At 39.6% G+C, this 72,089-nt stretch overlaps 1 protein-coding gene across 1 annotated transcript; it reads left to right on the top strand.

Annotated features, from left to right (window-relative positions):
- Nucleotides 1–25,365: 25,365 nt before the first annotated feature.
- mccc1 (methylcrotonyl-CoA carboxylase subunit) lies at nucleotides 25,366–65,779 on the top strand. The gene is made up of 19 exons (XM_066708769.1): nucleotides 25,366–25,554; nucleotides 26,023–26,066; nucleotides 26,533–26,672; nucleotides 27,167–27,262; nucleotides 28,511–28,632; nucleotides 28,748–28,895; nucleotides 29,154–29,275; nucleotides 31,930–32,041; nucleotides 32,936–33,017; nucleotides 33,311–33,438; nucleotides 44,328–44,511; nucleotides 44,670–44,779; nucleotides 44,876–45,092; nucleotides 45,347–45,433; nucleotides 52,291–52,340; nucleotides 52,550–52,693; nucleotides 52,812–52,919; nucleotides 64,432–64,503; nucleotides 65,452–65,779. The coding sequence occupies exons 1-19, from the start codon at nucleotides 25,496–25,498 to the stop codon at nucleotides 65,569–65,571; spliced, it is 2,145 nt and encodes a 714-aa protein (XP_066564866.1). The 5' UTR covers nucleotides 25,366–25,495; the 3' UTR covers nucleotides 65,572–65,779.
- Nucleotides 65,780–72,089: the final 6,310 nt, after the last annotated feature.

The raw sequence follows: 72,089 nt of genomic DNA, 5'->3' as shown, positions 1-72,089 counted from the left end.
TCACCTCACCTCACCTCTTCTCATTGGACGATCCCCTCCTGAGCAATCAGCCGAACATTCTCCAACCAATCATCTCCCTGCTCCAGACTGTGAACTTGGCTTAAAGGTAGCCATTCTGCAATGTGAAAGAGAGACCTGAAACAGAACAAGCAGGAAGATAGGATCAGAGAGACTGATGTGGAAGGGAGTATATAAGTTGAGTATTTCTGATTTCTAAGTTATTTGGAACACACCGATTGGTTTCTGTTGGGTCAGAGTCTTGTCCTGTTCACCTGCTAAAGGAAGCACTTAACCACAGGAGAATTATTGTGGAGACTGCTGCTGTCTGTCCTATCTTGCAGGGTCAGTGGAGAAGGTGTGTGTGTGTGTGTGTTTGTGTGTGTTAAAATTAACTGAAAACATGTAACAGATTTAATTCAAGGCACTATTCTCAAATATCTTAAAAGGGGCATTCTGTTACAGGAGAAAAGGAGACTGTCAGCCCATTCCTTACCTCACTCTGGCCCATTATGAGCTCCAGACTAAATCATTTTGAATACTAAAGTTACTGGAGAAACTTTGTCTGCATGTGAAAGTGTTTGAGTATAGTAAGCAGTATGTTTCACTGTACATGTAGTAAGTACAAGATACTACAGTATACTATAGTGTAATATGGTATAAAACAGTGTTATAGTATATTGTACTGAAGTAATATTGATGCATCACAAAGTCAGTATACAACACTGCACCATAGAATGTGTTGTAGAACTGTAGTATATTACAAGGTACTACAGTATTCAAGTGTACTATAGTACATCACAAGCTACTACAGTATAATGTATTATGGTATAATACAGTATGCTGTAGTAATTTAGTATAATACATCACAAGGTAATACAGTATGCTATAGTATCAGACACTACCATAGTATTTGTTGTAGAACTGTAGTACTTGTTATACTATGGTACATGATAAGCTGCTACAGTATATGATAAGTTGTATGTTTAGTTTGCATTTATTATTATTGACAATGAAAAAAGTTGTTATGGGGTGTTATATGAAGTTGTATGATTTATTAAGTTGGCCTTTGTAAGTATGACAAACGTATATAAAACTGTATTATAATGCAGGTTATTATGATTGTAACCACACAGCAGAAGTATCCTAATTTGGAATAGGAGCATCATTAATAGTATGTAAAAGTATGCAGCTGAGTAAATGTATATGGCAGGTATGATCATATTTTTAGTCCTAGTACGTAAGTTAGTAAGTTAAATGTCAGTTGTTGTTATTAGTATTAATAGTATTAGTAGTAATAGAAGTATTCGCAGTAACTGTAAATAATATTAATCACAAAGTAAGTTAAAGAGCTTGAATTAGATGCCAGTTTAAATGTATTAATGTGTAGTGTCAGTACATATAGAGTGGAAATTGTCAGAGGGGACATGCTTTGTGTAGAACACGTTTAATGTGCTTTATAATACCATTACTATTACTGTCACTTTAAGGCAGTGCAGACTGTGAAGGGGGTGTGGTTTAATTAGGAAGTGAGGAGTGGTTTGATCAGGGGTTTTCAAACTGGTCCTGGAGTACCCCATGCCCTGCTGGTTTTTGTTCCAACCTAGGTCTTAATTACTTAATTGAATGGTATATTGCTTTGTTAGGTCAATTAAGGATTCAATTAAGCAATTAAGACTTCAGTTAGAAAGCGATTTGGGACACAGCCCAAGTGGCTAGTCGGGTAGGGGTTTTTTCATTCACGTGTGTGTGTGTGTGTATGCATGTATGCATGTATGTCTGTATGTATGTATGTATGTATGTATGTATGTATGTGTTCGTTTGTTGTATTGGGTGCAAAAAGTGGAGCTTGTCATCTACCATGGCATGGCCAAACTTTGTAGGAACTGCGGAGCCCCGGGTCATTTTAATTCTGCTGGCTCCCCTTCCCTGCCAGCACTTCCTCCGCAGCAGAGACCTGTTCTACACGCCCCTCTCCGAATCCGGAGCGGAGAGTTGTGGGCCTTCTCCACTTCCCCCAGTGGGCAGCCTGGTGGAGGTCTGGCCCCTGTAGCATTAAGTGTGGGGGTGTATTTTGATAAGAGCATTCATAGCTCTGAGCTGAAGCACTGATCTAAAGAAGACCTCTCCCCACAAAGTTATCAGATTTCCTTGGCAGGCGTATAAACCAGTGGAAAATTTCTTTGGAAAAGACTCTGGTTCGCAAAACCCCAACTTCAAGGTGCATCGACTGAGTGGAAGTTCTTGGACAAAGCCGAACCGGACTGCCTTTGTTCCAAAACACATGGACCTCGTGCCGTGTGCTGTTATCTGAGCCCGAAGACAGAGATTAGCATTCATGACATTTGAGAAATCAATTAGAAATGTTAATCTGTGATTCATAACTCTAGAATGTGTAATATCATTTAGTTTTGCTTAAATATAAATGTGTATTGCATTAAACTTTTGTTGACAATTTTAGAAATAAAACCTGTCAACGCTGAGACATATCTTCTCATTCCTGTTTAACTGTTTAGTCTGAAATTGACACACGTTAATAGACATTAGATTATTGGTGGCCCTGTCTATCCTTAATCATTGAATAATAATCGGTTAAAGGAAATTGTGGTAACAAGTAATGATCTTTCTCGGCACCTAAACGTAAATGAGACATTGAGATATATATATATATATATATATATATATATATATATATATATATAAAATCAAACGAGAAGTTACCTGACATAAATACTAACCTGCGTAGTTATTTAATGTCCAACTAACAATACTAATGAGAGACTCACCTTCGTCTTACTAAGCGGTATTGTAGTCAATGTGTTTATAACCTTTTTTGTTTAACGATTTGTGTTATCATATGCGATCCCATGGTCTTTGATTTGGTCACGGAAGTGATTTGTCTTTGATTTGTTAATCTAGAGTTGAATTTTAATTAGCTTTTCCCTTTTGTATAATTAGTGTAGTGCTACATTTAGTCTTTGTTTTTAATAAATTTGACAATTTATATCTTTGGAATTGGTGTCTGCATCCAATTATTACGGAAATTGAGTTCTACAAGATTCCAGGATTCGTGATAAGATGATACTATAAATTCACTTATTTAATTGAAATGTATAAGTGTACCTTACGCTACACCCCCTAACAGTAACATCCCTCCTGCCCCATGCCCTTCTCTTGCTCAGAGGCTTCAACCTGGCTGAGGAGCTGGGTCAAACTGAGTCTCTCTGCCCTCTATCGGGAGGAGCAAGAGAAGATCAAGGTCCTTTCCAGGGTCCGCATCATGGAGGATGATGAGAAGTGCAGCCGCTTCTTCTTCAAGAAAACGAAGGAGAGGTGGCCTGCAATGTCCTCCATGAAAGACTCCTCGAGGCAGGAGGTGGAGAGTAGAGAGGCTGTTGAGACAGTGGTGCGGGACTTCTACAGGGAGTTGTACGATCAGAAGGTGGTGGATCAAAATCTGATCCATCACTTTCTGTCCCTATTGGAGTCCCGCAACGAGGGGGATGAGGAGGCGGAGGATCCAGAGATCACCATCACTGAACTCTCCCAGATGATAAAGAGTCTTAACTCTGGAAGGACACCGGGTCCCAATGGGATCCCTGCTGAATTCTACAAGATCTTTTGTGATGTGCTTAAGGAAGATCTGGCACAGGTCTTCGGGTCGGTGTACAGAGAGGGTAGACTGGCCCCTTCTATGAGGAAGAGTATTCTCTTCATAAGAAGGGAGATCTGAGAGATCTGAAGAACTGGCGGCCGGTCAGCCTCCTGTGCACTGACTACAAGATACTGGCCAAAGCACTTATGCTCCGGCTTCAGCGGCCACATTCCTTCAAGTCGTGGGTCCCAAGCAGGTCTGTGGTGCCCGGGGGAGATCGGCGGCCGACAATGTCATGCTGCTAAGGGATGTCGTATCCTACTCGAATGAGAGAAGGCTTCCCCTGGTCCTCATCAGTCTGGACCAGGAAAAAGCCTTTGATAGAGTGGGCCACGAATACCTGCAGCTTGTTATGGAGAGGATGGGTCTCGCTCTTGGCCTGAGGAAGTGGGTAAAGATAATTTACAGCGGCCTAAGCAGCAGGGTCCTCGTGAACCGCCACCTGACCGAACCATTTCCAGTCAGGTCGGGGGTTCGACAGGGTTGTCCCCTGCCGGCCCTGCTGTACGTCCTCTGGAGCCGTTCATGCAGGCGATCCGCCGGGACGTCCAGGTGACTGGTTTCCATCTCTCAGATTCCTGCGGCCTATATGGCCTGGCCTGGCCTATATGGACGACGTGGCTGTGGTCTGCACAGACGTGCCGTCCGTGGCCAGGGTTGAGGAACTGCTGGACGGCTTCTGCAGGGCAATGGGGGCCGCTGTCAATAAGGCCAAGAGCAAGGTCTACCTCTCCAAGGCATGGCCTGTCAGCTGGGGCCCGCCGACCGTGTTCCCTGTGAAGCCGTCCATCAAGGTTCTGAGGATCACGATCGACGGGACCAACACATGCACCCGGAGCTGGGAGGAAGCCTTATCCAAGGTTCAAAGGAAGATCCACGGCTGGAGCACAAGGACCTTGACGATGGCTGGTAAGGTGCTGGTCGTAAAGGCCCGATACTTCTCTACGTTGGTATGATCTTCCCCCCCGACAAGGTCGTCTCAAAACTAGTGACCAGAATTCTATTTTGGTTTGTCTGGGGGAGGAAAATGGAGAGGCTGAAAAGATTGCAGATGGTGAAGGGTACCCTGGATGGAGGCAGGGGGGTCCCGGTAGTTGTGCGGCTTATAAAGGCGCAGGGGCTGGCATATGTGGTCAGGAACATCCAGACTGCATCCATGGATAACACCAGGCCACACTCGTGGGATCCCCCGCCGTTCTACAGGGTGCTCCGAGCCTTTGCGCTCGAAGTAGGCCTCCATAAAGTCGTGCCGCCTGCCGGCTTATCTGGGCTAACGCTAGGCACGTTTGCCTCACAAACACGCAAAAAGATGTCTCCTAGATGGCTGTGAGTTGGTGTCTCACCACCCGAGTGTTCATGCACAGAAGGGGCCTGGCCCTTTTTGACACCTGCCCCTACATGGGCTGCCTGGGAAGGGAGACAGAGGCTCGTATCTTTAGAGATTGCCCCTCCGCTCGCAGGGTCTGGCTCCTGTTTTTCCCGTTCCTCCGCAGGTTTCCCGTTCCTGTGCGTTCGACCGCCCAGCAGATCCTTTATGGACCAGCCAGGGGAATTACATCTCCAACCCTGAGGTGCTGGTTGCGTGTCGTCTGCGCAGTGAAAAGGGCCTTGTGGGAGGGATAGAACATCTGTCTGTTCAATAAGCAGGAGCTGGACCCAGTTGTCATCACAAGGAGGGGCATAGTCCTAGTCAGGGACTGTCAATCTGGAGGTCCATCAGAGGGGCAAGGAGGAAGCTTTCAAGAACTGGCACCTTCAAGATCTGGGGGAGCTCAGGATCCCATGATGGGACCCACCTCCGGGGACGGCCATCTCCCCCTGCTGGAGCCCGAGTCCGAGATCTTTTAACTTTTATTGATTAATAACTGCTTTTATTGAAAATTATTGTTTAAAAAAAAAAAGACTTTTAATTGGTTTTAATGAATTCTGGATTTTAAAATGCACTTGTTTTTTTTTTCTTTTGTTAAATGTGTTAACTGTTATGTTTATTATTTAAATACATCAGATTGTTTTGTTTTTGTTATTTTTTATGTTTAATTAATTTTAATATTTTTTAATCTGATGCATTTTCCATTTAATTTAATGCATTTGACTGTTTTGTTGGTTTGGCAGTTTGCCCTTAAAGCACCGTTTGATTTGAATAATTTGTTGCACATGTAATTTGAGTTCATGTATTTTGGTTCATTTTTATCACGTTAAGATTTTAATTTTTTTTAGTGGTTTTAGAATTGTCCTTTTAAAAAATTTAATCAAGAGAATTTAAATTTTGTAAGTTTTTATTTTGTAATGTAAAATACTTTCCATTAAAAACAGTATATAGTTTGTTCGACTATCCTCTGCTGGATTGTGAAGGAAGGGCTCTCTAATGTTATATTTGGCACTATTTTGTGGGAAATTTATTTTAAACTATTATTGAAATAACGATATAACCTTTATCTCATAACGTGCTTTAAACACAACATTACTATGCGTACATTCACAGTTATAGGCACTTTCTAATACTATAAATAAAGTATGGATATGCTCTGACAAACTGTATGATTACGATCTGCTTATATTAACTTATTATGAATTTAAAAGACGGGTATCTACCAGTATACATTCAAAAGACCAAGCATTTAAAGTTACATTAAACGCATACATGCAATGTTAAGCTCTATTAACACAAAGCGTAATGGGATAAAGGGGATTAATAGTGTAACGGTTTCGTTACCTTAGTAGGTTCACAAAGGCATGTAGACTTGGGCTGTACTTTTAAACCGCACTGTGCTCACATGTGCACTAATAATCGGTTAGTTCCCTAAGTGTAATACGTATTAGTATATAAAGCAGTATTAAATGAATGTAATGTAGTATATAATTAGTAGCAGTGGAATACATATTTGTATATAAAACAGTATTAAACTGATATAATGTATGAAGACTCTGTATAGGATGTTGAAGAAAGTGTTTTGTGATAATTATATAATGTTTTATATTAATACTAGCATTAGAAGTAGTTTGTATACAGACTGAGCAGATTAGATTTAGCAGGACAAGTAAAGGGTCAACAAGGTTGGTTTGTTAGAATCTCCTGTCAGTAATGAAAGATTACACAGTGCTGAAATAGCCTACAGATGTCTGCTGTGAATTTGTTTATGACTTAATCGTTTCTCAAGATAGGCAGGAATGTTTCTGTTACTGAGCGATTGACACTAGGTAAATAACCACCGTGGGATCGCATCTTCCTAGTGCACATCAAAGACGGACATCGTTTTTGGATCCATCACCTCTTCACGGGAGGACAGATTGTAAACGGACCCGGACCTGTATCTTCTGATTGGATGAACGGCCATAAGATGTTACGTCATTTTTCCTATAAAGTTGTACTCATGTTTGTAAACATTAAGTCTCACTGAAGGAATTATTTCTGACAGTGGAGCTTTCGAGCCGGCCCGATTAAAGTTCTATTTGCTTTGTCTCCGCGACTTCTCCACTTATTTCTGAGACGGTTCTACAATGTAGTATATATTATATGATACAGTATTGTATGGGGATATCGTATGGTAAAAACGTCTTTAAAGCAAGGTAAAATCATAGAGAACATGCTATATTATACGGAATAAACTGAGATCCTTAGGCTTTTTCTAACCAAGTCTCGTAGCGCAGTTTTTACCAGACTGAATAATATGGAATAATAACATTACAAATAGTTCGTATTAAAGCCCTGTATACACATATTGAATGTAGTATAATTATTATTAGTAGTAGCACTGGTAAGTATTATAATTATACAGTATTTAATACAGAAATCAAATAATACACGCTGTGAGGACCGCAGTGGGAAATCACAATGTAATGTGCAAGCCGCAGAGTATAGCAGAGACAGGGAGGAGGAATCGAACGATGGGAATCATGACGACTGATTGGCTACTGACTAGGCCTAGATTTGCAAAAACAATGCTGATTGGCTGCCAGCCATTCAGTTGGCCTGTCTGTGCGCAAGAATCCGTTCCACCATTCAAGTCAATGGGAAATTTTGGGTATTTATTCGATCATAACTCAATAAATATCCTAGCCGTAATAAACGCACAAGCACCACAAATGGTATCATAATGAACCACTGTGTGAAGTCTGGTGTATGTACGTTAAGAATAATAATAAGAGCTAGATTTAGAAGTTTCTGGAAACTTCATCTGTGTTGAAAAACTGCTGTTTTAAGACCATTTAGAGGAGTATCTGATGAATATAAGCAGTTCAGCATGTTAAATATGTTTGATAGAATTGTAGCTTGAAACCAGCTTCATTGCTCTTCTGTGGAAGGATTTATAATAGGGCATGAAGAACCCAGTCATTATGTATAATGATAAAATGTATTTATTTAACATGCCAGGCCTGGAAGTGCCCCAACATGGAAGCACTCTACCTCAGCAGAGACTTATTCAACAGCAGAAGTGGACAGCCTTTTATACATTGCAGGGCATGTGGTTCTGTGGCCAGGGTCTATCACTGGGGGTTTGCCAGAGTATTATCTTGAGGTCAGATTTCTGACCCTTCTAATGTTCATGGTATTCTTCCTTGGAAGAGGTGTGGGATCCAAAGAACAGATGTCTTCCTTTGATATACTAGGAAAGGTCCGATCCCACAGTCGTCATTTAACAACTGTCCATCGCTCATTAACAAAAACAGTTCCTGCCTATCTGGAGAAAAGATTAAGTCCACAAACATACTTTTAACAAACAGCTGTGGGCCCTCTCTCTCTCTGCAGTTTGATCCTTTCTATTATTGACAGGAATGTCTTGAGGGTATGCCCTGAACAACGTGCACATTTACTTTGCTTGGTCTGCATATTATTAATAATATAAAACATAATACAGTTTATATAAAACATTAATAACAGCTCTACATGGCATTTCATTATACCTAACAATAAGGTCAAAAGGTCATCATATAGGACATTTTCAGAAAGATCATACATGGTTTCCTAAAATTGTTCCATAATATGTATGAGCATAACAGCAATCTGTAAGCAGTTATGAGCCCGTTCTCAGTTTGACCTTAGGACAGGTCAAAGATCACAATGGAGGACATTTTCAAGTAGACCACATATGAGTTCCTATCTAAGTTCTATAGCAATCATTAACCTATCTACAGTCTATAGGGCAATATAAGCATTTTAAAGGTCAAAGGTCAAAATGAAGGTGCTTGGACTATTTTAGAAGTAAACATATGATGTTCACTAAAATTTGAAGTCAGAAATCAGTTTTCAGCCTTGCGTCTAGGAGAAAATGAGATTTTATTTAATCCTCATAGTGAATTTGACCTTGACGGACAGGTCAAATGTCAAACTCAGGGTCATATTTTGAAAGCCCATCTATGATTTCCTATATGTGTTCAATATATACCATAGGCCTATTTCCTCTCTGTGAGGAGTTATAGAGCAAAAATATAAAAAATATAGCATTTGAACTGAAATGAGAGGTCAAAGGTCAAATTACATGCCCAATACTAAATGTGACTCTATCTTCAATCAGAAAGTAGTTATTAGACAAAATAACTTTTAATTCACCTTTGACTCTTGACGGACAGGTCAAAGGTCAAACTCAGGGGCATATTTTGAAAGCCCATCTATGGTTTCCTATATGTGTTCAATATATACCAAAGGCCTAGTTTCTCTCTGTGAGGAGTTATAGAGCAAAAAGTACAAAAATATTGCATTTTACCTGAAACGAGAGGTCAAAGGTCAAATCTTTTGACATTTTCAGATAGAAAACTCATGGTTTCCTATATGTGTCCAATAGTAAATCTGACTCTATCTTCAATCTGAAAGCAGTTATTAGACAAAATAACATTTAATTGACCTTTGACCCCTGAAGGAAAGGTAAAAGTTCAAACTTTATGTTTTCAAAAGACCACATTTACTCCCCTATAACATGATTCATGGTGACTTTGGTGGATTTTGCATGCTGTATTGAAATGCAAGAAAATGTGATTTGACCTTGAAGGAGAGGTCAGAGGTCAAGTTCAAGGTCATGACTGGATACAGCCCATACGGTTTCCTATACATATTCTATAGTGACCATCATCATATATGCCACCTGTAAGGAGTTATAAGCCTTCAAAAATCAAGATTTTTTTCGTCGATATTCCATGATCCATAGCTCCGATCGGAAAACTGTTAGCAGTTTTGGAAACCTCATGTACACTTTCCTATCTATGCTCCATAGTAACATTTCTCAGAACAGCTTCCTTCCAGGAGTAATGAGATGTTCACTATCTGAGAGCACCACAGATCAGATTAATTGATCAGTATCTGGCTCCAGAAAGGTCAAAGGTCAATAAAAAGTGCATGGTCAGATAAAGCTCCATAGGTTTCCTATACATGTTCAATACGAGAATAATAATAATAATAATAATAATAATAATAATAATAATAATAATCAGAAAAATAATAAAGAAACCGAGTAATAACAAGATCTGCGTTTTACAACGCAGACAATAATAATAATAATAATAATAATAATAATAATAATAATAATAATAATAATAATAATAATAATAATAATGAAACCGAGAGATAACAATGTCTGCGTTTTATAACACAGATAATAACTAGAATGGAAGTTCCTGATTAAACTTCCTCTGCGTTTTGTAAGCATAGTATTTCCACTGTGTTAAGCAATAGCTGTTGAATGCAAACAGTATAATCAAATATAATGCCAATACAGTTGAAAAGCTTAAATATCTTCAGAAAATCACTGAGTGCTGCAATCAGTTGTTAAGTGTATTTGCATTATAGTAGCACTAGTTTTCAGACTAATTCTATCATATATGTGTAGCTTTACTGCCTGTGTTATTCAAGATTCTGAATGCACTTTCAAATTTTGTCCACATGATGGCGTCAGTGGTCTACATAAGGAATGTCACTTAATGACTCTAATGAAAAGCTGTCATTGTGATTGGTGAAGAGCAATCTCAATTGCAGTGTGTCGCAGCACATACAATGTTTTTAATTGGGTCATCACAACCATGTTCTTATGTGTAGCAACTTGGATTGATTCACATTGGTTGTACATGACTAGTGTAATGTTTGCCAATTTGTGGGTCTTTTGATATGTGGGACTTATGCAGAGCACAAAGGTGATAGTCAATGTCTTATCTAAACCAAAGATGTTCTTTTGGAATCTGCAGTCAGATTGGAGCTGTGAACATTCCTTCTTGGTGAAATCATATTCAGATTCAGTGAAGTAGTGAGTTTGACTTTGAAAGGCCACAACGAAGGACATTTTTTTTAGATGGTACATATATGACTTCCTATACATGTTCCATATTTACCAAAGGCCTATCTCCTCTTTGTAAGTTGTTATGAAGCTAAAATCACTCAAGATGAGCATTTGACCTCAAATGAAAGGTCAAAACTTTTTACACTTCCCATTTATGGTGACTTTTATGTGTTTAGTGACTTTATCTCCATTCTTTAAGCAGTTAAGATGCACCAAAACATATTTTAGAGCTGTACGCCCTTAACCACTTCAACTCCATGAAGTACGTATGTATGTCAAATGAAAACCCTCACACAGAACCGTGCAATAATGTTTCTTATTCTATTCTGCTCAGTCCAGTGTTTCATGTATCATTCCTAAAGGCTGTGCTGCTACGGTACCATGTGTACTGAAAGCTGGGGAGGGTGATCATGCAACGTTTTTATACAATCACATGTCAATTAGAGCTTCTACTGTAGCTGTGCACATCTAGATGTCCCATGTATCTTGCGATAATCCAATAAAGCTAATGTTTCCAGTTTTTACAACATTTAAATTCTAGCTGATAAACAATATGCATTTGGTTATGAACCACAATGTGTGTTATATCTATTGTTTTGGAACAACCTCTGGTAAATTATTTTTTCATGTGTAATGTGCTTATAACACAGTATTTGAGTGGACAATGTGCATGTAAAAGCCAGACACAATAAGCAGAGAGAGAGTCTTGGGTGTCCAGGCTTTATTGAGATTAGCAATAGTTCAACAAGAAAAAAGAAAAACCAAAAGGGAAACCAATGCAAACGACTACATGCAAAAACCAAACAAACAGGGTGCTCTGGGCCGTCCAAAGGTATGATCTCCAGTTTCCTTCACAACGGTTTTGCTGCTTCACTCGGGGAAGGAGAGAGATGAAATAGATGAAGCACAGCTGCCGCTGATGTCACAGTCGCCTCGGTGCTCATTGCCTGCAGCCGTGAGCTCGCATGCTGTCTGCGGACAACACGCTGCAGCACAGGAGCACCTAATTAGCATGCGTGAGCAGCAGCTGTGCATTGACAGACATCGTCCTGTCACAGTGCAATAAAGTAAAACATAAAGAAACAGAATTTATATTTTTATTATTATTGATTTCAGTTTTGACACTATTGAATATTGAAATATGCATTGTTTTTCAATAAACTATATACATAACACTGAAATAATGCACCTTTTCTGCAAAGGGAATATTGTTATTCAATATTCAGGTCCCTCAGACATGCCACTGAGCAATGCTGGGCCTCTCCAGGAAGTTGTAGAGGGGCTCCTGGCATGCCTGGGGCACATGTTATATATTCTGCTGATCTTACAGTTGCTCACAGTTCCTGCTCAAAGAAGCAGGGCTATATTGAGGGTGTGGTGTGTCCAGAGGGGCAACTGGCAAGGGTGTGTGATTATTCTGCATGTGATCCATTGGAATGTGAGTATTTGTTTTGTCCAGTTGCACCCCAGTGGGGCTGACAGGGGTAAATCTGGGCATAGCGGGTGCCCAATCTGAATCTTCCAGACCCATGTGCTGCATTGCTCATTGAATTTCTAAAACCAGGAAGTACGAGATGTAAACAAACCACACATGGTTCTTTTCAGCAGAATCTCAGCTACACAGCTAAAAAAAAAAAACACGTCTTTATCTCTAATCGTTTCTCCGATAATTAATAATTTGTCATTTATGCCCCCATCTTGGGCGGATTCGCCTAATTCGTCCTCAGAGTTAAACATATATAGAGTTTTATATTATTGCTAGTTTTACTGTTAGTTGTATTTATTTATTTGTAGATTGTGTATTTTCTAGTAAGAGTTATACAGTGCTGTGATTAGTTTAGGTGTTTATACAGAGATGTTTATAAAACCGTGCTGAATAGAAGGCTATGAAGCAGGCATTTGCAGTAACGATATCCACCACAATGCTGCGCAAAGCTCTGTAGCGCGTTTGTAGCTCAGTCATCCAAGAGTGTATTGAACATTTCAATAAATGTCACAGAGCAAGTCAGTGATGACACAGGTATTGAAAGTGACTGAGATTTAGTTGATAATTACTGTTCATTGTTTATTATTTTAGCGTATCAGTGTATTATTTTAATGTGCAATTCAGTCTATTGTTTATTTTTTCATGAGTTCCAGTGTATTGCGTATTACTATTTGTATGTGTTTCAGCGTTTTGTTTATGTTTATTTGCATTTTAGTGTATTTTTTTATATTACAAGAGTTATTTATTTATTATAAAATAAAATATTGTAAACTAAAAAGCTATTTATATTGCATTTGCATTGTTCTCTTTGTTCAAACAAAAAATACACTTGTTTTAATCTGCTTACTGAACATATTTTTTTCATCTGGATTTGAGGAGATTTTAGATAAACAGATAAACAAAAAATAACTAAACTTTCAATAAGCCGTATTAATTCTTATAACTAATTTTAATTGTCAGAATTGACAACTTTTAAAATAGTTGTGTGAATGTTCCCTTCGGTCCTGTAGCCATTAAGTTACATTTGTGTCTAATTCAGTGGCCTCTTACAAATATCAACAAACAACTCGTTTCTGTGGCATCTTCGCACACAAAACCTGTACTTAAGAATGAAACCGGCTCACTGAAGAAAAATAAAATGCGAAGACAATGTGAACACTTCGGTTTTTCACTTCTGATAAATTAGTTACAAATTCAAATACATTCGCTGCATAATTAATTACCCAGCTGGCTATATATTGTAATTTATACTTTCAGTTATTGTCACGGGCGGGGCGTGACAGCAGTACATCACTTGATTGATGAATTATTATATTATTATATCACTTAACAATTCTAACGTGTGCACTTTATTTTTCACGATTTTGGTTGTTTTCATTGATGAAGTGTGTTATTTTTTCTTCTTCCTTATATTGTTTGAAGCACTTTTCTTGTGTTATTGGTTTATTGGGTTTTATTGATTGTTTAGTTTTGCCGAGCGCACGCCACCAGCCGCTGTCTCACCTGGACTTACCTGCACATTCTCTCTTAATCACCATCACCTGCATCCCTGGTTATTTAAGCCGAGAGACTGAGTCATTCGTGAGAGACAGGAGCTGAACGCCCGTGTTTGAGGGAAGGGGTACGAACCAGTGCTGAAGAGGTGGAAGAAGGAGATATTGGGAGCTACATTGTTCATTCTCTTCTAGCGGATTACAAATAATAACGCGGAGCCTGCAACCCGGGGGCGGCGACTTGGCAGCTAAGTCTATGGGTTTGGTGCCTGTTTGAGTAGGGAGTGTACAATAGCGGCTATACATTAAAAAGAACTTGAAGAGACTTTAAACCGGCACCTAAGAGATCTAGACCGTCGTATTTTTGAGAACGGCTTTTATTGAATTTGGCACCTCGATCTCCTGGTCCCTACCTTCTCTTTTGGGGATTGTCCGTTGCGGAACTGTCTGTGGAGAAAGAAAGCACTACATTTTAGTAGTATGAGAGGATATTGACATTGAGTTACTTTCATCTTCATGACTGCCGCTGTGGCAGGTTGATTCGGGAGTCTAACCATTTGCTCACCTTAACTTTCCTTTGCTTCGTGTCGGTGCCTGTTTGGCCAACGAAGCGCCGGCTGGGTTCCTGGGGGGGTGGGAGAGAAAGACGGATGGAAAGAATTGTGTACTTACCTGGGAGGTTTGAGTGATGCCTGTATCTATAGGGGTAAAGAGAGAAATGATTAGTATTTTTAGTATATTGTAATGGTTTTATAGAAATCGTATTTTATTCTGTTGTAGAGTTTTGTTTTTGGTGGGAGGTTTTCTGTTTTAGCGCCGGGATTAAAGGCTGTTTTAGTTTGGGTTGGGTTTAGTTGTAATTTTAAATTGTATTCTTTTGTAAATCTCCAGAACAGTCTTCGTGCCCCGACTGGACTTGTATTTATAAAATGTTATGGTTACCGGTTTGTGTGGAATTTGTTTTAGGGTCCTCCTGCCGAGCCTGCTCGGCGTGGGTAACACGAGCTCCTCCCTCCTTAATCAAAGGAGGTGGCGTGGTCTTGCGTAGTCGCCCCTAATTACCCACTAGGCGGTGACATTTATCGCCATGCCGCGATACAGAAAAGTAGAAGACTATCATTGATATTTTAAAAATGTTATTTTGAAAACAACGACAGTTAATGTGTCATGCATACAACCTGGTACTTCAGACAATTACAGATTCTACTTTTCAGTACACTCTTGGAACAAATGTGTTTTTAACACATTTTAATTATTTACCCTAAATATGCTTTTCTGAAAATTGTTGGATCATGTCAAATAATGCATAATACAATATTTTTTATATACTCGAACCTGCACCGCTGAGGACTGGCTACACAATTGCTACAATACTACATTACCGGCATATTGTACTTTAATTCTCGTTTTTAATAGTGGGTATATGTCTATTACTATACTACTATAAGCCGTCCTTCTAAAAAAAATGTCGAATCGCCCACGTAACACTAGAACCCTTCAAAACAATCTCGTCTATACGTAATATCTATACAGAAGAGCCCAGGGCCATGACAAGAAAACGCAACAATAAAGTCTCCTATTAAACCTGAACTTACAAGTTTAAATCTTCGAAATTCGGAGTGTTTTTGATTCACATGGTCCCAGGGCTCTTCCGCGATATTAATTAAGGACATAAGAAAGTGTAGACGATAGGAGGCCATTCAACCCATCCTGCTTGTTTGGTGTCCATTAATACTAAGTCAAAACATAATTTTACAATTGTAACAAAATTAACTCAAACTGAGGATTAAAATAAATTAATGTTACTCACCTCATTGCGTATTTCGTGGCCACAGAACAAGTTTTCGTAGTTCAAACATTCAGCGCTGTCCTCCAGTGAAGGGCATGTGCAAGGCTGTGAATACTTATGTACATGTGCTTTTTTTTTGTAATTTTATTTTTAATAAATTTGCAAAGATTTCAAACAAACTTCTTTCTCGTTGTCATTATGGGGTATTGTTTGTAGAATTGAGGAAAATAATGAATTCAATCAATTTTGGAATAAGGCTGTAACATAACAATGTGGAAAAAGTGAAGCACTGTGAATACTTTCTGGATGCACTGTATATTCTGTTAAGTATGGTTTGGTTTAGTTTACTTACTGTCAGGGTAAAAATGATTAAAATTGTGTTTTTCATTCTTTTTCTGTAAGAATGTTATTTGTACTGAAGGCTGTTCAAACTTTTCACTGTCAATACAACCAAGATCATTACGACTACACCCCCAAGCTATACACACATACAGTGATGGGGGGGGAAAAAAGTATTTGATCCCCTACTGATTTTGTACGTTTGCCCACTGACAAAGAAATGATCAGTCTATAATTTTAATGGTAGGTGTATTTTAACAGTGAGAGACAGAATAACAACAAAAAAATCCAGAAAAACGCATTTCAAAAAAGTTATAAATTGATTTGCATGTTAATGAGGGAAATAAGTATTTGATCCCCTATCAATCAGCAAGATTTCTGGCTCCCAGGTGTCTTTTATACAGGTAACAAACTGAGATTAGGGGCACTCTCTTAAAGGGAGAGCTCCTAATCTCGGCTCGTTACCTGATAAAAGACACCTGTCCACAGAAGCAATCGATCAATCCGATTCCAAACTCTTCACCATGGCCAAGACCAAAGAGCTGTCCAAGGATGTCAGGGACAAGATTGTAGACCTACATAAGGTTGGAATGGGCTACAAGACCATCGCCAAGCAGCTTGGTGAGAAGGTGACAACAGTTGGTGTAATTATTCGCAAATGGAAGAAACACAAATTAACTGTCAGTCTCCCTCGGTCTGGGGGTCCATGCAAGATCTCACCTCGTGGAGTTACAATGATCATGAGAACGGTGAGGAATCAGCCCAGAACTACACAGGAGGATCTTGTTAATGATCTCAAGGCAGCTGGGACCATAATCAACCAGGAGTGGGACAAAATCCCTCCTGAGATGTGTGCAAACCTGGTGGCCAACTACAAGAAACGTCTGACCTCTGTGATTGCCAACAAGGGTTTTGCCACCAAGTACTAAGTCGAAGGGGTCAAATACTTATTTCCCTCATTAACATACAAATCAATTTATAACTTTTTTGAAATGTGTTTTTCTGGATTTTTTTGTTGTTATTCTGTCTCTCACTGTTAAAATACACCTACCATTAAAATTATAGACTGATCATTTCTTTGTCAGTGGGCAAACGTACAAAATCAGCAGGGGATCAAATACTTTTTTCCCCCACTGTAGGTTAGTGCTTAAATCGTATTGAGTGTTAATAATCGTATTAATCTTATTGCATGAATGGATTATATTAGATATTTATTTAAAATTATTTGGTTTTGTTACTAATATTACAAATGTTGCTTTTATTTAGTTTTATTGAAATTTCCCAGTTTCTACATGTAGAGTCTATGGTTCTTATATAACGTATATATTCTATAATTCTTATATATTTAAGGATTTCTTAAGTTAACTTGGTAACATTTACATTGCACAGTGATGGTGTTACTTGCGTATGTTCTGGCCGCTGGCGGGGTACTCTGTGTTCTGTTGTCCTCCTATCCCTAGTGTACGCAGGTGTCCCGCTGTGATTGGTTCTTATCCCCGTCACTCAACTCCGCTGTTCCTGTCCAATCAGATGTCTCCAACTATTGCTTAAATACCTCGTAATTCCTCCATTTCTGGAGACTACCGATTACAACGCCATGTCATGTTGTAACTTGTCTGTGTGTGTAAAATACCTTTGTGATTGTTTTTCCTTGTGTAAATACCCACTGTTTCTTCTCTGTTTTGTTTCCGTTTACATTGTATCTGTTCATTGTTTTCTGTTCAGGGGAGAACGGTTAGATAGGTGAGGTACCCATGGGTTTACACGGTTACACGTAGGGATATATGTTGTCTAGCACATGAGGTATTTAGGTAGGGGCGGTGATCACCCCTCTGTACTAGTTGTTAGGTTTAGACAATTTAGTTAGTGTAGCTAGTTAGGGTCGTCCTACAAATCCAAGTCAGGTAGTGGTTTACTCTTTTAGGTTTTGTTTTGTTTCAGTGTTAGCCGACACCGCCCAGGGTGTTTTCCTCTGTGTATTTGTTCAGCATTTGTATTGTCATCACGTTTTTTTGTATACTGTAACTACTTGTATATACCCCCCTCCCCATTGTAAATGAACCCTTCTTTATATAATATAATATATATAATTAATATTGTGTTGGTTTTTGCACTCCCTTCACTCTCCCACTACTGCATTTGTGTGGTTTGTTACGTTCCCCTTATCCCCTTACATCAGCCACTTGGGGTCGTAACAGGTGTGAATACACACACACACATTTAAAACTTAATAATTGTATTTATTCAATCTTTACATTTGTTTTCTTTAAATAATATGTTTGATATATTCTGCAATGCAGGAAAATATTTGTCTTGGGTAGGAGTAGTATTTACTGATATTATGTTGATTACTGAAAGTTTCAATTTACATTTTCTGTATTACATTTCTTTAAATTTTGCACGTATTCAGGGTTTTCTAAAGTTAAGAACATTTAGACTGAATTTTCACTCTTTATGTTTGTAAGTAGAAGTCGCTAACTATTAAAAAGTGCGCAAAGTGGAGGAAGGGCAGTGATCTCCACCCTGCATGCCGTAAAACCTCCCTACCCGTGAACACCGGCAGTCATGTAGATGTCATGTAGATGTAGATGTAGTCATGTAGCAAATCGAACAGACTCGCACTCTCTCTCACAGACACCAAGACACACACACACACACACACACACACACACACACACACACATATATACATATACTTGATCATTATATTTAATCAAGCTTTACATTAACATTCTTTAAATAAGAAGTTTTGATGTACTCTTAGAAAAGGGGGTTCTTAAACGATTCTTTGCAACATTCAATGGTTTCACATAGAACCGTTTTCATTGTCAAGTGCAGAAAGGGTTCTTTATACAACAAACGGTTCTTTATGGAACCCTTTCCGTAAACTCCCCTGGAGATGCCCCAGCAACCTACGGTACCACCTCAACCAATCAGCTGCCAGGGCTCCCTGAACGGCTGAGACAGGTGCTTCACCTTATTGAGACAGAAGAGCTTCATCACAACGAGAAGAGTCCTAACTGAGGTAGGTCCACATTATTACTGCATAACTTTTTAAAATAGATTGGTCATATATTAATAATCTTCAGAATCTGTTCTATTTCAGTTTATTTTAAAAGTGTTAATTAAGAAAATGTTTGTCTTACCAGATACCTCTACAAGAATCTATACAATATTCACAAGTAAAATAGTTACCATGATCAAAACAAAATAAAAGGGAGTAATGCCGGTAAAAAAGTGTCGTTATATTATCATTATAGTTATATGGTTATTAAGTTCATTGTCAGTTGGTGAAATGGCTTCAGATGTCAAGCTTTTAAGTAATTAAAGTGTATTATTTATGTAGTAGGCTATTATTGGCTATTATGTTAGAATATTGTTTGTGCTTTTGTTAAAATTGTACTGTATGACACACACTCATATAGTTTTAAAATGTCCCTTTTTATTCAAGAAACTATATATATATATATACATATATATATATATATATATATATATATATATATATACATATATATATATATATATATACATATATATATACATATATATATACACACACACACATTGTAGTTTTGGATTCCTAATCCATATTGATGTCGAAAAAAAAGACTCTCGGTTGACTCTTTTACCACCAGTCGTTTGTTTGTGACTGGGCGGGTTTATGCAAATGTTTGCATGGTGCAGTGGATTGTGGGCAGTGTTATAGTTGGCTTTAAGCAGGCACTCAAAAGTAGAGTTTTTCTAAGTTCACTGATACAATTATATAAAATACAGGCTCTTAGGAGGGTAAAATGCTGTGCAAACTCACAATTAGAAGTTTTCTCAGCATTGTTTTCTTTTAAATGTTTACAGATGTCTAGAAAATGTGTTCTTTTAAAAAAAGATATCCTGTGCTTTGTAGTGATTTATAATGAACCCTTCGATCTGAGCTACCTTGTCAGGTAGTCCGAGACTAGCTGAAAAAGCCCCTCGGACTGGCTGACCTGTCAACCACCTAGTCCAGCTGGGCCAGCAGAGATAAGGCTGGTTTTGCGTGCACCGTCAGCAGCGCCCCACCGCTCTCACCGGAGAACCCCGTCAGCCGCTCCTGGGCAATGTTTCGTAGCCCCACTAAAACTCATAATCTAGCGGCGTCCCTGGGACTAGCTTAAAGTACTGCGGACTAGCTGAAAAAAAAAAGATAAATCCCTGCTTTGGGGTTAATGCAATCAAGAAAAGTACGGCATGACTCGTATTTAAATAATACAGGTATTATTATATTGCTGTTGTTGTTAAAGGAAATGCGTATTTATTTATTACTTAGTTTATTTATATTACATATTATGACCTCTTTCACACACTGGACACCAGATGAAGTTTGCCAGTGGCTTGAAGATAAGTGACTTGGAGATTTCAGGGATACATTACTTGGTTAGGCACTATGAATTGCATCACATTTTTTTCATTTTTTTGCTCACCCTTTTCTGCGGTTAAGACTTACTCAAACCTAACAGTTCTCTACACTTTCCTACTCTAATTATTATTTTTATTTTTATTTGGCAGACGCCCTTATCCAGGGCGACTTACAACATAAGGGCTCAACCCTCCTAGGTTTTGGCGTGCACACCATCTCTCTCATGGGCTGATTGACCAATTCTTCCATATCTCTAATACAGTGCTGATCAGCAGTGCGAACTGCTAAAGAGAAAGGTCACCTTCCTGGGGCATGTTGTGGGACCAGAGGGGCCGAGGAGAATCAATCAATCCATGTTTATTTGTATAGCGCTCTTCTCAGGGTAGCCACAGAGCGCTTTACAGACTGGAAAACATACAACAAAGTACAGCAAAATAAAATACATAAATACAAAAAGTAAAATAAATAAATATAGAACTGTAAACAGTTTACATGATCTAAAATAAAGTAAGTGAACATTTAAATAAATAAACTATTTAGGAGGAGAGAAAAACAAAAAACTCCTATGGATGGCATATAGGAGAAAAATTAATCTCTGGGGGTGCACGGTTTAGGGCCTAAGCCTAATGGTTGCCTCCCCTCCAGGCAGCATAGTTGTTACAGCAGCAAGGAGATCTGAAAGTTCTTAATCGGTGCTGCTGGCTGTAGTTTTCCCTCTAGAGGAGGCCTCTTACCAGCCATCGGGGGTTGGGGGGTTGGACCATCAACAGCCTTTGGGTGGCGATGGCTCATCAGACCTTGGGTGTGGATGTCCCACTGGCCCTCCATGATGGGGTGCCTCAGAGGAGGGTTGTGCCTCATCAGACTTCCATCGTGGGGGACGAGGTGCCTCGTCGGCCCCTCAGAGTGGGGTGTTGCTGGAAGACAAGAAGACAGTTGTGCTCAGATACCAATCATGCAATACAGGACATTTCCAAAGACAGTTGTCCAATTGCATGTCCATGGCACACCGGCGGCACTATGGGCTAGAAAAAGAGACTAAACAGATGAGTCTTCAGCTGTAATGTAAAGGCTAAGATGGAGGGGGCATCTCTTACGTTGGCTGAAAGATTCGTTCCACAGTTTCGGGGCTCTATAACTAAATGCTCGACCACCTGCGGTTTTCTTGTGTATTTTAGGGACCACTAAGTAACCGGCTTCCTGGGATCTCAATGGCCGACCTGGAGTGTATTCGATAAGGAGATCTTTTAAGTAGGAAGGTGCCAGTCCCGTGCTTTAAATGCTAGTAAGAGAACTTTAAAGTCTATCCTGTAGTGCACGGGGAGCCAGTGAAGAGAAACCAGTACTGGAGTGATGTGTTCATGTTTTTTTGTTTTTGTAAGAATTCTTGCAGCAGCATTTTTGATTAAGTTAAGTGCAGAAATAGCTCTATTTGTGCTGCCTGACAGAATGGCATTACAGTAATCTAATCTAGATGTAACAAATGTGTGTATCAATTTCTCAGTGTCCTGTAACGAGAGGAATTGTCTCAGTCTAGCATGTTTCTAAGTTGGAGGAATGAAGATCTCGACACATTCTGGATATGTGGTTCAAAGGATAGATTTAGATCACAGATGACACCCAGACAAATTAAAGTTATCAGTACTTAGATTTGTCAGTGCATGATGAACAGTTAGATTTTTGTCCCCTAAAATTAGGACTTCTGTTTTGTCAGAATTAAGCATGTCATCCATGTTTTAATCTCGGACAGACAGCAGATTAGTTTTTCTAGGTCTATGGTATTGTTAGGATGTACTGACAGATATAATTGTGTGTTGTCTGCGTAACTGTGAAAGTTAATATTATGTTGTCGAATTATATCACCTCAAGGGAGCATGTACAATGAAAAAAGTATAGGTCCGAGGACTGAACCTTGTGGCACTCCGTACTTAACCTCAGTTACGTTTGAGTGGTTCTCATTAATCTGTACATATTGGAGTCAGATATGATTTAAACCATGACAGCACATTGTGAAACAGGCCAACAAGGTTTTCTAAGCAGTGTAACAAGATTTTGTGGTCGATTGTGTCAAAAGCCGCACTTAAGTCTAATAAAATAATAACAGTGGTGTGCCCTAAGTCGGTGGACTGAAACACATAATTTAATACTTTTAACAGGGCTGTTTCTGTACTATGGCTGGATTAAATTTTTCATAAAGATGATTATCAGTTAAAAAAGCTTGCAATTGGTTTGCAACTACTTTCTCTAGAACCTTAGAAAGGGAAGGTTTGAGATAGGTCGATAGTGTTTTAGTAGGTTAGGGTCGGCACAGGATTTCTTAAGAAGTGGTTTAATTACAGCTATTTTAAACGATTCGGGAACAGATCCTGAGGATAAAGAGGCATTGATAATATTGTGTATTAGGTGAATAATTAATTTCAGAGATTGTTTTAGCAGTTTAGTGGGTATAGGGTCTAGTGCGCAGGTTGTAGGTTTCATTTTAGTAATTAAGGAGACAAATTCACTGCGATTTACTGCATTAAACAAGTCCAAGGTAGGCTGGGGCTGAGAAGGACTGGAGGCATCAGCTATAGTATTTGTGTATGTTTCCAGTTCTATCTGTTTTCTAATGCCGTTAACTTTGCTATTGAAATGGTCCATGAAGTCATTGCAGTCATTGTGGTGATATTATTAGGTTGTGAATCTGTACCCCACGGGTAATAACTAGATCTAGTATGTGATTGTGATGATGTGTAGGTCCTGACACATGCTGAGTGAAGCCTACAGACTCCAGTAGGGACAAGAAACTAACAGTGAGGGGGTCATCTTTAATGTCAATATGTATGTTAAAGTCCCCCAAAATAATGAGTTTATCATAGTGTATGGCTAAGTTAGATAAGAGATTGCTAAATTTGGTCATAAAAATGGAATAGGGGCCTGGTGGCCTTTAAACAGCTATAAACTGAAGAGGTGGATTAAGCCTAAATTCTACCTGTTGAATTTCAAAAGATGTGAAGCTGTCAAATGGCTTAATAGATAGGCGGAGGTCTGTGCAGTAGATGGTGGCTAGGCCCCCTCCACGGCCTGTTGTACGGGCCTTCTGGCAGTAAGTCAACAGGGGAGGCTTCTACTAATGGAATAGTGTCGTCTGGTCTTAACCAGGTCTCAGTCAAGGTGAGCACATCTATGTGTGTGTCAATTATGGTGTCATTTATTAAGGCTGCTTTGCTAGGTAGTGAGCGGATGTTTAAGACTGCAAGCTTATACATGGGAGAAGTAATGTGAGCAGGGAATTTCTGTTGTGCAGTTTTAACTTTTATTAGATTTGTAGAAGCGGGGGCCCCGAGAGGAAGGAATACATCCAGGCCTAGGAAAAAAACTACTATTTTAATAGGATAACTGTTAATTTTGTTTGTATAAGATTAATTTCAGGACTATGTACTTTATTGGATGCCCCCAGGCAGGGATCTAGGATCGAGGTCAGGCTATGGTGGGAGTTACAGGCAGACTGCAGTGTAGGACTGCGAGCCTGCAGCCTGACCGGTGCTCTGAAGAGTCAGGTCATGAGTCTTCATAATTTACAATGTAATCAGAAAAGGGTTAATTTAATCAGTTCATATTAGATTAAGTAGCTTCATGACCTTTTAATAATCTTTCATTAGTAAAATTCTTTTTTCCCGCCCATTGTTGGGACACGGGTTAAATACTCACATACTGATCACATTAATTACAACTTTTGTGTGTGTGTGTGTGTGTACAATATATTTACAAAGTTTCCAATCTACATTAAATGTGTGCTTTGAAATAAATACACGTCAAACATTATGAATGTATTAGGCGTATTATGTATTGCTTTGACGCGTGTGCAACTTACAAATGCACATGCATAATGTACACCACTAAAACATTTATATTAAACTTAAAAATTCCATACGTCTGTTGTACTTTGTCAATTCATAAGATCATGCATGACATGACTCGAAGGCGATTCACACCCCCTGACCAAGAAGCGGTAACACTTGGAATGAGGTCTGCCTCTGTGGCCGCGTTCACGACACGCATACTTTGCCGAGTCTGCGCATACTTTTCGCAGACTCTGCGACGAGACTGTCCAAGTTACCCTTCTGCATGAACTCAGCCGGAAAACACGTCACAATGCGACGCATCCACAGGCTGCAAAGTCTGCACAGCCGCGCAGCTGCTCAAAAGGTACTGCGCTGTAGCAGCCGCGGCTTCAAAACAACTAAGGAGCGCCGTGTGATAAAGACGTGTGTGTCAGCCAGAGACAGACCTCACTCCATGTGCCAGCGCCACCTAGTCAGGGGGTGTGAATCACCCTGAGTCATGTCATGAAGGATCTTATTAATTTCATGCTAGATATGGCTAAGTACAACAGAAATAATATATTTTAAAGATTGACAGTTCAACAATAAAATAATATGCATGTGTAGTGGTGTACGTATACATTATAACCTAATTTCCACGTATTATGTGAATTTGTAAGTTGCGCATCTGGCAAGGAAATCCAAAATAATACATACAAAATATTGTACATGTGTATTTCTCTGAAGGCACAGGTTTAATGTAGATTCAAAACCAGTGTATATATAATATTGTACACACACAAACAAAATCTGTTGTAGTTAATTTGATCAGTATGTGAGTATTTAACCCTTAAGTGTCCCAACAATGATTTGGAATAAAGATTTCTACTAATTAAAGATTATTAACGGATCGTAAAGCTACTTAATCTGATATGAATTGATTAAATGGCCCATTTTCTGATTACACTGTAAAGTATTAAGCTGGTGGAGCACGAAGGGAACATTGATTGCATTAACTTCTGTGAATAGGACTGATTTCTCTCAACACCGACACCATGTTTGTTCTGCTGGAGTCTGCAGCTCCAGGGCCAGAACTGTCCACACTCCGTCTGCGCAGACCGTGACGTCAAACGCAGACTCCCGTCTGCAATCTAGCAGGCAGAAAAGTGTCGTGAACGCGGCCGAAAAGAAAACCGTGAACGTCCAGCCCTCCGAATTTGTCTTATTCGTTCTATCGCTTTTGTGTGGACGCCTGACAGTAGTGACAGCGTAAATATGGCTGCTGTGCTATTGAAATTGCAGACCTACCTGGCTGTCAGGGCAGTATCCCAGCAGTAAGTGTGGACCGATTAATTAAGTGATTGTATGGACATGCATACATTGTTTTGGTGTTGTTTTTACACAGTGCGTTGCGTTCACTTCGTAGACTTGTGCACAGATCCGATTCAAACCACTGGTTTCTCTCACAAGCTCTATCTTCTGCAGTTTGTATTTATATAAATTAGATGCAATTTACAGACTATTTAATAATTGCCATGTTAACTACACCCGACGTTTGGAATTAATTGATGTTTTCAAATTACGTAACAACGAGCGTTATAGTGTTATTTATGTTGATGGTAGAGAGCAAAGTTACTTTGTCCTTGAAAAAATGTTGACAAAGCAGCATAGATTCACTCAATTATCCGGTTGTTTTAGGTCTGTACAAGAATGATTCTATGAAAAAGTACGTTGTTAGTATTTATTAACCAGTTCTGTAAGACAGGTTTTACCCTTTCTCTAACCCCCTTGCTCTGCTTCAGGAAATGGAAATGGACCAAAGTGCCTGTAAGATGTTCGTCAATTGGTAAGGCGTGTATTTATTATAAGTAATGATTGAGGTCTGTCACCAGTTGCATCAATCCACTTAAAGAGCATTTCCTTCGCATTTATCTTAAGTGTTGACTGAGTTGATTGTAGGCAGTGGAGTAGTGGTTAGGGCTCTGGACTTATAACTGGTTGTGGGTTCAAATCCCGGGTGGGGCAGTGCTGAAGTCAAATTGCTAGCTGGAGGACATGCTGCTGTATTTAATGAAGTATATATAAGAAGAAAAAAACAGTTACACTTCAGATTTTTCATAATGTCTTATATAATGTACAACCTGGTTAAATGTAGTATTGTTACATTTTAATTGTTGAAATTATGACTTCTCAATAGCGAGTGAATGTCAGGTTTAGACTGTATGACAGGGTCTGTACTGTGTGTGTCAGAGTGCGGGTGTAGTGGTGTGCTTGCAGTGCTGTGTTGACAATCTCCATGTCCCCTGGCTCAGGGCGAGGTCGCATCGAGAAGGTCTTGATCGCTAACCGTGGGGAGATTGCGTGTCGTGTGATGCGGACAGCGCGCAGGATGGGTGTGCGCTCGGTGGCAGTGTACAGTGAGGCTGACCGGCACGCAATGCATGTGGCCCTGGTGAGAGAGGGGGAGTGGGGGCGAGAGAAGAATGGAGATGGGGAGAGAGACATGCATACCATTTTCCCCATCTCTCTTTTACTCGCCTGCTCTCTATCATTTTATGTGTGGGACCTCAGTCAATATAGTTTGATATAGCTCCTTTTGCTAAATAATTGCCTCCTTGTGATGGTTTTGTATAACACAATCATTGACAGACCTACAATGAAATGGCCTCTTTGCCAAGTTGTTATTGTAAATGAGACTTGGTTCTCAATTTACTTAACTGGTTAAATACAGGTGAAATTAAATGAAATCAGACTGCTGCGCCTTTTGCAAAATAACTGCCTCCTGTACCTTGTGATGAAATTAATGAAAAACTGCAGTGGAAGTCAGTGCAGATCTTGTCTGTTGTTTTATTTGTTGTGTGCAAATGAGGCGATCAGTTGTTAAAGGTATGCTTATGCAATGCCCAAGTGAGACTAGTCCACTGATAGGTGCTCTGTACTTTCCAGGCAGATGAGGCATATTACATTGGTCCTGCCGCTTCCCAGCAAAGCTACTTGTCCATGGAGAAAGTCCTGAAGATTGCCAGACGCTCCGGAGCACAGGTACAGCCTCACCTGCTCATCATTTACACTTAATAGCAGACTGTACTGAGGTTCTGCTGTAGATACTGGAGAGAGACAAACATTCAATAGCTAGGGCCAAAAAGGTCTGCAGTCTCATGACCACACTAATAGGGCATACTATTGATTCCAAATGTGGACAAGTAAGGCACAAGAATAAAACAAACATGACTGATGTTGATCACATTTTAAATCACTTTCTTAGGTGAAGACTCCACTTCATAACATGTCTTCCTATAGAGAAATCGGTTTAGTTTTACATGGTTTCTGCTATGCTTTTTTCAGGAATGCATCTACTGTGTTAAGTGTGGCCTCCATGTATATAATAACTGTGTGAATTAATAAATAATAATGCAGGATAACTGAGTCTGGTTTTTATTTCGGCTCCACTTAAAAATAAAATTAGAGATGCAAAGAAAATTATGGTTATTATTTTACTTATTTAGTATTAACTTGTAGATTTGGTCTTGGGTTCTATTTTAATTAATCAAATAAGGGGAAAGCCAAATATTTCAGGTGAACTTATGTTTTATGTTTATAACCGTGTGTGACAGGAACAGGGGCGTGCTTGCTAATGTGGTACGCATTCTGTGCTGAAAGCATTGTATAGTAGCAAGGGAAGGAGAGAAGCACCATCAGAATAGCTTAGAGTGAGCTTAGTGTTTATTTATTTAATTGTGTTTTCATATTGCTTATTTTTTCCCATTTATATGCCTATGAAATAATTTGGCATCAAGGCCGGGGACGGGGTTTGTGAATCTTATACTCTAAAAACCCACGCCTGGAATTTTGTACTTGGTTTAATTTTTTTTTTGAGAAACACATTCCCTCCCTCCTACACACGGACTTCTCTCAGTCTCACATTCATTTGATCACTCACCTCAAGCGGGTCAGTGCGCTCACTCACTGCTCCAGCCAATGGTGTGCTTTTAAAATGACAAATCTAACCACCTCATGCAGAATGTGGGAACAAGTGTCTATCAGACTACTATCATACACATCATCATTAGAAACTGCGGTTATTATTATTATTTTTTGTCATGCATATTTTCACATTTTTGTTTAGGTGAAGGTCAAAAGAGTTAGAGTGGCAGGGAAAACCCTGCCTAAAGTAAGAGCTGTTCACTCTTATATTAGGAGGCCAGCTGCTTGCTTCTCTGCTCTTCACTGTGAGAAAGAACTCCTGGATAGGAATGTCTCTGCCTCACTCTGTCCACTGTGTGTCTGCAGGCCATCCACCCTGGGTATGGCTTCCTGTCGGAGAATGTGGAGTTTGCCGAGCTGTGTAAACGGGAAGGCATCATCTTTATTGGCCCACCCTCCTCTGCCATTCGAGACATGGGCATCAAGAGGTACTGTACTATCACTGTACAGCCATTGTCACAATACTACAATGTACTGGGCTGTGCATTACTATAATTAAGAATGTATTTTCCAGCCCTGCAGCCCAGTTGCTTTGTGTTGCAGCACATCAAAACACATCATGTCAGTGGCAGGTGTGCCCATTATTGAAGGTTACCATGGTGAAGACCAATCAGACGAGAAGCTGCAGGCTGAAGCAGCCAGGATTGGCTACCCAGTGATGATCAAGGCAGTGAGGGGAGGGGGTGGGAAGGCAAGTACAGTGGCAGCATGGACAGAGGATGCAAAACCTCAATTAATGCAATTAATCCAAGAGGAGGAGGAGGAGGAGGAGGAGGAGTCTGTTTGTTGCTTGGCAGTTGTGCTTTTGCAATGCGCTTTTCCAGTTTGCTTATCAGATCAAATCAAAGTCATTTGTGTGATTGTGTGTGTGTGATTGCATGTGTGAGCGTGAGTGAGTGTCTATCTCTCTGTGTGTCCTGGCTGATGAGAATGTCTATGCTATGTTTAGGGGATGCGAATTGCTCGCTCTGCAGCAGAATTCCTGGACCAGTTGGAGTCGGCACGGAGGGAGGCCCAGAAGTCCTTCAATGATGATGTTATCTTGGTGGAGAAGTTTGTGGAAAACCCAAGGTGAGAGTCCTGTGAGGACCGCCTCTGCTGTTAACTAGTCAGTGTATAAGTGAGCCAGTCAGTGTATATATCAGTTAGTAATTTTCCTTCCTTCTCCTGATTTTCATAAATACCTTTCTATTTGAACAAGGTTCGTACACACCTTGAAAAATAATTTTAAAATCCAAGGATATTCATGTCCTTGAATATTCTTGAAGTTTGACACAAAAAATTACTATGGCCATGAGTATACTTGAATTTAGTGAACATGGGTAGGTGCAGAATGTGTTTTATGCGTTTGTAATATAGCTGCAGGAAACCCTGAAACATTAAGGTATGAGCAGATGGACCTAATTTTCCAAAACCAAAGTTCACCAAGAAATGCAGATTAAAAACTAGGTCTGTACCCACAGTCTGAACAAAATGAACAGAAAAATAATCGAACAAAGCAAAAAGTCTGGAAAGAAGAGGGACAGACAGTCTGATTGTGCACCACTGTGCTCCTCATGTTCATTACCACCAGTTGCCGAGAAGTAGCCATGCAAAGCAGCACTGTTCATAGTCTGGATATCTAAAAAAAAAAAGTTTGTATTTCAGCCTAATTATTAATTAATTTTGCTTCACTCAATTTAAATTATGAATTAATTCTGTTTGTCACCTTGGATACATTTTAGTAGTAGTAATAATTAGGGCTGTCAGTCAATTAAAATATTTGATCGGGCATTAGTTTAATTAAGCACCTATTAAAATAAGTGTAACAAAATTTAAGTGGTTGTGCCACACAGTAATACTTGAATACATTTTATTGCAATTATATTATAGTATAACAATGCTGAATGAAATGTATATAAAAACAAATTAAAGCATTATTGCTACAGCAAACGGATGTTTTGTTCACAAATTATACTCACATTGCCCATGTAAGAAAAGCATTACTTGCAAATGAAATGGAAAACATTTGCTCTATCTTCAATGTTTCCTTAAGAATCCAGTTGAAGTTAGACTGTAGTTTTTAGCGGCTTGTAACCCTGCAGTTTGTGCGCGGTTACTGTACTGTAACTGTACTGTACTGTAGCTCTCGTGATGTGATTGGTCTGTTTTATTTCACACTACAAATGCTGAGTTGGTCAGTTTGACCGATTTTAATTTGTATTACTCTGTGTACCTGAATACACTGATTTGCAGAAAATAGCACGAGACTCAGTGTGTGGTAGAAGGTTGATTCTTTATTCTGGCAGCTGCAGGGGAGCCTGACAGGAGAAATTTCCTCAGACAGTCTCAACAATTCTAAGTTACATTTGGTATTTTATGGGTTTTGTACAAGACAGAGAAGACAGTTATTTCCTTCTTGATTGGTGTAACTAATTAACAAGAGACATTTAAATTACTTACTACATAGACTTTATGAATGAATAACCTCTTGGTCAAGGATGCTAACACAGCAAGTTTTGTTAAACAACAAGATGCAGAGCAACAACAGAATGCAGAGCCTTAGCGATTAGATAGATATTTGAAATTATTAAAATAATAATAATAATAATCTATACTGTTGAGAGAGGCTGTGTCAGCCCTTGCCAGGTCCAAAGAGTAACAGAGAAACAGAGTCAGCTTTAAAACTCTAGGAATGTGAAATGTATCTAGAAATATTACATTTAGTTCTTCAATGTGTATTAAATATGCCTACTGCGTTTTAGCTGCATAAACGCAAATGAAGTTCAGGTCACAGTCTCTAACTCGCCACAGTCTTTCATGTGCTTGAAAAACACACACATTGTATAGCATTAAGTGTCGTTTTATAACTGTATTCAGATTAAGTGGACACTGAGAGTGATTACACCACAAATAAACACTTGTTTAATTTATTCGTTTTTACTTTGCATGTGCGTTTAGAAAAATAAAAAACACTTTGATATTTATATCAATCATTTTAATGTCTAATGTTCATATTTCCATTTAAATACCCTACTCCATTTGTGCTAATTTTATTTGATTGTTTGCCTTTCATATACCACAGCGTTTAAAGAGCCATCGGTTAAAATAAGCGGTTTTTGCTTTTGTAGGTAGTTCGAAATTTATAATTGCTAGTCATTAAATAAAATCATTGATCAAGTCATTAGTTGATTAACAGACCCGATTAATCTAGGCAGCACTAATAGTAATAATAATAACTAGGAGTGGCATGCAACTTTTAAGGCTTACAAGTGTATCAATGTGCATGGAAGACATTGATGGTCTCAGATCAGCAGTTAACAATTTAACTGCTGAAGCTGAAAAGCAGGGACAATTTACATTTGTTATGTTAATCAAATACTTTGAGGAGAAAAGCAGAAGAAAAACAAGAAAGAAGAAGCAGAAAAGCAGAAGAGCTTAAGTCTTCTAAGATGTTCATTTGCCACCCCTCTTTTTATGCTCTCTGAATTGTCCTTGATTATTATTTTTTCACATAGAACAATATCTTCAATAGGAATTCAGGTTTGTGTGTTGAGTGCTGTAGGTTTAATAAGAAGGGCTCAACTCTTCAACCCATATTCTTACTTAGGGGTAGACAGCTCCAGTTCTGGAGTGGCATATTTGTTTGTTTTATATTCTCCTTCCTGTCTTTACCCTCTGAGCTCATGACCCCCACTGGACTAGAGTCTGTCTTTCCATCTATCCGTCCATCCATCTGTCCATAGACACGTGGAGGTGCAGATATTTGCAGACCAGCATGGCAATGTGGTGTACCTCTACGAGAGGGACTGCAGTGTGCAGAGAAGGCATCAGAAGATAATTGAAGAAGCTCCAGGGGTAAAAGCACTGCCGACAACTGTGAAACACTCGCTAGACCAGGAACTTTAGTTAGTGTATTTGTATTTAATGTGTTTGTTACATCTTTACATACATGAACACAGTGGGTGTTGTTTATTTTTTCTCCAGTCATTTTCTTGCTCCCTTGAAGGCCCTGGGTTGGTGTATTGATGATTTTTAGCTTATTTTAGAAAATGGTCAAGAGACAGTTGACAGGCAGCATTTTTTCTCTCCATATAGAGTTTTGTAACAAGACAAAGAGCTCTGAATTTCTCTAGCAACTTTAGCGCTTCTCTCGTGTCAATGAGCTTTAAAAAAATACTTTTGACATTTAAGACATGTAGCCTACTTATTCAGTACACTACAATAATACATTGTGCAAATTAAAGAAGATAAAATACCATTTGTGATGCTTCTGTCTCTACAGCTGCAGAAAAGAGTTAGGTCACGTTCGTGTAGTGCAGATTTCCGTGCAGCTTCACCAATGGGATCAGTGAGATTCTGCAGATCTGCACAGAACTGAGGAAATCTGCAATACAAGATCGTGACCTAGCTTCCTGCTGCCTAATCGATGATGCGCTTGCACTGTGATTACGCAATGAGCCAAACACAACCACAGTCGATCACGTTATACACGTATAAATGAACCTGTTAACTGTATTGACTTAAAATATGACGTTTTTATGAAATCGCATTATAGCGAAAACGTGTAAAGTGAGACCGCGCATAACAAGGGGCACCTGTAATTATTTTTAACTCTTCCTGCATGTTCCTCATTGTTTTCCCTGGGGTCCTGCCCTGAGGGTCTCCACACCTTGTTGATGTCATGCACAAGAGAGCACAACCAGGTTGTACCCCTCTGACTCTGTGCCTTGCTGTTCTATGTCCCTGCAGCCAGGTATCAGCCCTGCGGTGAGGAGAAGTCTGGGGGAGGCTGCCGTGCGTGCAGCCAAGGCAGTCAGTTATGTGGGTGCAGGTGAGAGAGAGTGAGAGTGAAACTGAGAAATACTGATCACAGCATGTTCATCCTTTAACTCTGCTGCAGAGCATTGTCTGATACATTGCATCTTGTAGGACACACATTATGGAATTTTAAAATAATAGGGAAGCATTTGCTGTTCTGCTTGCACAAGAGCCTATAGCCTGAAATGGATCAATTCTGCCAAGAGAAGGAAGTCTTCTTCCCCATTCCATCTTGTGTGTATCCCTCTGCAGTTCTCTAGTGAAGTGCAGTACACACTGACAGCTTGTCTCTAACCCCCCCTGCAGGCACTGTGGAGTTCATCATGGATTCACAGCACAATTTCTATTTCATGGAGATGAACACGCGGCTGCAGGTGGAGCACCCTGTGTCTGAGATGATCACCGGCACCGACCTGGTGGAGTGGCAGCTCAGGGTGAGAGAAAAGGAGACGGAGGGAGTGGGAGGGGGCAGTGGTGAGAGATGGATTGGCAGAGGAGAGATTAAAGACACTATGGAGCATGGATGACAGTCAGATCTGGGTTGGGATTGCAAGTGGCAAGTGCAGCTTTTCAAAACTAAAGCTGGTTAAGAACTCTCTTCACTCAATGATGACTGAGCAATGACTGAATGGACTGGTGACAATAATATCTATTGAGCATGAACTGGCTTAGCAACTAGATTTAATAGAGACTGTATGGGCTAGTTATTCGTAGGGTTTGCACGGTGCAAAAATGTGCATTATTTGCCATATTCAAAACCCCTTTTTGCGCCGTTCACCCTTTAATTGTATGCAAGGTGCAAAACGGAGGGAGTGACTGAAATTATGTGTGAAATTATAGACCCTTCCCTTTAAGGGGACAAGTGGACCCAATCCATGACAGGAAAATGCCCCCCACAGCATAACAGCCTCTGGACCTCCTCACTGTAGGGGTCAAGCAGTCAGGCCTGTACCGTTCTCTTGGTGTATGCAACACATGCACTCGCCCACTTGTCGAGAATATGGTGAAGGATGACTTGTCTGACCATATCAATTTTTTCTACATCTACTTCTACATCTCTGCAGTGGTTTTTGCACCACTGAACTTTCAAATGTGCATTTGTCTTTGTAATGAGGGGTTTATGCACTGCAACCTGTGTAGTTCTCGACGGACTGTTCTTGCTGACAGTCTGATCACATCCTGCATTGACATTCTCTGTCACCTGGGAAAGAGTTGCTCTTCTGTTTTACCTTACATATCACAGTAATGCACGAGCATCATGGTCATCAAATATGCACTTTCAACCACAATTTCCAACCCTATTTACTGATGTCTTTCCACTAGATCTAAATGCAGATGTAACTTTAGTCACTGTTCCTATTGAAACACTAGCTAGTTGAGCAGTCTTTGCGACTGAAGCTCCTGCCATTCGTGCCCCAATAATGACTCCTCTTTCAAAGTCATTTTGATCGTTTCCTCTTGCCATCTTGATCCAAAGTTTAGGTCAGCTGGGCCTGCTCAGCATTTTTATACATGCTACAGAGCATGAAGATGAGGATGTTAATTGCTTAATTGTGTCATGCAGTACACCTGTTTGGAGGCATCTGCATTTATTCAGGTTTTTCCTTTTAATTTTTCACCCGTCTGTATATACACACACACACACACACATTTGTTCTCACTTCTTATTTCCTTATTAATAATTGTATTTGTGACTCATTCCAATAACTGAGTGATATACAACTAATTGGGACAGTTGGTTGAGGCGACTATAGGCTACTTATAACACAGGTTTCATCCTTAACTTCCAATCTCCATTGGCACAGTGGTTAAGGAACAGCGCTGTAAGAAATCAATAACAATAAATTAATAATGTAGTGTGTCCTGTAGTTTTTAATATGTAGGTTTTAACGTTAAGTGTATAAAAAAACAAGTCTGAAGTTCACACCTGTGAAAAGTCTAGCTCACTCGACGCTGCACCAAATTTATGAATAAATGATAGACGAGCTGAGCAGATTAAATCTTGACAGCACAGGTTATCCAAAGGGACTTTGATAATATTCAGTTGTGGGTTGACACCTGGCAGATGAAATTCAGTGTGGAAAAGTGCAAGGTATTACTTGCAGGTAACAAAAATGTCCACTATAATTACACTGGGAGGAATAGAACTAGATCAGGGGTTCCCAAAGTGCGGCCCTTGAGGATGTTTGGTGCAGCCCGCCAAAGCCACCCCTTTTCTGAATTTTTTCTTTATTTTTACACTTTATGACAATTTTCTGTTACAAATTGCATGTGTAATTTGGGGGAAAATAATAAAACAATTAAAGTTGATAAATGTTCCCTAACAGAAATGTATAGGAAATAAAATCTGTGGTTCATTTTCTACTGCGGCCCCCCATCCCATGCAACCTCAGGAAACTGGCCCTCCATCACTAGACATTGGGAACCCCTGAACTAGATGAAGTAATACATGAGAAAGACCTAGGAGTCTATGTGGACTCCTCACTTTATCCATCCAAACAATGTGGGGAAGCAATAAAAAGGCAAACAGAATGTTAGGGTATATTGTCAAAAGTGTAGAATTTAGAACAAGGGAAGTAATGTTAAAACTGTACAATGCACTAGTTAGACCTCATCTGGAATACTGTGTACAGTTCTGGGTAGGGCTGTGCGATTTGGGGAAAACATCTAATTGCAGTTTTTCTGACAGATATTGCGATTTGCGATTTTAATTTTGTAAAGTCAAGCTTCAGCTCAATATTCTCAATAGTGTGCAGCACACACTCTAAATTAGAGTACAACATGCCTTTAACTGTAGACCCTTCCACTACCTTGTAGTCTAGCAGATGCAGTGTGCCTTTCTATCCAATAGATGGTTAGCTTCTTGATGCTAAAATGCAGTCAGTGATGCCTACAGAATGCATTCTAATTCAAGAAAAAGAACTGAAAAGATATTAAAGGATTCCAACATTTATTATACTTTTTTAAAATATCCAGTAATTAAACAGACTCACAAATAAAATGACCTTACCTTTCTGTAAACAAGCTCTCTGACTTTGAAATAAGGTCTAGCTTATATTGACAAAACACTAAATAATGATCACAAATGCTACACAAAATATTCACAATCAACTAAAACTGTCAGGACTGATAACTAGCATTGAAAATATTGCACAGCACACATTAAAGTACAAATAATTTGAACTTGAACATTTTCTTCACACAGTAAAGGCTGCCAGTAATAAAGTGCAGAACAAATTTTGACTCCAACCGAAGTCTTACAATCACTTGCTGAAACCCCCCAAACCTTCTACAATCTACAGGGAAATATGCCGTTTGGAGACAGCGAGTCTTCAGCTCAAAGTCATCATCGATAAAGTGCACTGTGAGACTAATGCTGGGGTCACACGACACAATTTCTACAATCCAACCTGATTTTGTGAACAGTGGGCAGCTCGCACTTAATGACTATTTTGCACCGGATTTATGTTTTTTGCATCGTGAAGGAGCGCACACTACCCGATCGCTTAAGTACAGGGGAACACACACTACACGACTGATCTGACATCCTTGTCGTGGCGATCTGCATCACAGCCTCCAACCTCCCCACATCTCGCAGAAACACGCGTGATCCATCCAGAGAATAGGTCAACAAACACGGATTTGGACATTTACAGGTCACGTTTGTGAAGTGCAGATCTGCGCTGCTCCACCAATGGGATCAGTGGATTTCTGCAGATCTGTGCAAAACTGCGGAAATCTGCGCAACAAGAACATGACCACAAACTGCTGTTGCTGTCCATGTTCGTGTGTCAGACAAACACACAAAGCGCAGAGAAAAGAGGATGAGTGTGAAGACCTGGCCGTGAGAGCTTTACTGTGAGAGCTGCAGCTGAGCAACAGTCACAGGCTCTATCCATTACACTATGAGCATCGCATTGTAGGGGTCGATATTTAGCTCAGACCTGGGTCAATAACAGATACTAATTGGTATTTGAAAATATTATTTTCCCTGTATTAGTGTATTTTTAAATAACTTAAGCCGAAACAACCATTGGTATTTGAAGTATTTTAATAAATACGTATGAAAATGTTATTCTCCTGTCATGTTTATTCTTCCTGTTTCTTTTCTCTTCTTCAATCAGCTCAGCTCTCATTGGCTGCTGATCATATCACTCTACACGATCGGTGCCGATCGAGTCATAAATATTAAACATTTAATAAGATCATAGCGGCTCCGACAAGCTTACAATCGGATCGGAGAGCCAGCGATGCATCAGCCTGTCTCGCACTACACGACCATTGGCAGCGGAACACGCCCCGACCAGGCTGCTTTAAATCAGTGCTGATTTGTCGTGAGGGCGTTAGTTATCTCGTGGTGCCTTCGTGAGGTCTTTTCATATGGTGTAACAGCCGCAAACAACTCTGAAATTGTATTTTGCTGTTGCTTGCTACTAGACTGAGTGTCACTGGCAGTACTTTTAGTCGACTTTTAAGCAACGCACTCCTCAAATAGCCGCCTGTGGTGCTTTTTCAAGTGCTGGTGGACGTTTTCACCCTGGAGGAGACTCCGTGGGGACTTCAAAATCATGAAAGGCATCAACCACATCAAACCAGAGGAGCTTTTCCAGATCAGCAGGGACACACAGACCTGGGGACACAAATGGAGATTGAACTTCAAGGCATTCAAGATGGAAACAGGAGACACTTCTTCACAAAGAGAGTTGTCACAATCTGAAACAAACTCCCCAGCGATGTGGTTGAAGCTGAACATTTGGAAACATTTAAAATCAGACTGGATAGGATCCTTGGATCACTTAATGGACACCAAATGATCGGATGGCCTCCTCTCGTTTGTAAAGTTTCTTAAATATGACATACATTGCCATTAAACTAACTGAGAAGCACTTTCAATATGAAAGTACCTTAATTTCATGAGTTTTGCAATATCTACAGTGCATCCGGAAAGTATTCACAGCGCTTCACTTTTTCCACATTTTGTTATGTTTACAGCCTTATTCCAAAATGGATTAAATTCATTATTTTCCTCAACATTCTACAAACAATATCCCATAATGACAATGTGAAAGAAGTTTGTTTGAAATCTTTGCAAATTTATTAAAAATAAAAAACAAAAAAAAGCACATGTACATAAGTATTCACAGCCTTTGCCTCTAAGCCCTCACGACAGAACAAATCAATTTATAACTTTTTTGAAATGTGTTTTTCTGGATTTTGTTGTTGTTATTCTGTCTCTCACTGTTAAAATACACCTACCATTCAAATTATAGACTGATCATTTCTTTGTCAGTGGGAAAACGTAAAAAATCAGCAGGGGATCAAATACTTTTTTCCCTCACTGTATGTGAGGGCAGAGGTGTTCATGGGAATGTGTCCTGTGGAAAGGTGGCTGCTTAAAAACAAGTGGACTACAGAAAACAAAATGGAAACCCATAGAAAAACTACGTCCCAGAACCCTCAGCCAGCCATTTCCCCCCTTAATGAGTCCACCTGGTGATAATCTACCACCAGGTATAAAAAGGGAAGAATCTGGGGGAAGGGGGCAGAGTTGAAAAAGCCAGCAGAGAGTAAATAGGTTAGTGGAGCTGTAGAGTTATTGCCATGAGGTTTATTTAAGTTTGGGAGTTTTGTGGTTTGTTTTGGCCCTTGAACCGTGTTTCTTTGTTTGTATAGTTATTAGAAGTATTTTGTTTGAAGACTGGTCTCCTACACAGTCTTAAAGAACTGCTTTGTCACAATATATATATTATATATGTGTGTGTGTGTGTTGTAGCGTTAAGGGGGGGGTGTATTGTGATAAGAGCATTCTAGCCCTGAGCTGGAGCTCTGATCTAAAGAAGACTTCTCCCCCAAAGTTACCAGAATTCCTGAGCTCATCGGCTCATGACCTGTTCTACGTCAAAGTGACAGTTTTGGGAGTCGGCTCACCTAGAATGGGCCAAATGGCTTGGAATTCCTGCTGTGAAAATATCTGGGCAATATGGCGTGGAGGTAATAAAACCCTTTGAAGCGGGCGAGAGCCGAAATCACGAAACAGAGCTATGAACCCAGGCAAACTGGCATTTCCAAAAGATGGCATGGATTGGCATCAGGTATGAATCGAGCCTCCTCCAATAGGAGACTGGGGGCTGGCACCAAAATCCAATCTCGCAAACTCAAGAACCAATCGCCTATGATCTATCAGTCATAAAAAGGTAACGCACAGCACTTTCTCTCTCTCACCTGAACCGGTAACTTGCTGGCACAACTCAACTTGTAGCTCTGTTGCCAAGACCGGAATTGGAAACTAACTAAGTCTTTGCCGGCAACAGAAGAGTTAATGGGGAGAAGGAGATTGAGCCGTACAAATAATTATTTGAAGAACTTTATTAAGTAAAGAACTTTAGAAACTGTGCCTGCCCACCTGTGCCCACCTGATCAGTGGAGTTCATACAGCTGGACAATTGACTAAGTCGACTGTAATACAGAAGTGTTCAGTCATTTAAATAGCTATTGAGTCTTAAGAAACTTGACCCTCGGAAAGTAACAGGGCCCTGCTTACCCTACTTTGTCTTCAACTAACTACTGTGGAAAACCCTGCTTGCAAAGAGGACATCCTGTGCACAACCTTGGAACCTTCAAACCAGTGTAAAATATGTTTGGAAAAACTACTTTCGCGAAACCCCAACTTCCAGGTGCATCGACTTAGGAAGTTATTGGACAAAGCCGAACCGGACTGCCTTTGTTCCAAACCACATGGACCTCGCTCCACCCCATGGAACCTCATGCCGTGTGCTGTTATCTGATCCCGAAGGCAGAGAGGCCTCTCTGCGACAAAGTTCAGATAAGTTTAACAGTTTGGAGTTTATTATTCATGACATATGAGAAATCAATTAGAAATGTTATTCTGTGAGTCATAAACTTTAGAATGTGTAATATAATGTATTAATAATAAAAATAATAATAATAATATTATTATTATTATTATTATTATTTCTTGGCAGACGCCCTTATCCAGGGCGACTTACAACATTAGTGCAAACAAAGTGCAAAAATACAGAGAAGTACAAGGCATCAATCATTACAAATTCAATTTGGCTAAAACAGCAATTCAAAATACATTTTACAAATTCCAATTTACAATTTACACAATTACAGTAAGTGACTTCCTAATTCCTGGACGGTGAAAGCTAAGTGCTGTCAAGATGTAGGGTCACAGACAAGGGCTACGGGAAAGGTAGCAAGGAGGAAAACAATCAAGAACGCGAGAAGCATAATAAAAACTGTGAAGTGCTATCTAGCAGGGATAGAGGACTAATATTACAAGTACTGTTGGAAAAGATGCGTCTTGAGTAAGTGCCGGAATGAGGTCAAGGACTCTGCTGTTTTGACTTCGGTGGGCAGGTCGTTCCACCATTTAGGGGCCAGGGATGAGAAGGAGTGGGCTCTGGAGGAAGGAGAGTGGAGAGGAGGCAGAGTTAGTCTTCTGGCACTGGAGGAACGCAGTGGTCTGGAGGGGATGTATGGAGAGACGAGTGACTGAAGGTAGCTTGATGCAGTGTGGTCAAGATAGCGGTAGGTGAGGGTCAAAGTCTTGAACTGAATGCGTGCCGCTATTGGGAGCCAGTGGAGGGAGCGGAGCAGTGGAGTAACGTGTGCGAATCGTGGCAGAGAGAATACCAGACAAGCCGCAGAGTTCTGGATGAGCTGGAGTGGGCGGGTAGTAGATGCAGGCAGGCAGGCCAGGAGGGAGTTGCAGTAGTCCAGGCGGGAGAGGACCAGTGACTGGACGAGTAGTCGGTGAGGAAGGGACGAATCCGGCGTATGTTGCTCTGGAAGAATCTGCAGGTGCGTGTCAGCGTGGTGATGTGCTGGGTGTAGGAGAGCGCAGGATCGAGGGTGATCCTAGATTTGTAGCGGAAGAAGAAGGAGAGTGTGGTGGATTCCAAGGGGATCGAGATGGGGAGGTGGGGGGTGGATGAGGAGCCTCGCCATGTCACTTGGTAGGACTGGTCACTGAGGTAGGAGGAGAACCAGTTGAGAGCAGTCCCAGAGATCCCAAGGTCAGCGAGGCAGGAGAGGAGGATGGAGTGATCAACGGTGTCAAATGCTGCGGAGAGGTCAAGGAGGATGAGGACTGAGGAGAGGAAGGCCGCCCGAGCACGGCTGAGGGAGTCAGGAGAGGAGAGCCGTCTCAGTGGAATGAGCTGTGCGGAAGCCGGATTGCAGAGGATCAAGGAGTGAGTGTTGGGACAGAAAGTCCGAGAGCTGATGGTGGACCGCCCGCTCGAGAGTCTTGGAGAGGAAGGGAAGTAGGGAGACAGGGTGGTAGTTCTGAGGAGAGGTGGCATCAAGGGTTGGGTTCTTGAGCAGTGGGATGACAGCAGCTTGTTTAAATGCAGAGGGGAAACGGCCAGAGAGGAGTGAGGAGATGAAGGGGAGAAGATCAGGAGCAGTTGCTTGGAAGAGACGAGAAGAGAGAGGGTCCAGGTCACACGTTGTGGGTTTGTGACATAGGAGGAGAGCAGAAACTTCAGCATCATTTAGTATTTTCTTATATATAAATGAGTGCTGCATTAAACTGTTTTGTTTGACAATTTTAGAAATAAACCTGTCAACGCCGAGAAATATCTTCTCATTCCTGTTGAACTGTTTAGTCTGAAATTGACACACGTTAATAGACACTAGATTATAGATGGCCCTGCCTATCCTTAATCATTGAACAGTAATCAATTAGGGAGAATTGTGGTAACAAGAAATGATAGAATCATTCTCAGCACCCAAACGTAAATGAGACATATATATACACTCACCTAAAGGATTATTAGGAACACCATACTAATACTGTGTTTGACCCCCTTTCGCCTTCAGAACTGCCTTAATTCTACGTGGCATTGATTCAACAAGGTGCTGAAAGCATTCTTTAGAAATGTTGGCCCATATTGATAGGATAGCATCTTGCAGTTGATGGAGATTTGTGGGATGCACATCCAGGGCACGAAGCTCCCGTTCCACCACATCCCAAAGATGCTCTATTGGGTTGAGATCTGGTGACTGTGGGGGCCAGTTTAGTACAATGAACTCATTGTCATGTTCAAGAAACCAATTTGAAATGATTCGACCTTTGTGACATGGTGCATTATCCTGCTGGAAGTAGCCATCAGAGGATGGGTACATGGTGGTCATAAAGGGATGGACATGGTCAGAAACAATGCTCAGGTAGGCCGTGGCATTTAAACGATGCCCAATTGGCACTAAGGGGCCTAAAGTGTGCCAAGAAAACATCCCCCACACCATTACACCACCACCACCAGCCTGCACAGTGGTAACAAGGCATGATGGATCCATGTTCTCATTCTGTTTACGCCAAATTCTGACTCTACCATCTGAATGTCTCAACAGAAATCGAGACTCATCAGACCAGGCAACATTTTTCCAGTCTTCAACTGTCCAATTTTGGTGAGCTTGTGCAAATTGTAGCGTCTTTTTCCTATTTGTAGTGGAGATGAGTGGTACCCGGTGGGGTCTTCTGCTGTTGTAGCCCATCCGCCTCAAGGTTGTACGTGTTGTGGCTTCACAAATGCTTTGCTGCATACCTCGGTTGTAACGAGTGGTTATTTTTCAGTCAAAGTTGCTCTTTTATCAGCTTGAATCAGTCGGCCCATTCTCCTCTGACCTCTAGCATCAACAAGGCATTTTCGCCCACAGGACTGCCGCATACTGGATGTTTTTCCCTTTTCACACCATTCTTTGTAAACCCTAGAAATGGTTGTGCGTGAAAATCCCAGTAACTGAGCAGATTGTGAAATACTCAGACCGGCCCGTCTGGCACCAACAACCATGCCATGCTCAAAATTGCTTAAATCACCTTTCTTTCCCATTCAGACATTCAGTTTGGAGTTCAGGAGATTGTCTTGACCAGGACCACACCCCTAAATGCATTGAAGCAACTGCCATGTGATTGGTTGGTTAGATAATTGCATTAATGAGAAATTGAACAGGTGTTCCTAATAATCCTTTAGGTGAGTGTGTGTATATGTATATATATATAACGAGAAGTTAGTTGACATAAATACTAACCTAAATAGTTATTTTGATGTCCGACTAACAATACTAATGAGAGACTCGCCTTTTCCCTTTTTTTATAACTAGTATAGTGCTGCATTTTATCTTTGTTTTTAATACATTTGAGAATGTATATCTTAGGAATTGGTGTCTGCGTCCAATTATTGCAGAAATAGATTTCTATAAGATTCTAGGATTCTTGATTAGGTGATGCTTTAATTCCCTTCTTTAACTGAAATGTATAAGTGTACCTTACGCTACAGTGTGATGGGAAGCGCACATGTAATTGCTAAAGCTGTTCTCTCGTATATAGGCTATATATATATATATATGAATGTACAAATAATAGAATGTTTAAAATGTCACAAACGAGTGCAGAAACATGGCACCCGCCTCTGTCCAGCCTTCATTCATCCACCTGCATCCTGTTCCTTTAATGCTGCAATTAGCATATGGTAATGACTCTCAAATTGGAAACATGAGATGCAAATATATTTTGAATTGCGTGAAAGCCCTAATTAGACTGAATATACCAATATGTGCACCTTATTTGCGGTGCAAAGCTGGATTAACAGCGCACTGTGTAGTGGCACAGGCAGGCTTGCGAGGAACAAGCAGATTTGCATGACACTGGGGAAAAAAATGCCATATTCCAATGTCACGCAAAGATTTGTGCCATGTTTGAATATCTATTTTTTTTGTCCAAGTCACATTTTTCTTGCACGGCACACATTTTGTGTAAAAATTTTGCACAGTTTGAATATTAAGCCCTCTGTACCTTTGCCGGGAGAAAAGCCAGGCGGGTCAAATTTTGTTAGTGGTAAGAATATACTTTTGCTTTCTTGCTGTCTGGTGAATGTTTTTAGAATGATGTTGTCTATGTTTTGTCTATGCAGATATAGATAGATAGATATAGATTTTTGGAATGGTGTATCACGGTTTTTAAGGAAATGACGGGGAGGTGGGGGTCGGGGAATTCTGCTGTCGTACAGGGCGGAAAAATGGCAAGGGCCTGGACTGCTTCTCTGTACCCCTCAAGTGCCCCCTCGGTCCACAGACCCCTCCCCCACCCCACAAGTGCCATTGTTCCAATTGTGCACAGCTCCCCAACCCCCCTGCTCAACAAACCCCTTTTTTAGCCACTGACTCCTGCAGTGTCGCTGCATGTCCCTGGTGCTGAGTATCCATTTACTGCACAAATGCTGATGCACCTTTCACATTTCCCCCCCAATAATCTACTCTCTCCACTCTTTCCCCACTCCTTCTCTCTCCCCTCCAGGTTGCTGGTGGAGAGAAGCTGCCGTTGCGCCAGGAACAGGTGGAGTTGCAGGGTCACTCATTTGAGGCTCGGATTTACGCTGAGGATCCCACCAATGATTTCCTGCCTGGGGCGGGGCCACTGCTGCACCTGTCCACCCCACCATCCGATAAGTTCACACGCATCGAGACTGGGGTTCAACAAGGTGGGGGTCAAGGACTGAATGCCCTGAATGAGCAGTTTTATTTTGTTTTTGCTATTGTTTCTTTTTAATTTGTTTCAATGTAAAACTATTTAGAGCTGAGATGAGAGTAGATGTCCTGTCGGTACTTGCCTGCATATGTTCTCTGGTTCTACCTGCAGGTGATGAGGTGTCAGTACACTATGATCCCATGATCGCCAAGCTTGTGGTGTGGGGGGAGGACCGGGCGGCCGCCCTCAGCAAGCTCAGATACTGCCTGCGCCAATACAATGTAAGCATGGACATTGCTGACACATATTGCCTCTGGATGGGCTCAGTGCCTACTGCACACATTCAGGAGACTGACGTACTTTGTTCCTCCATGCAGATCGTGGGACTGAGCACCAATATCGAGTTCCTGCTGCAGCTGTCTGATCACCCGGAGTTTTCTGCAGGCAACGTGCACACCAGTTTCATCGAGCAGCACCGTGTCACACTGTTCCCCTCACCACACCCACCACGCCCACAGGAGCTGTGCCAAGCTGCCCTCGCCCTGCTGCTGAGGGAGAGAGAGAACAGCCGACAGTTTGGTGCACAGTCTGCTGGTGAGAACACTCATCCCCTGCTCTACACAGTCCCTGTCCTAGCCTTGACACTCCATTCTGTCTGTTTGCGCCTGTCAGTCTCCCACTGTAGCTGCGCTCTGTTACTTCTACAGTCTAGTATAAAGTCGAAGTTCACACACCAGTCTCGGATGCTTAATACAATAAATAAATTTAAAAAATAATATTAATAATACCATAACCCCCTGGCAAGAGAGAGGGGGCACTTAACCTGATGCTGTGCTTCCTGTTTGCAGACCAGTACTCCCCATTCGCCTCTGGTAACGGGAGGAGAGTGAACATACTGTACACCCAATACCTGACACTGCAGCTGGGAGAAAATAGTAAGTGCTAAAACCCAAACAATGACAGGATTAGCCTATTCAGTCTAAATACGGCTTTCATGCAATTCAAATTCAATTGCACGATGCGCATGTTTAATGACCTCTAAAGAATACATTTTCATCTCATGTTTCCAATTAGAGAGTCATTACCATATGCCATATTATGAATTTATTGTTATAGATTTCTTACATTTTAGTTTGGCTGAATTTGATTAATGAGAAATATGCTAGAAATATGCATCTTCATTGGAAATAAGCCGTTTCTGCTGCTGATGGAGGAGTTTCTATGTGAATGCAAGTCTCCTGTTGTGATTCATCAATAACATCTCCATAAATTAGTTTGTTCTTATACAGGTGCGTGAGCCCATAAACTCTTTCTTCTGTCACAGTGTAGCACAAAAGTAGTTTCAGCACATTGAATGATCACCCCCCTATTGCTGTCATAACAGGTATGGTATATGAGAATGTTACAAGTGACATAACCCTCCGAAAAAAACAATACATTGCTAAGCCTTCTGCATCAAAGTTTCAGCCCAAATTGAGCAGGTATAATACAGACCTAGGGCGTTTAGAGGTCCTGAGGTGTGTGGTTCGAATCCTGATCGGCGGGCTCTGACAACACTTAATTTTTCAAAATTGCCATGGCCCTGAGGGGGCCACCTAAGTACACCATTGTATGGTATTTATTTATTCATTCTGCAACTATATTAGATGTTTGAAGGACTTTAATGTCACAGCTTTCAAAACACTGAATCCAATCTAATGCCATGCATTGCAATCAGTTTGTAATCGAGTTAAGATTTTTAATTATGCTGATCTATAAGCATAATTCTGGATGTCCTTTGAGAATACAGTGTTTGGTGAAATGTGCATTTCCTTCCTGTGTAAAATGGGATGTATTTGGAATGATATTCAGCACCAGAATACCAAGTGCCCCAAACGTGTTATGCATGGCTCAGGTGACAACTCAGGTGGTTGTTATAACATAGTTTTCTGCTTGGGCAATGTATAAATGTTTTTAATGGTTGCTACCAGCTTGTCTGCTTTTGGAAAATTATTTGCCCAGATATTGCTGGCAAGGACTATTATTGTGTTAAAGTCTGAAATTTAGATGCATTTAAATTAGATTTGTTTCCCCCCATTTACACAACCTACTCAACACTTTGAAGAGGCAAGCTTTTTTAATTGTGTAAAAACAGTTAATGAAAATAAAAACCTAAAATGTTCTGGATAAATAAGTGTTTACCCCCCTGAATCGGCAATTGGCAGCAATTAGAGCTGCAAGTCTTTTGGGGTAAGTCTCTTCCAGGTTTGCAATATGTGCCTTTTCTCCTTGGCCAATTTTAATGAGTAGTACGGGGCACAACCATCTTCCAACAGATTCTCAATCGTCAAGCCTGGGCCACACTAGGACATTCACTTAGCTGTGTACCTGTGGTCATTGTCCTGCTGAAAGGTGAATCTAAGTCAAAGTCTTTTGCAAACTGAAGCAGGTTTTCCTCAAGGATTACATATATTTTCATTTACATGAGTTTTCAAAATTGGCGGAATTCCCAATGCCATCATTTTTTTAAGATAAGTGCAAATCCTATAAACAAAATATATATGGGGGGGGTCAATCCCAACTCACTTAGAAGCATGTGTATCACACACAGACTGGTGTGAAAGGAAAAACCAACATAAAATGTCTCATGAAGGTGTTGGGCCACCACGAGCTGCCAGAACAGCTTCAATACACCTTGGCATAGATTCTACGAGTCTTTGGAACTGTAGTGGAGGGAAGGAACACCAAAAGGAGGGAGGTTGAATGTACCCTAACAGCATTTATCACAGAGTGTAGAAGCTCTCTGTGAAGAGGTTACAAGCATTTAAGTGTGCCGTTTTCAAGTTCCTATTAAGAAAAAAAAAAAAAAAAAAAAAAAAAAAACACATCCAATCCAAATACTACATAGATTAGTAATACAAAACATCACATACAGTAAAAATAAAGTTGTAGGTCTAAACTACAGGCTTTTTCTCTGCACACTGGTGTGAAAAGCGATCTTGTTCTATTGAGTGATAAGGCACAGCAGCGCCTCTCAGGGCACAGCAGCACCCAGATTTTCAGTTCCTCCCCTTTTTCTAAAAGCTCAAGCCCAAAAGGTGGTTTCACACGCACCCCTAATGAAGGTGTTATTTGATAGGTTACATCCCCACCAATAGCAGGTTAACAGGCATTTTGTACCCGAAGTCAGGAAAAAAAAAAAAAAAAAAAAGTAGTTTGTTGACTTGATCACCAGTGTTGCTAGTTTGAACATAAAACACCTTTGTTGCCACTGATACAAGGTGGCCGTACCCCTCTACTTTGTCTTTATACAGACCTAAGCCAAACTTTCTGGGCTCTGTATTTCACAATGATTGAAATAAAACACATGGCATTGTGGCAGGGTGGCCAGCAATGGAGGCTTTGAGCCAGACCACACACAGGTTAACATAACAGACTTTAATTCAATCAAACAAACAAACAAACAAACAAACAAACAAACAAACAAAATAAACCAGCACGAGGGCCAACCAAAGAGAAACACCAAAGAAACCAAAATACTCACAGGCTAGTCAAAGGACTTCAGTGTGCCAAAACGTAACCAAAACAGCAAGCCTCAACAACACTGGGCAGGTTTCCTCCCTCCTCTTAATGGGAGGCGGAGGCCTCCTTATATAGTAGGTGGCTGGGGTTGATTGACCTTAATTGATCAATCACCCCAGCCACCTGCAGTCCATGCACAGGCAGGGAGGGACAATTAACCCCCTCCATGCCACAGCCATATATTTCTGGGGGAAAAATAATCAAACATGAACCGCCATTTCCCATTGGAAGCGTGCGCGTATTCCAACATTCCATTCTATGATAAGTGATGACCAGCAGGTTTGATTGGAATTTTAATGTTGTATTTCTTATTTCCTCAAGCATGTCAATGCATGCTTTTTGTTGTTGTTGCATATGACTCTGGGATTCATTTGAAGTGTACATGTTCTGCCCTGCAGATGTTTTTTTTTTTGTTTTTTGTTTTTGCATGTTTAAATAAATTATTTTTTTTTATTTTGAAATTGTTAATGAACAAATTATTGTAAGGCTTTTATTTTGACACCCCCTGCAGCCGAGCACAGAAACGGGAAGAAAGATGGCATGGTCGCTGTGTGGGTTTCTCTGATTTTGTTTTGTGCATTTTGTTTGTGTATTTTCATTACTTGTCACGTTTGTGACCATTTCTAAGTTTGTACAAAACTAATTGTTTGAGGTGTTGTAGCTTTGGAAATAACAACAGTTGCACGTTTGTTGCTGTCAATCTTGATGTTTGCTTGTTGCTAATAGCAATCCATTAAGTTTATTTTTGTATCTTCTTTTTAGTTTCACTCTGCTTCATTAATGTCAAGCTGACTAGAATGTGAAAGTCATTAAAGGAGCAAGTGTGCTCGCTCACCTGGCTCATGAAAAGGAATTTGGCTTGCTGTTTATTTATATTAACATTCAAAGGAGTAAAACACATAGAGAACAGTACAGTATATTTGTATTATAGCCCATATTATGATGAATAATGCACTAACGTATATAACAGACAGGAAACTAATAAACTGAATCCTAGTTGTGGATTTGTCTTGCTTTTATTTAATCTGTTTTCTTAAAAAAACAAAGCCAATACCTGCAGGTGTATAACTGATGCTGTGCTGTTACCGGGACATTTCTCATAGCTGTGATATGTTTAAAAAAAATAAGTCAATAAGCGCAGGTCTATACTGATACCGGTGGTTTTTGTGACGTATTAAAGTATGTAAAGACGTTGGAAGCGAAGTATAGAAAGACAACATCCAGGATTCACACTGCCGTTTAAAAGGAACGTGCATGACTCAGGAGATGGTGAGGCTTCAGATCCAGGTGCTGGAAGCCCGGAGAGCCATTTGCTTAATTTGCAAAATGTGGATTTTGTAGTTGACAGGATATGAAAAGAGATGAGGAAAGTGAACAACTTGACCTCAGAATGTAAAGCTCTGGCAGAAGAATGAGACTGAATAGACACAGAGAGGAAAGAGAGGGGGGTTTGGTTGTATGAGGTTGAGGTGAAGATAGTTAAACTGAAAAAAGAACTGAGAACATAGAGATGACAAAAAACAAGAAATGCAGAGAGAGGCACTCATCTTAGGGAGGAGAAAGATCAGTTTGCATTGGCTAATGCTAAGTTAGAATAGAGCATTGAGGTGGTAAAGGAATAGATGCAGAAGCAGATGCATAGTAAAAGAAAAGACCATGAAAGTTAATTACTATAAAAGAAAATCTGCAATGGATGGTGACAAGTGTGGCAGACAAGGTTAGGAAGTTAATTGAAGAGGTGTTGTTTTGGCAGGGCGAATCTGAAGAAGTGAAGGGAGACTTGGACAAGTTCTTAGAGAACAAGACCGAAACATATACGGAAAATAGATGCACAGATGCTGTAAGGGAAGTGTATATCGACTAAGTTGTTAATATGAGAGTTAGAACGCATAAGGCATCTCAGGTTGTTGGAGTAGTTTTAGAAAAACTGTTTGGTACACACATAGAAAGATTTCTAGGAGACACTTTCTGCAAATACTTGGTGCTGGAAGCTAGGAAAGTATTTTTGCAGCATGTACAGAGTAGAATTCTTACAGAAAATGATTTGACTCTCTGCACAGATGGGACAACAAAAACAGATCACATAAATGGCACTGTTGGCATCTTTTTTCAGGATGGTACAAGGATCCATTTAGGACTCAGTGAACAGGCATCAGGCTCTGCTCAGTGTACATTTGATACTGTCAGAGAAATCGTTTAGGACATAGTCAGAAGTGGGGTGTGTGACTTGAATGTACATTTTTGTGAGAGTGAAATTATAAAAAAAAATTACAAATCTTGTGGGGGACAGAGCGACAACTGAGAAAAAATTAAATTACATTATGTCTCAGTACAGATCAGATATTCTTCCAGAGATTGTGGAAGACTTTGAACAGCACAATGACTGCAGCCAACAACGGATTCCCAAAGGAAGGGACTGGTCCCGTCACATCCAACCTATAGAACAGGGCAAATGTAAGCGGTAAAGCCCAAGCAAGCTGCAGGCGCACAAATGTCTGCCAAAGGGGGCGCCTTGAAAAGGGGCCCATGATGTGGCAACGCCTCGAGTCGAGTGAGCCACCAGGTGTTCAGGCACCAGGGTCCCGGTGGACTCGTAGGGGCGGAAATCGACATTTTCCTTGGGAACTAGGAAGTGTGGGGATTAGAATCCCCCATGCTGCCCCAGTGAGGGCCCTTCGCAAATTACTCTCTTCTCCAGGAGAGCAGCGATTTCGATGCAAAGTGCCACACACTGCAATGGGTCCCTCACTCACGTCCACGCCACACCTCAGAAGGTGGGTGGACGGGCCTGAAACTATAGGGAATAGCCAACTGTTATAGTTTGGAGTTGCTGGGAGGTGTATGGGTGGGCCAGAGACTGCTGGAATGTCACAGAGCCGAAGCACAGGAGGGGAAGATAGTAAGACATCCAGCTGCCCTTGCGCCGTGACGTATCGCATTAACCAGCAGGTCGGCTGCCACCGCTATCTCTCTGATAGGGGGCGGGGTGGCCTGTGATGCGGTGGCTGTGTCTGGGGCCTTAGCCAGCTGAGCCAGGTAAAGGGCCAGTAGGCTTTTGCTGTTATGCAGGCGAGCCACTTGGGCTCCAGACTCGTAGGCCCTCTGGAGCAGGGTCACCATCACGTGACATTGTCAGGACAGGTCAAATCATGTGACTTCCCAGACAGCGGGGTTAAGGAGACCAGCGTGGCGATGGTAGAGTTAATTTGGGGGAAGTCCACCAGGCCTGCTTCAGCTGCACCCTGGGTTCTTGTGAGTACCTGAGTTATTGTTGACACATGGACAGTTTCTCCCATCTTGTCATTGGCCTCTTGGTGGCTTCTCTGACCAATGCCCTTCTTACCCAGCTACTCCGTTTGGGAGGATGGCCTGCTCTAAGCAGATTCTGGGTGGAGTCATATACCTTGTACTTGTTAATGATTGATTTGACTGTGCTCCAAGGGATATTCAGTACCTTTGAAATCTTTCTATACCCCTTCCCTAATCTGTTCCTTTCCACATATTTTCCGTGTGTTGTTTTGAAAGGTGTTTGGTCTTCATGGTAGTATGTTTGCTTTGAATTTGCTACCCAACTGTGGGACCTTACAGTGACAGGTGTATTTAAATTGAAATAATCTTTTATTGCACACACTGAAGGCAATTGGTTGCACCTGAGATTATTTGGCAGTGTCATGTCAAAGGGGGTGAATATGCATTTACTGAAGGTTATGTAGATCAGAAGAAAAAAAAATCCCATTTAAATGCATCACAATTTCAGGTTATAACATAACTCAACAAAAGGTTAAAGGGGTCATGAATACTTCCTATAGGCACTGTATATGGAATTACAAGTCAAATGTACTGGATTTTGTTTGAACTTTTCTTTTAATGCATCAATTTATTCAATTCATAATTAGTTTTTATTTTTGTAATTATTCAAACATAATGTGTTGATTTTCTTAATTGTGAATTTGATTACTATAACAGTAGTTATAGTAGGCTGCAGGGACATAGCATAGCAGTTTAATTTAAAATTAGAAAAAAACTTCAGCCCTTACAGTTCACTTTGACAGATTTTCCTTCCCAAGGGACATATTAGTACAAAATGGCAGGTAATGAAGTGGGAGGTTTCCCAACAAAACAGGTGTGGGATTAATAGTGTCAGCATATCAATTACAGCCCACTAATAATTGGCCCCAGACTGTACAAAAACGAAATGAAAAAACTAAAAACTATATTATTTCTGTTCCAGAGGTGCCAGTGGCTGTTACTTACAATCCAGATGGAACTTACAGCATGGAGGTTAGGCTTTCTACATCTTCTGTCCCTGAAAGGATACATTTAATACATAATATAATATCTAAAATGGCTTGTAAATAAGATGCACAGAAAATTACTTTTTTGTCTTTCTAAGCCGAAAACTCGTTACACTTTTCACAAGCGCACTCACTGAGGGCAAACCGGATGTACACATTCAAAAGCCTTAATGAGAGTCTGTGTAATTTGTGCAGATGTGTGGGCAGGTGCTGCAAGTGTCGGGGGAGGTGGTGCAAGAGCCAGCCTCGGGGGCAAGTTTCCTGAGCTGCTGTGTGGACGGCGTGGTGTCTCGGCCCAGAGTGGTACTCATGGACAGCAGAGTACACCTCTTCTCCATGGTAAAGTATTGTGGCTAGGATCTGGGGGGTCAGGGTCAGGTGTGACCTCTGCCAGTCTTTATTGTGTGTTGTATGGGGTGTTAGGCAGTGACTGAGTTTTGTGTTGCTGTGTCCACAGGAGGGTAGTTTGGAAGTGTCATTGCCCCAGCCAGGATTTCTGGCAACAGTCAGTTCAACCTCCACACAGGGTGGAGCCGTGGCCCCCATGACTGGAACTGTGGAGAAGGTGGGTGACTATAGCATAAAGAGCACTGCACTGCACTGAATTATCACATCACAGCACAGTACTACACTGAACTCAACTATAATTCAATGCTCTGAACTACACCAGATAATGCCAATCTGGTTTCCCTATCTCGCATTTCACATTTGAATAATTCAAACTTGCATTGGGAACGTCACCTGCATGAACCCCCGGATGACTTTACAAAAGTTTTGGCTATCAAAAATCAAAATCAAAATTGCATAGATGTATTGGATAGATATACTGTGACTTAAAATAAAGTGCAAAATGTATTTATTGCAGATTTGAGTCAGTCTGGCATGTTACTTTCTGAGATGGGTTGACATGGCTGTTCTTAAACTCTATTAAAATAAAATAAATGTAATCCATAAATAATATTAAACAATAGATCGTCAGCAGCAATTGGTTGAGGTAGTAAAACAAAATGTATAACAAAAACACAATCTAATTGAATAAAAAGGAAAACAAACAACAAAGATGATCCTCCTATGTGACATCCCCCTCACAAACCGAATAAACCTATAATAGAACAATGTGCTAATGACTGCATTGCAAATTGTGTTTTTAAGTGTTATAAACTTGGAAATTGTTTTTAAGTGTTATAAAGATGTTGACCTAAAATACCGACTCTAAAAGAACCATTTGAAATACACTTTTTAGATTCAAATAAATATTTAAAAGAACAATGTGTAAATTACTCAGTTGCATTTTTTTTTAAGTGTTACAAACTTATGCTTTCAGTTATGTGGTGTGTGGAGGCCATGCCAAAAATACCAATATATTGACTTTGTCCAGCTTTTATTGATGTTTCGCTATTAGTTTTAAAAACAATTATTAAATGGTATTTTAATACCTGGTCACATTATCAAAACTTTGGAGCCCAAATACGTATCATAACCATACTAAATATTAAAACAAAACTAAAATAGTCTACAATGATAAAAGTTATGATAAAAGATGTGTATATATATATATATATATATATATATATTAATGTTAATCAGACTTAGTCAGAGTCAGACTTAGAATGACACCTTATTTTCACAGCACTTGCTCATAGAACGACCATAATTAGTCAATTTGTTTATTTGAGAGAAAAAGTTTTACTTGTATAAGTTTTATATATTTTTCAATATATTGAATAATAAGAAGTAGCTCCTCATATTTGTTATAACTGTCCGCAACTCAATATTTTAGAAAATGGCAACATTAGAGAATCATGAGAGAATTTATTAGACTATTAGAAGAACTGGTAACTGTACAGTTATGGAAATGTGTTGATGCTTACAGATGTGACCTACCTGACAGATACCTACTCCAATGTCTCACGCCAGAAATTGTTTTAGTTTCTATCGCATCTGCAGATTATTAAGCACATCTTTATATATATCTATATCCAGGGTTGTAAAGTACAAATACTTCATTCCTGTACTTAAGTTTGTTTTTTGAGTATTTGTACTTTACTATTTATTATTATTTATTACTTTAAGTATTTATTATTTGTGGCTACTTTTACTTTTACTCCACTACATTTATGAACAAAATAATGTGCTTTTTACTCCACTACATTTCCCACAGATGACTCCGATACTGTTACTCACTTCCGGTAGGTCATTAATATGACTATTAAACTGGCTATATGCGTCATTCTACAATTCCATAGCACCATTCATAGGTCAGTCACACACATTTTACCAATTGGGGAATTTTTTTTTATTTTGATTAGCCTTCACACAGTAGAAAGGTGGGGTCAATCTGACCATTTAGGTTTTCTTTCAAAGTAGTATGCCCACAATGAAAGAAGCTGCATGAAAGAAAAAAAATCTAACGTTAATAATGGGTATGCAAAATGAATAGTTTAGCAGTGCGCACAACTGCATGGAAAAACTGTGCATGTGTACCTGCGTCCGAGCTGCAGTGCATCAATAAGTCGTGGTAGTGCAGTGTTCAGTATTGTTTGCTTTCCGTGATTGTAAATGCATTGTATTGGCATGGAGAAGTGTTATTTTGGTAATTAGCAGCTGTTTTTGTTGCATTAGATCGATGGGTATTGTGCATGTAGCTGTGTAGTATTGTCATAAAGTTTTTTTTCGAGCCAGTTATGAATTGTCTATGTTGTAAAGTGGTGCAGTATCCTGTATTCATGTGGCAAGTATAGCTCTCAAGTCTCACGCATTGCCCCTAAAATCTTAAGCATTTCCCCGTAACATTTTTGGGCCAGTACAGTATTAATAAATAATATGCATATTTAAATGTGATTTTTATTTTACATTTTGACTTTATTATTCACTTTATGATATAAATAGTACAATTTATGAGAAAATCATGTCCATGGTGATGTTTACGATTTATATAAAACAAAGGTTTTTAAGATGGCATGTGTAAGGACATCACATTTTATATACATAATGAAAAATTGATTTTGTAGCCACAATCTCACTTATTAGGTATTTATAGTCCAGATGAAGACACAGTAGTGTCGAAAGGCGTTGTTATTCAATAAAATGAAACTTTTGTAAAATACAAATGAAAGTAATTTCCAGATATGTGCCTAAATAACATTTATTTTTGTTTAACGTGGTTTTCTTCAAGATAAAATTGAGGAACCAAAAAATAAAATACCCTGATAATTTATGGAAAATAAAATATTGGATTAAAATATCAAATTAATCTCTTGCATGCCCTCTTCATAAGGCTCACACACAAACACATTGCACATTCACGTTCTTACTAAAATCACAATTTAGTTTTACTTTTGGTACTTGAGTACTCTTGAAAGTAACTTCTTGAATGGGAGACTTTTTACTTTTCCTGGAGTACGTTTTTGATTAGAATATATCTATATCTATATCTATATCTTTCTGTCCATTGATCTATCATTGACAATATAAAATAAATCATTTTTCACCTTGGTGAAGCAGTATACCGTTTACCAGCACAACCCAAGTAAATCGCATCGTTAGTCAAATAATGCAAATAACGTGACCAGCTACATTTTTTCACTGGCACCCTTGTGACCAATTTAAAATTGGTGTTTCACTGCCAAATGCATATGTTTTGCTCGCAGTTAAAACCCTGAGAATCCTCCATGCAATCTTGCAATAGAGGTTCTCACATCAGTGCAGTATCATTGTCTTGTACTTTCTATGATGCAAGATACTGAGATTATTAATGCTTGGGAAGGGTTTTTAACATCCACATTTCAGTGATGCAGGATGGTGTGGTTGGAGGTGGTGGTGTTTTGTGCTATATTTAACAAGATGCCCTGCAATCATTTAATACTACTCTTAGTAGGGAAATCGAGAGTTTGAAGTTTCCTGTTTTTTAATCCAAAGCTCCAAGATACATCGGGGAAAAATATAGCAAACCTCAGCAGAAAGTAAAATGCATGTTTATTAGAGGTGTTAGGGTTCGTACGCACCTTGATTATCCTTGAATGTCGTTGGATTTTGAAATTCCTTTTCATATCCTTGAATATACTGGAATTTTGACAACAAGATGACTGTGAACATGTCGTCTTTGCGTACAAGTTGTCTCCCTTTACAACATCCTGTGTAACATTGCATGGCCATATGAAATCCCTTTTATTATTTTGAATTTTTGGAGAACTTGTTTTATAAGTTTGTTATAAGCACCCATTTTTATTAATATAATATAATATAACAGATGGACCTCACTTCCTAACAGAACAGGATTTAAAAAGTACTAAACCCTTGTGTTGTTGTTTTTTTTAATTAACTTTATATCCATAAACTACATTATACTACCACTCTAATATGCTAATATATTGTTTTGTGCTATAAATATAAGAAAATTGCATTTGAAAAAAGTTTTTGGGATGTGCTGCCAAGAAACAGCATACTTTTTCAGCAGTTACATCACAAGTGGAACAGAAAAGATCCCATAAATAAGGTGATTTATTAAGGTTACATTTTTGCTAATGTAATAGAAAGGATTTTCTCAGATCAACAGATCATTCTGTGATTTGTGGGCTCACTTCACCCACGACAGCTTTTCAAATGCCGTAGAAGTCACAATGTGGTTTACCAATAAACGCAGATTAAAAACTAGGTCTGTATCCACAGTCTGTACAAAATGAACAGAAAAAATCTAACTGCAAAAGAAAAAGCCTGAAAGAAGAGGGACAGACTGAGTGTCTTCGGATTGTGTGGCACAACGCAGTTCATCAGTTCATCATCTGGATATTGCAAAGAACTAAAATGACAGTTTGTATTTCAGACTAATTATTAGTTAATTTTGCTTAACTCTAAATTATTAATTCTGTTTGTCACCTTGGATACATTGTAGTATTAGTAGTAGTAGTAACAATATTAATAATAATAATAATAATAATAATAATAATAATAATAATAATATATTATTATTATTATTATTAACACATACACCGATCAGCCATAACATTATGACCACCTGCCTAATATTGTGTAGGTCCCCCTTTTGCCGCCAAAACAGCCCTGACCCATCGAGGCATGGACTCCACTAGACCTCTGAAGATGTGCTGTGGTATCTGGCACCAAGACGTTAGCAGCAGATCCTTTAAGTCTTCTAAATTGCGAGGTGGGGCCTCCATGGATTGGACTTGTTTGTCCAGCACATCCCACAGATGATCGATTGGATTGAGATCTGAGGAATTTGGAGGCCAAGTCAACACCTTGAACTCGTGATTCATCAGACCAGGCCACCTTCTTCCATTGCTACGTGCCAGTCGTCTAGCCATCACAATTTGGCCCTTGTCGAAGTCACTCAGATCCTTACGCTTGCTTCTAACACATCAACTTTGAGGACAAAATGTTCACTTGCTGCCTAATATATCCCATCCACTGACAGGTGCCATGATAACGAGATTATCAGTGTTATTCACTTCACCTGTCAATGGTCATAATGTTATGGCTGATCGGTGTACATACATAGGCTACATAGCGTGCATACAGACCAATCCTTTTCAATGTCCCATCACAATAATCTCTTTCAACAGACTGTGGTGGCAACAAATTCAGCTTGTGAATATCATGTTTTTTGTTTGTTTTTTAACTTTATAACCTGTAAATACTAATATAATGAAATATTATTGAATATGCCTAGGAGTTATTTGGCCACTTGCTGATTCCTTTGTTTACTTGATACCAATGTAAAGCCCCATTCACACTGAAATGCCGACAAATTGCTGGCAAGGATCCATTCACACAGAAAACAGAGTATTATTATTTATTTATTGGCAGACGCCCTTATCCAGGGCGACTTACAAATAAGAGCAATACAAAGTGCAAAACTACAGTGTAGTTCAAAGCATAATGCAATTTACAATTGACACACGTGTATAGGAAATATATAGTAAACAATACAATGTAGTCATATGTATTGTTATTGTACTCGTTATGCTGCCATTTCTTGTATGCATTAATCATGTAAAATGTAAATATCCTGTGTTTTATTAATACAAAAAGGAACCAAGCTCACTTGATTATTGCAATATGATCTGAGTCCTGAGAAAACACGGAAGTGAATCACGAAAACGAACCCGAGTTACGAACTGAGCACGTATGTACACAAGGCAAGTGTGAATGTCCAGCACACTGATAGATTGTTTCAAAGCAAATTAACCGAACCGATTTTGTTTGAAATGAACCCAGTGTGGGGGGGTAACATGTTTGCTTGTATAGAGATAATATATTTTGTATTATTTATTGGTACATAACTTTTGACTTGTGTGACAATTGCATTTGCAATTGCATTACATACGCCAACCTGTTGGTTCATCAATAACAATCAGAATTGCTGCAAATATATTATTTTCATCCTACGCCATTTCTAACAACCTGGTCCGTTTCTCGTTACGGTCACTAGTTCTTATTCAAAGGTGGCTTGCCGCACAAAAATGCACCCCTATTCTGATTGGTTACGGCAGTTAGCTGACACACTGCATCGACACGCAAGGACTCGACGGTAAATTTGACAGCAATGACTCATTCACACAGACCTTGCCGGTGTTCTGACAAACGGAGCTACTTCTCAGAATGAGCTGCCTAGCGAAAGTACACGTGCTTAGTGAACATGCCCATAAATGTGTTGGTAATTATTATGTGCATTTAAAATTATTTTGACCGTGTTATTTCATAGTTACCAATTTGCTATTTACGCATAGATTACAGGATGAGCTACATATGGTTTGAAAGCTTGTAATACAGTAATAGTGTCAAAAAACAGAGGGTAGCCCATTCTGATAGGTCACTTCTGTCCGACAGGATGAGCTACCTTGGATTTAAAGTGTTAAAATACAGTAATAGTGTTGAAAAACAGCTGGTAGCCAATTCAGACAGGTCCTTTATGTCTGACGGGATGAGCTGCTTAATGTTTTCAGTAGGGGCAGCTCATTCCAACCCATAGCCCATTGTTTTCAGACTAGCGGGCAGCTCATCCTGATAGTTATCTCTCGGTTTCTTCTTCTTCCTCTATTTCTTCGCCTTCGCACACTAAAATGTCAACGCATCTCCTTGTAAGAGAATTTAATATGCTTGGTTTTTCAGTCAATCTAAATAAATAGTTTAACTGAAAACTCATAGGTCAATTGGTTTCTCTTTTAAGATTATTTTTAGAGCGAAGATGCGGTCAAGTCACAGATGTGCAATAATCATTTATTTGTGACAAAAATAGCAAACTACTATCATTCAATTATATTACTGAAAATAAGTAATATTAAGCTTCTGCTGGATTACAGAAAGAACAGATGATACCCAATTTCTCCTCTTCTCCTCACAGGGAAGCTTAGGTCAGTCTGGTCAGGCAATGGTGTCTCTCTCTCTTCCTCTTGCTCTTCTCTTGTTGTTGTCTTCTCTTGTTGTTGTCTTCTCTTTGATCTCCGGAAAAAACAAACTTCTCTTGTTCTCCTAGTTTATAAGGTTTCCTTTCAACCAATCACATTTTGCCACCACCATGTGTTGGGTGCTTGATACAGATGTAACCTACATAGTGGGGGGTCTTTTGAATTAGTCTAGGAGCCAATCAGAGGACAGGTACAATGGCTTCTGGACACATAGATAAGCCAGGCTACCATGGTCTACCAGGGGCCTCCTTAAAATTTAGGAAACTAGAGAAGAAGTCTGTTTCTTCTGCCAAACCAGATATAATTTATTTTTTCTATGGGAAATTCTGTGCTAACAAATAATATCTTACATCCTCCTACAGTTTTGCACTGTTCCATACCTTGGCAGTCTGCTTGTGCTATGTCCCGAATAGTATGCTATTGTTTTTATTGTGGCTGTGTGGTCTACTTTTGGACCTACATGCCATATGCCTTAAAAGTGAATGTAGTATGTAACTCTCTAATGGCTGTAAATACAGTCATAGTACTTATTGAATGCTTATAGGAAACCTTATGTGCTCTATCAGAATAAACCACTTGCCATGACCTGTGACCTTCCTGGACTGAAATACAGCATCTAGGATCTGATGCAAGTGTCATCAGATATTGAACATCTCATTACGCCTTCCAGGATGCTTTTATGGCCAAACATACTATTGAACACTAATACGAACTCCTGTATGAAGTTTTCAAAAATGCTATCCCTTTTCTGCTCAGAGCTATGGATCATGGGATATTGCAAAAAAAAAAAAAAAAAAAACTTTGACAGCTTATAACTCTTTTTGTGTGCCAGATACAATGATGGTGTCTATAGAACAGGTACAGGAAACCATATAGTCTCTATCCATGGATGCCCTTGAATTTGACCTACGACCTCTCTTTCAAGGTCAAACATGAAATTGCATGATTTTAGTGTGAAAACACTGCAAAAGCCATAACGGGCCCCATGCCACAAATACAGCAGGCCAAATGTGTTCTTTTGGGAAAAAAAAAAGTTTGAAGTTTGACCATTAATTGAGGATTCAAAGGTCAATTGAATATTATTGTGCCTTATAACTGCTTACAGAGTACAGATACAGTCACATTTACTATTGGATGCATATAGGAAACCATAAGTGTGCGGTCTAAAAATGTTCATTTTGACCTTTGAACTTTTGGTGAAGTTCAGATTCTCATTTTGACTGATTTTTGCCCTATAACGCCTAATAGAGTGTAGATAGGGTCAATTTCACTATAGAACACATATAGGAAACCCTAAGTGGGCTATCTAAAACTGTCCTTGGTTTTGACCTTCAACCTATCTTTTCAGATCAAATTCTCATTTTGAGCGATTTTTGCTCTATAACGCCTGACAGAGAGGAGATGGGCCTTTGGTCAATATAGAGCACATATAGGAAGTCATACATGCACCATCTAAAAGTGTCCTTCATTGTGACCTTTGACCTCTCCATCAAGGTCAAACTCAATTTCAGTCCTATTTCCATGTTCCACAGCTCAAATCTGACTTGCATTGATTAATTTACTAAATAAATGTCTAAATATCTTTGCCCTTCACTGCTGAACTCTAATTAAAAACAATTCAAAATGTATATTTTATTGTAACATCTACAAAGGAAGTTCCTCTAATGTCCGCTATATGTCACCCTTGTTCCAACATTCACCTTATTCTTTCCTGGTTTTCTGATTATCAAATGATCATTTCCTATCCCTTGGACTATTTACCATACTTGCACAGCTTTCTGCTGCTCAGCTCTGTGTATTTATACTGCTTTGTTCTGAACTTTGTCTTTTCCTTAACCTCCTCAAATCCAGATGAAACAATTAAAACCCTTCCCAGGTACCAGATTTTGAAAACAATGATAATAATGTTTTAATACCTGAAATTGCTTTAAAATGTAAATATTTGATGAACGAAATACAAAAAATTTAAACAAAATGAGTATTTCATTAACTGCTTATGTTCCCGTGTACTTCAAACTAATGTTAAGTAAGCATATAAAAACCAAATGTTTTTTGTTCTGTTTTGTTTGAACAAAGAGAACGATGCAAATGCAATATATATAGCTTTTTAGTTTACAATATTATATTTTATAATAAATACATAACTTTTGCAATAAAAAATATACACTAAAATGCAAATAAACATAATAAACAAAACGCTGAAACACACATACAAATAATACGCAATACACTGGAACTCATATGGAAATAAACACTGAACTATTCCTTACCAAACCAAACCCGAATTATATGCTGTTACTTTTGGTATAGGTCTGTGGTCTACCTTCGGACCTCCATGCCACTTCCTGTAAAAGTGAAAGTAGTTTATAACTCTCTGACGGTTGTAAATGCAGTCATGACACTTATTGAACACCTATAGAGAACCTATGGTGCTTTATCTGACCATGTCCTTTTTCTTGACCTTTGACCTTTCTGGAGAAAAACATCTCTGGAGATGAACATCTCATTACTCCTTTAAAGAAGCTGTTATGAGTAATGTTACTATGGAGCATAGATAGGAAACAGTGTGTGAGGTTTCCAAAACTGCTAACAGTTTTCCGATCAGAGCTATGGATCATGGGATATCGCCGAAAACGTATTGATCTTTCAAGGCTTATAACTCCTTGCGGGTGGCAGATACGATGATGGTCACTATAGAACATGTATAGGAAACCATATGGGCTGTATACATGCATGACCTTGAACTTGACCTCTGACCTCTCCTTCAAGGTCAAATCACATTTTCTTGCATTTCAGGGTTACAGCATGCAAAATCCACCAAAGTCACCATGAATCATGTCATAGGGGCCCAAATGTGTTCTTTTGAAAAAAAAAATGTTTGAACTATGACCTTTTCTTCAGGGGTCAAAGCTCAATTAAATGTTATTTTGCTTAATAACTGCTTTCTGATTGAAGATAGACTCACATTTAGTATTGGACACATATAGGAAAGTGGTCTATTTGAAAATGTAAAAAAATGGACCTGAGAACTAACTCATAACTCCTTACAGAGTGCAGTAAGGCTCATACTTACTATGGCACATGTATAGGATACCATGGATGATCTATCTGTAAATGCCCTATATGATGACTTTATTGTTAGGTCAAATGAAATACCCTATTATAAATCCTTCCAGAGAAAAGCTATGAAGCTGCATTAAAGCTAAAAAATGTTAATAGGTGTTTAACATGCTGAACTACTTATGTTAATCAGATACTCTCTTAAACTGTGTTAAAATGGCAGTTTTTCAATGCAGAAACTTCTCTAGAAACTTCTAAATCTAGTTTGTTCTTTAATGCGACAACAAATCAAGAGTAGAATGTTTAGTTTGTGTGCAGTAATGAATTCGTATTTTATCCACTAGGTCTAAATGTTGATAGAAAGAGAAATCTAGGCAACAAATACATAGTAAGACATGTTTATGATGATAAATGTGCTATACATATGAATACAAAAACAATACTAACTAGAAAAATATCTAATTCCCACTATCCAAAGTAGGGATTAGACCGAATAGTCGAACATTTGACTATCGACAAGGGAATCTAAGATTCGATAGTAAAAAAAAAAAAAAAAGATAGCATGTATTGATTATATTTTAAAACCTGATGGGAGGGTGGGATATTTCTTGTCTGTGATTGGCTAACAATGGTTGCGTTCGTGTAGCGTGGATTTCCGCAATTTTGCGCAGATCTGCGCTGCTCCACCAATGGAATCGGTGGAATTCTAGTGCTCTGCACATATCTGTGGACATCTGCGCTTCAAGAGAAGATATGCATGGAAATAGTTTGATAAAGTAAATTTAAAACACTTATGTATAAAATATGTACAGTGCAATTAAACTACCACAAATCTACAGCTGGTATGTTAACCCACCTAAAAAACAAACTAATTTTGTATTTCGCTGTTATGACTGGAAAACATTGCCACAAGGATGCTAATGGTAAGGCATATTCGTTGCAGTGCACATTGCTAAACTATTATTGAATGTAAATTTTATACAAATTGAAAAAACAAAATTACCAAAGTTATCGGAAACAGTAATACAAGAGTCTGACACAAGATGTGTGAGAGTTGGCAGGTGCTTATTGCTGTTGTTATTATGCCATTTCCATACATCTTCTAATAGGAAGGTATTTTTACATAGCTTAATGTTTATTTAACAAAGTTGTTGTGTTAGACAAGGATTGTACAACTTTTTGCAATTGGAAAAATGGTCACACTGCATTATTTCACGATTAATGTATGTCATATTTTGAATGGGGTGATGGGCGACTATGCGAATACTCGTAGACAACAGCTGTGGAATTACTGATAGTCAAAATATTTGTCATGCACATCCCTACTCATATACGACTACATACAACTGATACACTGGAGTACAGCGGCACGAGTCACTCTTGTTGGTCCGTAGTAGCTCATGCTCTAGCCTAGTAGGAGGAGGCCTGGGCAGCTTCCCTGTTAACACACAATGTTGCCACAACATTATAGCAACGTAATATAATGTAATTTACGTTGCTACAACTTTGTTGCAACTTTGTGTGTTAGCAGGGTTGTGAACAGTGAATTAATTAATCAAAGCCTAGTTATTATTTCTTCTTCCTTGCTCTCAGGTGCTGGTTAAGCCAGGTGACAGTGTCAAGATTGGAGACCCCCTGGTAGTCATGCTTGCCATGAAAATGGAGGTGAGATAATGTGTCTTTGTAGTCTGCAGGCTGTTTAACTGAAAACTCATGTGTGAAAGGATCTAACATGCCCTTTCTCATCTGTGCTCTAGAGCAGCAGTTTCCCCCCTTTTTTACACACTGTGGCCCAGCTACTTAAACCAGTCAAAGGACAAAACATGGTGAGATAAGCCAACAAGGTTTTCTAATCGGTGTATCAAGATTTGGTGGTCATTTGCATCAAAGTCTAGTAGAGTAATAACCGTGACATGCTCTAAATCAGAAGACTGAAACACATTAAGTAATTCTAATAGCGCTGTTTCAGTACTATTTCTGGAGTGGAAGCCTGATTTGATTTTTTTTCTTAAATATTAGTAGTAGTTAAAAAAATTGGTTGTCAAAGTTCAAACAAAATTCAGTACATTTAACTTAATTTAACTGTAATTACACATACAGTGCCTATTGGGATTTTTTTCTTCTGATCTACATAACCTACTCCACACTTTCAATGTGGGAAAAAAAATAAGGGGTGATAAAAAACGATTCAATTCAAAAATTCATCAAATACATATTCACGCTAAATAAGCTCAGGTACAACCAGTTGCTTTCAGAATTCACATAATAAATTGAATGGAGCCTACCTGTGTGCAATTAAAGATTATTTCAGATTAAATACCCCTTTCACTGTAAATTCCCACAGTTGGGTAGCATATTCAAAGCAAAACATCATTACCAACCAAAAGGCAATACCAACAGAACAATTGCAACATTTAAAATTATTTGCTTAAAATTATGATTTTTTTTTTAATATATATGGATTTTAGATTAATGTGATACACTCACTGCCCTGTACCCTGCACCCAGCATTCTGTTTACACCATACGTCTGCAGGAGTCCAACCCTCATACAGCCTTTTTTATTGTATTCTACAATGCTCTTTTACTTAGTTTTTTCTCCTCCATTACACAGCACACCATCAGAGCACCCAAAGCCGGAATTATCAAGAAGGTTTTCTTCCAAGAGGGCTCCCAGGCAAACAGGCATGCTCCACTAGTGGAGCTGGAGGAGGAGGAAGCCATCTCACAATAAGGCCTTCAGTGAATCAGTGAATGTAAAGAATGTAGTTACCTTTAGCAGTGGGGAAAAGTACCACCAGGAATTTGAAAATGGGGATCTATATAGTTTTTCGTGTATCCTTCACTCACTGTATCCACAATATGAGCTGTACTGTTTGCCTTTTCATATCTTTACAAACATTAAAATTAAACGGTTTATTTATCAATGAATAACAGCATTATATGAAGGTGGTGCTCATTTTATTTTATTTTAAAATTTTTCTACCTTAGGTACACTCAAGTCTTCCATCTATTCTGTGTACATGACTCCATGTTTGTTTAATAGAACTATAAAATCAAAAATGTGAACACTTTTAGATTTGTGGATATCTTACCAGACCTACTTAACAGTTACAATCACACATTCCACAGAACTGTCAAGGAACGTCCAGTAGATGTCACCCCTGACAATGCCCTGAGGGTATGGAAGAGCGTGTATGGGTTTTAAAAAGCAGACCCTCAAAATTTAAGTTTAAAGAAGGTGATCATGTGAGGGTCTTGAAAATAAAAGGGAAATTTGAAAAGGGTTATGAGCAGACATTCACAGATGGAGTAAGACCTGTTTACAAACTAAAAGATGGTGATCATATAAAAGTTTTACACAGAAGAGTTACAAAAGATAAACCCAAATGTTGACAGAGTCTATCGTATACAGAACATTTTAGACTTCAAAAGCCATGGCAGAAATAAATAAGTTTTAGTCAAATGGCTTGGGTGGGGGATTAAATTTAAAAATTGGATCAAAGCTTCAAAGGTGAAAGACATAGCACCAGGGTTGTGAGAGGATATTTTAGATGCTATACCGCGAAACGTGAAAACGGATTTTATCTGACTTATCTAACCAGTAACGCATCAGAGGGACTATTTCCTAACAACAAGAGCTCCAATTTCACAGATCATCTACACAAATCCATTGATCTATCAGGTAAATGGGAGGTAGGGATGGCGGAGATGTACTACCCCATGACCATCAATACGTTTGATAGGAACCAGAGCCTCGACTTGCTCTTTGAGACAACCAATAAAAACTGGAATTATGAAATATCACATGGTTACTATAAAAACATTGACGTATTGTTAACAGCCATGAATAATGTTATCAACGTAGTCCCCACATCGCCCAAGGTATACTTTCAATACAATTATATTAGTAGAAGCGTGAGGATGATTCTACTTTGTTTTTTACCAAGAGGAAACTAGCACAGTTTGTGCCAGGGTTTCGTGACAGATCAGGGTGTGAAAAGGGTTTAACAACATGTATGTATATACTGATATAATAGAGCATGAACTAGTGGGAGATACTTATGCCCCACTTCTGCATTGTGTCCCTAAAAGAGAGGAAGAAAGCAAGTTTGTGATGCTGTTGTATGACAAGCCCCACTATGTCCCCCTGAGCATGGATCAATTTGACAACCTCAGCATTGAAATAAAGACTGATCAAAACGAACATGTCACATTTGCATATGGCAAGGTAATAGTGAAGTAGCATTTCCGACCTGTTAGGTACAACCTCTTTTAAATCATGGTTATTGTTAAAAACTATGGGGACCCGTACATGTACAAGAACTACTACAAGTATCAAATGGGTACGGTGCGGGGGTGGCTGGTATATTTAGAGCACTATTTAGAAAAGCTATGCCTTTTCTGAGACATGCATTAGAAATTGTCGAACCACACATCAGGTCGGCTGCCACACACATAGCTAAAGATGTGGTCGGTCAGGTTACAAGTGCTGTGGCCAACAGAGTAAATGCTTAGAAACAAGAGGGATCGGGACTAATGTATATAAGTAGAGGTATTAATAGGAAAAGAACTACACCACTAGGTTTCATCCAGTTCCGGGAGGACCCCCAGTGACTATTAAAAGGGTTGTAAGGGTTGTACGGAAGAAATGCAATAAATAAATGGTGTCTGTAAGAAGAGGAGTTCCAGACAACAACGTCGCGGGGACATATTTTAAACATGGCTTTCATTCATTGTGTCTCTGAGGAATGTACCAAATCGGAACTGGACCTTTTTCAGCTTGCCCCCACACAGACCAGCATCGAGAAGAGCTTCTATGTTGAGGTCCCGCACCTCACAGCACTATCTGATAACGCACCACTGGAATTCTACATCACTGGAAATGGCGAAGACTATCTAGATCTAAACATCACAGTGATCTATCTGACTTGTAAAATAACTAAGCAAGACGGCACCGATTTGGCACAAGATGATCAGGTATGCCTGGTAACTTCCCCCGTGGCCTCCCTTTTCAGCCAGGTCAACATCACAATCAGTGACAGACTTATTAGCCAGAGCAACAACTGTTACCCATACAGAGCTATTATAGAATCCATTCTGAATTACAGTGAAAGCACCCTAAACAGACAATACTCTGCAGGCCTCTTTGTTAAAGATACCGCTGGCCAGCATGAAGTAACCATGCTGGACAGGGCTAACCTAGTGTCACGGTCTCAAGGGAGGACCGCAGAGCACAGGAGTTAGGACCCAGGTGCAGTTCTCGTAGAGGTGGCTGACAGGACAAAAGGGCTAGGCAAGGACGTAGTCGTGGTCACAGGCTAAGGTCAAGAACAAGAAGGCTTCTTGACCTTAGCCCGGGCAGTGAGGGACCGAGAGAGAGAGAGAGCGCAAGAGAGCGAGGGACAGGACTGGGAGCGAGAGAACTGGAGCAAGAGGATGACAGGAGACAATGAGCTACAAGGAACACTGGGAGCACGGCTTGGTGACGCAGGAGGAACTGACGACACTTCACCAAGAGTGAGGGCAGTGAGGAGTTTAAGAAGGGAAGCAGAAGCTGGGAAGGCAAGTGCAGGGCCAATGGGAGAAGAGGTAAGGAACAAGTGTGCACATGGGTGTGGAGGAATGTTAATTGAAAGAGTGAGAGATGAGAGCAGTGAAGGGAGAAAGAAAAGGCAGGGGAACAGTGGCGGCCTCTAGAGGGGAAAGAGGGTCAGGGCTAGGGAACCGTGACAGTACCCCCACCTCCATACTCGGTGTAGCCGAACTGAGCCAGACACAGTGGGGATGGCCACGGGGCCAAGGAGCAGGAACAAAGGTAAAAGAAGTCGGGAAGGAGGAAAGGGTCAGGCGGTCTGGGAAACTGCCACAGGACAGGAACGGGTTCGGGAGGTCTGGAAGGTAGCCACAGGACATGAACGGGTTTCGGAGGGCTGGGAGGCGGCCACAAGCAATGCTAGCTGCCCAGCGGCGACCGCTGGCTGCTGGGCAACTGCTGGCTGCTCAACGACCGCTGGCACTCGGGCTGGGCGGCAGCCGTGGTGGCCGTGCACTCGGGCTGGGCGGACGGGACCGGGACTGGGAACTCTGGTTCGGTGGATGCGGACGAGACCAGGACCAGGAACTCTATATACCAAAGGCCTATATCCTCTCTGTGAGGAGTTATAGAGCAAAAAGTGACCTGAAACAAGAGGTCAAATGTTTTGACATTTTCAGATAGACCACGTATGCTTTCCTATATGTGTCCAATACTAAATGTGACTCTATCTTCAATCAGAAAGCAGTTATTAGGCAAAATAACTTTGAATTGACCTTTTAACCCTGAACGAAAGGTCAAAGGTTAATCTGAAGGGCATATTTTGAAAGCCCATCTATGGTTTCCTATACGTATTCGATATATACCAAAGGCCTATTTGCTCTCTGTGAGGAGTTATAGAGCAAAAAGGGAAAAAATATTGCATTTGAACTGAAACGAGAGGTCAAAGGTCAAATTAGTTTACATTTTCAGATAGAAAACTCATGGTTTCCTATACGTGTCCAGTAGTAAGTCTGACTCTATCTTCAATCTGAAAGCAGTTATTAGACGTAATAACATTTATTTGACCTTTGACCCCTGAAGGAAAGGTAAAAGTTCAAACTTTATTCTTTCAAAAGATCACATTTACTCCCCTATGACATGATTCATGGTGACTTTGGTGGATTTTGCATGCTGTATACCCTGAAATGCAAGAAAATATGATGGAGAAGGTCAAGTTCAAGGTCATGGCTGGATACAGCCCATATGGTTTCCTATACATGTTCTATAGTGACCATCATCGTATCTGCCACCCGTAAGGAGTTATAAGCCTTCAAAACTCAAGATTCTTTTGTCGATATCCCATGATCCATAGCTCCAATCGGAAAACTGTTAGCAGTTTTGGAAACCTCATATACACTTTCCTATCTATGCTCTATAGTAACATTTCTCAGAACAGCTTCCTTCCAGGAGTAATGAGATGATCAATATCTGAGAGCACCACGGATCAGATTAATCAGTATCTGGCTCCAGAAAGGTCAAAGCTCAATAAAAAGGGCATGGTCAGATAAAGCTCCATAGGTTTCCTATACGTGTTCAATACATACCATGACTGTATTTACAACCGTCAGAGTGTTATAAACTACTTTCATTTTCACAAGAAGTGGCATGTAGGTCTGAAGGTAGACCACAGACCTACACCAAAAGTAAGAGCATATCATTCGGGTCGTTGTGCAACACAATGATCATAGTTTGGTAAGGAGTAGTTGAAAACTGTAGGAGAAGATGCGTTTAAAAATCGGTCAGAATCGAGAATAATAATTATAATAATAATAACTAGATTGGAAGTTCCTGATGAAATTTCGTCTGCGTTGTTTAAGGATGGTTTTTCCACTGTGTTAAGCAGTAGCTGTTGAATGCAAACAGTATAATTGCAATAAGTGCTGGAATCAGTTGGCAAGTGTATTTACATTAAATCAGTAGTAGTTTTCAAACTAATTCTAGTACATATGTGTAGCTCAGAGTGATCAAGCAATGTTTTTATACAAGCGTCTTTTGTTTAGAGCTTCCACTGTACATGTGCGCATCTAGATGTCTCATGTATATTGCAACAATCCATTCACCTATTACAAGTATATCAATAGTTTTATATTATTATTGCTAGTTTTATTGTTAGTTGTACTCATTTATAGATTATGTAGTTTTTAGCAAAAGCTATACAGTGCTGTAACGAGAGATGTTCATACAACAGTGCAGAATGGAAGTCAATGAAGCAGGTGTTTGCAGCAACCAGATTCATCACAATACTGTGCAAAGCCTTGTAGTGCACTTGTAGCACAATTGTAGTGCAGACTTCCAAGCTTCTGGTATTGAGCATTTCAGTAAATGTTACAGAGCATGCTGGTGATGGCACAGAGTTTTATTTGAAAATTACTGTTCAATATTATTTTAATTTGCATTTCAGTGTATTCTTTATAATGTTCATATGACTTCCAGTGTATTGAGTAATTGTATTTGTATTTCAGCATTTAGTTTATGTTTATTTGCATTTTAGTGTATTTTTTATTACAAGTTATTTATTTATTATAAAGGATAATATTGTAAACAAAAAATATATTTATACGGCATTTGAAATATTTTCTTTGTGCAATCAAAAACATTTGTTTTTATCTGTTTACTGAACATGGATATGAAGTACACGGGAACATATACAGTTCATGAAAAACTTATTTTGGTTCATTTTTCGTATTTCATTAATCATATATTTACATTTTAAAGCAATTTCAGTTGTTAAAACAATATTATCATTATTTTGAAAATCTGGTACCTGGGAAGGGTTTACATTTCTTCATCTGGATTTGAAGAGGTTAGGGAAAGGACAAAGTTCAGAACAAAGCAGAATAAATACACAGAGTTGTGCAGCAGAAGGCTGTGCAAGTATGGTAAATAGTACAAGGGATAGGAAATTATCGTTCAATAATCAGGTGCTAATACACAGTAAACTAAAAATGAACAAGGTGAATGTTGGAACAAGGGTGACATCAAGCGGACATTAAATGAACTTCATTTTGTAGATGTTGCAATAAAAATACATTTTGAATGATTTCTAATTAGAATTCAGCAGTGATGGGTAAAGATATTTACAAATTTCTTTAGAAACAAATCAATGCTCATTCTGAATCTGAAGTCAGATTTGAGCTGTGGGACATGGAAATAGGACTGAAATTGAGTTTGACCTTGATGGAGAGGTCAAAGGTCACAAAGAAAGGCAATTTTTAGATGGTGCATGTATGACTTCCTATATGTGCTCTATATTGACCAAAGGCCTAGCTTGGATTGATTCACATTGGTACTCTATTAGTGTCAAGTTTGCCAATTTGTGGGTCTTTGATGTTAACTTAATTTGTTAACGAGATTTATGCAGAGCACAAAGGTGATAGTCAAAGTCGTAACTAAACCAAAGATGCTCTTTTAGAATCTGAAGTCAGATTGCAGCTGTGAACATTCTTTCTTGGTGAAATTATAACTTCACTGACTTTGAATATGAGTTTGACTTTGAAAGACAGGTGAAAGGTCACAACGAAGGACATTTCTTTTGATGGTGCACATATGACTTCCTATACGTGTTCCATATTGACCAAATCAATCAGGACATTATTGCACTGCCCATTTATGGTGACTTCACGGGTCCATGAGTAATAGTGACTGTATCTGTATTCTGTAAGCAGTTAAAATGC

Source organism: Amia ocellicauda, chromosome 7, assembly GCF_036373705.1.
Source record: "Amia ocellicauda isolate fAmiCal2 chromosome 7, fAmiCal2.hap1, whole genome shotgun sequence".
NCBI classification, from domain to species: domain Eukaryota; kingdom Metazoa; phylum Chordata; class Actinopteri; order Amiiformes; family Amiidae; genus Amia; species Amia ocellicauda.
This window is presented reverse-complemented; position numbering and strand designations above follow the sequence as displayed.

Coding starts and splice junctions, on each gene's coding strand:
- mccc1 (XM_066708769.1), top strand. CDS start 25,496: ATGGCTGCTGTGCTATTGAAATTGCAGACCTACCTGGCTGTCAGGGCA. Junction 45,093..45,346: donor GTTTGGTGCACAGTCTGCTG/GTGAGAACACTC, acceptor TCCTGTTTGCAG/ACCAGTACTCCCCATTCGCC. Junction 52,920..64,431: donor TGACTGGAACTGTGGAGAAG/GTGGGTGACTAT, acceptor CCTTGCTCTCAG/GTGCTGGTTAAGCCAGGTGA.